Here is a 67,465-nt window from a genome sequence, read left to right as displayed (position 1 = left end):
AGCTAAAAATAGATTCGGAAGAAAAGAATTTGAGTTCCCTCCTCTTCTTCTATCTCTCAGCCAAGAAAACTGCAGACGGAAAACTGTGGCCAGAAAATCTAGCGTGACAAGGATTCTTCTTATCCGTGAAGAATCCAAACCAGATGTTAGGGCAACGAGAAACCTCACTGATCACTCAGCTCAAACTTCAATTACCAGAAACTTAAGGATTCATCTCAGCCCTTATTCTATCAAAACATCAGATGTCATGAATCGGGGTTCAGATCAGTCGCCTACAGAACAACAGAACCCACAAACCACTCTCGATTAAGAAGGTGGAAAAACCTAATTTCCCGCATCAAAAGCCCCAAACAGAGAAAAATTACCTCCTCCCTACCAAACACAAGGAACAAAGAAAAAGACAGGATTTAGAGGAGAAGCCCCAACAATGAAACTCTTGTTCTCTTCTTCACAGACAAACAAAAGAACCCGTCGAATCTCAGGAACACCACCAACCACAAAACCCCCAAAAACAATCAAACTAAGCTAACAAAGGTTCTTCAGGCATAGGAGGTACCTTTACGACCGAAACCCAGAACCCAATACGCCACAAAAGCTAAAAATCCAAGCTTTATCGGATTCCTATCAGAAAAATCACTCTCTGGGCCTCTTCGCAACCAGGATATTTCACACAGCAGATGCAAAGAAGACTCACAGTGGGGCATCAAGGACCTCTCTTTTTTGCCTCATCATTCTCCTTTTCACCTTGCGCTTCTAGAACCAAACCTTGAACAGGGAAAAGATGCCCCGCCTATCGACCTTCCACCCTTGTGCTGAACGAGCAATACGATCGCTTTGCGCCGAATGATCGTGCGCGTCGACTTCACGGTTTTGTGCCACGGCTTTGGCGGAGTCGAATCAGCCTGTGGCTAGCGAGATAGCCAATGAAGGCGGCTACAGCGATCAACGTCAACGAGGGGTAGGAGGGGCCATTGCGGGCACAGGACTCCAAACCAAGCAGTGACGGACGAAAGATTCCGGTGGGAGCAGGAGAAGGTGGCCACTCCATTGTGAAGTCTTGCGTGTTGACTCATTTAATATGTTCTGTCTCACTCGGTAGTTTGGGGATTATTTTTTTAAGAAGATAAATACTTTTTTTTTTGTCACCCATTTAATCAATTTCTCAGTACAATATTTTCCCTTTTTGGTAAATTCATATTCTTTTATCAAACATCAACATATTTTTTATAGAAATATTTATTCTTAAAAAAAAAAGCTTGGAATATAGCACATTAAATATTAAAATTCATTCAAAAATTCAAACTATTTTTCTTTAACATTAACTAATTGATTTAAAATATATGCAAAACTTAGATTAAAGGGATAAATATGATAATCATTTTCTGGAGGTGTATACATGTAACTTGATCAAATTTATTCTTACTGTGTTAATAAAGTAATTGTATCTCAAAAAATTATATGAAATCATCATCCATCAATTTTTTTTTATTGTGTCCAAGGAAATAAAAAATTCTTCTTTTATGCACTTAAAAGAATTTTTTTGCTTTGACTAGTAAAATATGATCATCATCACTTGTCACTGTCATCCAATTATCTTTAAACCAATATTGCTATTGCTTTAAATCTTGCTAATAAAAATTTGGTCATTTTCAAATAAAAAACAACATTGGACTTTGGCTTCTTCTGTCCACAACAAATCATCCTTCAGTGTATAAAATGTCTTCCTTTATGATTAGCCTCAAGTTCATTTTGAGATCATATTATTAGGTAAAATATTTAGATACTCTCCTAAAATGACAATGACTCATATATGTTCTTTCTAGTTTGCACATAACTCAATTATTGTAGTTTTACACTGAAGTGTGAAGTGGTATGGTTGATGCAAAATATTTAATGTTCCATTGTTACAAGACTTGACTTCTACACATCAAGTTAAAAGAAAAACATTTCAAAGACAAGATAATGAATACAAAACATTGAAGATATGTTCATCTTGGTGGGGGGACCTTGTCATCTAGTTCATATAGGCAGATGAACTAAGATGGGGACCAAATATTTTAGCTTTGAGCTTTTTCTGATAACTTGCAACTATCAAAGTCTGCTACATCTCAACAATTGTAGTGTGCATGAGAAGCAACATTTTGACCAATTCATTAGAAGCAGGAATGGACTTACTGTATAACACTTACATGCCACAACAGGTTAGTGAACACAACAATAATAATACCAAAAACAAGCATGTGTCTGCTTTTTTTGATTGATTTATACATAAAACAATATGCCTGGTTAAATTTATTGATTTATAATTTCTAGTAAAATTTTTAGATCTTGTTCTATCTCGTCGCACTCCTAAAATTTTCATTTTATCTTAACCGCGATATATCAGGTTTTCTTAAAATATATCTTATATTATTATATTTTTTTATTTTGTCTAGTTTTAATATTTTGCGCATCTCCTTAAAACATATTAATTATATCTCACATGATTCTTCCTTATTTTATCTTCGCGGTAAACACAAAAACATAATAAATATGCTTTATATTTGGATGTACCTTACCACCTACTTCAGATCAGAGTCTTCAGCTGCATGATGCATGATGCAGGTGCAGAGGTTGGGAACCAAATATTTCATCTTTGGGCTCCTAATGATATTTTGCAACTATCAAAATCAACACTGCATCATCAAACATTATCTATAGTGTGCATGGGAAGCAAAAAAAAAAAAAAAGAGTTTGACCCATTAAAACAAGTGGTGCTGGCTTGGATCATAAATATTGGTGCTTGAATTGAACACCTTGAAACAATGAAGGCCAAGAGATGTTGGAATTATTCTAAGATTTAGTTGTGTTATTATCACAGCTCATGTTGGTTTAATGTTTTTATTTATCTCTTCTTACACAGCTGTTGGCTTATTGAGTTCATCCCTTTTCAGGTTCCTAATGGAGCATAGGTATAATTTTTTCTTTGTTTTTCTCTTTTCCCGATAAAAAAAAGTCATAAAGTTATAACAAATTGTATCTCATAATATAAAAAAATCATATTCTTAGTTACGTTAAAAATATTTAAATCTTTATTACAGTAGTTTCTAGTAACTTCCTTCTACCTCTCTTCGTACCACAAATAATAATTATATTACATCTTCTAACTAATACTAATTATTTTTTATTATTTTATACTCTATCAAAAGTATATTTAGTTATTTACAAATGAAGGTATGTCTTTTTTTTCATCTTTTTCTAATAACTCCACACATAAAACCAATTCAAGCAAAAACTTTTAAAAGATTATGTCAAACAAAGTGCCTAGAAAAGCCAATAATACTATATAAATCATAAGAAAACATAGTATCAACTATACTTGAGAATAAAATTTTGCCAAATTCTTGTGATGCTAAATTAAATTTTAGTGACTCTAATCTGATAGGTGAGATAGGGTTTCCTACTTATGCTCTATTTTTTTGCCCATTATAGCAGAATAACTCAAGCCCAACATTTTATGCTTGAATTGAATGAGGAAACAAAAGATTAGGTTATATGGAGATGCAAGCAAAAATATTTCATGTGGGTCATCATGTTCCACACCAGTGCATGTGACTGACAATATGTGCTTCATCTTTGAGAGACATAAAGGTAACATTCCTCACATGGATGTACATGAACACATGGCTCATTATGTACACACCATGCCAATTGGGAATCATTCAAGTTGTGTGTCCATAGAATAATTGGTAGGTAAGCTCCTAAGTTCGTTGTATGCTTCATTTATCTATTGCATAGAACACCTTTGGTGATTATTTTGCAGATTATTGTTTTTTGGGTGAGTCTAAGTTCTTTGTTTTGAGCCCACACATCCAAAAAGGTATTACTTCCATGGTTCATTAAATATATGTCTGAGGTATGATTAGTTACTTTGAGGGTCATGCCATTTCATTTAATGTGTACGATAATTGATTATTTCGGTTTCTTGCATACAAAAATAAATGGTCAATCGTGACGATTGCTCGTAAAGATTAAATCTAAATCTTAATCTTGTATGCTTGAAATATATATATATATATATATATATATATATATATATATATATGAGTAAGAAAATTAAAATCGTATAGGAGATAAAATATATACTTTTATATTTTTTTAAAAATTTATTATAACAAATAACATACGAGATGATGACACTTATCTAATTGGTGAAAGCTATTCTATCGGACGAAAATAGTAGATGAAAATTACATTTGATATCTTAAAAGAAATTGATTGTCACGAGAGAAATATTCCATAACTCATAACTTAGGAGTCTCTATCGTGAGTTAAAGTCATCGACTCGATCATTGCTCTCTTAGGAAAGAACATGACAAGTTTTACAAAGATACTCTAGCTTATATGTTGACGAAACTTATGTGATGTTTCCATCGTTGAAAAATAGAGAGAAAGTGATGGCTATTAACCTACAAATATCTTCCAAATGCATTGCATCTCTAGAGAAGTATGCCTTCACCTAATTTGTCAACGAGATTTGGTTATGTGGTGAGCCCTTTTGATCTTTGATTCTTCTTTTCTATCTATTGTGAAAGTGATGCCGAACGAATATATATACACTTTCTTCTTCTTTTTTTTCTTATTTATCCTTTGAAATTTAGTTTTAATACATATTTTCTACTTTTATTTTTAATTTATTATTTAAAATCTAAGTTTATTATTGTTTATTCTTGTAAGCATGGTGATCAAAAATAGAAATCATATCCTTAAAACATCCAAATGAATTATAACTCTTGACGAGTGAATGTATGCGGATTGACCCGCGGATCGTAATTGCATAATTAGTATGGTTCAAAATATGAAGTAATATAGATCATCTTGTTTAATCAATGAATCAAAAGGAAGAATAGATCTGAAAACATCCTCAGTGGTAGTAAGAAGGCAATTAGTATGCTTTAATAATGAAATTAGAAATGCAAAATATTTTGTGATCCAATCAAACAGGTATATTTCATATGATGATTTCTTCCACAAAACTAAACCACTTGGTTGACAACTGAATCATAATAACTGTTATTCCCAAACTCTTTGGCTATTTAAACATAATAAATGCCATAGCATCTAGAAGATATGGCATAATACATGCAGTGAATTGCAGCTGTAAACTCATCTCATCTTATGTATAATTTGATACAACTTCAAAGAATGTTATCAGAGAAGCAACCTTTGATCATTGATGTACACAATGCAAGCTAGTGAAGCCAAACTTATTCTCTCTCTAATCTAGATTTCCTTTGTGTATAGATAAGAGCAAGATATGACATTAGTACTCTACTAGTATCTTTTACAAGTAATCTAGAACTAATTTCATAGCTGCTACACCTCCAGCTAATAAACTCATGTAAAAGTTCCACCCAAATATGGCAGTCATAAGCATCATCCTACGACGACCTTGAGCTTTCCTCGTCGGACCTTTTGGGTCCCAATGCATGAAACCTTAGAAAAGCAGGTGATAAGGCTGGGTTAATGGGGACAGGAAACTGCCGTGATGAGCTGACAACAGCTTGTTCATTTATCCTTCCCACCTCCTTGCAGACCTGATCAAGGATGGATAGAAAATCTCTGACTACCACGAAAATCCTGAAAGGATGTGCTTCTTCTTTGACAGAGTTTCCATGAAAATACTCTGTTATTTCCTTGACCAGCGACAATGCAACGCTCTCTTGAGCCTGCACTTTTATGATGTCATCCTCTGCCTTCTTTCGAAACTGATCCATTGCATCACGGAATCGGCAACCACCCTCCTCAGAACCAAACTCTTCATTTGATCTCAACACCTCGTCGACCTTCTTGATCCCTCCAGCGAGTTTCGTGACATAGCTGTGGAGCATATCAGAATCCACTGCTGCAGCCTTCTTTACATTGCTGAGCTCACCCTCTAGGCCAGTGATGACTTGGAGACCAAGCTTCCTGCACTCTAGGTCATCTGGAAGAGTATTGTCCTGTGCATTTGCAGCCCAGTTATTCGTGGCAGCAAGGTGGGAGCCTTCTGTTCTGATAATCTCTTGGACCACAAAGTGCAGAAGTGTAGTCTTGCCATCAATGCCTTTGACATCAGCTAGCTTGAGCAATGTGTCAAGCTTGAAGGCATGTGCATCACCTCGATTTGTACCAACGTTCATGTGGTTTCCAGTCTTTAGTACAGCCTCTAGAAGCCTGAGAAACAACCTGCTGTTCCTCAGCTCCTCACAGGCAGCCTGATAATTGCAAATACAGTTAAAAAGACAGGGAACTGCCTTAAATCTGACAAATCTTGATCCATGTTTTATCAATAACACTGATTGATTTTACAATATTGAAGAAACAATAGATAATTTACCTCGAGGGTTTCAAAGGATTTCCTGAGAAAATTGACCTCTGAATCGAAAGCAGCAATGTAAAGCATGGCATCCACTCTTTTAAATGCAAATGGTATATCTAGCAATGCTTTAAGAAACTTCTCTGCTGGGCCAAGCTTGAATGGGGAGTCTTCCTCATGTGCTTTCAGTTTGCGCTCTTCTTCTTTGCTAGGGGCCATCTTTAGTAAGGTCTCCAACAGTTCAGTTCCTAAGCTATCAGCATTACCTGCTTTCAGCAATCTAATCAGGAACTATTGGAAAGTATATTACATAATAGTGAATAACAAGCAACATGTAGTGAAATCACTAAAATTCTGATAAAGAGAGAGCTCTTGGCAACTCAGGGGTCAAAGGCTCCAAGGAAGCTGCCGGCGACAGATTTAATCCTTGTCTGACCTTTTTTCTATTAGTACACAGATCCATTTGCCTAGTCAGATCACGAAAAGAACAAACTGTGGGACACATAATTCAGATTGCTTGATGTATCTGTACTCAATACATGCAGGATACCAACACATGTAAGATAATTTGTAAAATTAGTTCATCTTTGAATGGCTTTTAGATGGATGACAAACATATAGGTTTCTTAGAGGATATTTTCGTGGATCCTTCTTAAGAGAAATTATATCTTATATACAGCTCTATGATTCACAAAGGTAGCTTACATGACTTTAGATATGTTATGTTATATCATTATTGTTCATATGATTAATGAAATTAAAATAATTTAATGTTACTTCAATTATCATATCTTTTTGTTTTCTTCTTTCCATTCTTTAAGCACTAGTATTACTAGCACAGAAATTTCTTTCATGATTAGTAGGTCAAGTCAAATTTTAAGATACTCCCATAGTATGTACCCTAGATATTACATTACCATTGGATGGGCTGCTTGATGGTGGCACCATCCCAATGTACAACCAGTGTGCAAAGCATGCTACTCCAGAAATAGCATAAGAGAGATCATAGGGGAGTAGTTAATTATTTTTAAACATATGATAATGTTAAACTTTGTTACATATAATGTTATATATCTAATTCTTTCCTGCATGTGTATTAACAGGAGCCTTGTGCAGTGAACCACTCTTTTTGTGTAATAGCATATCCCATTTTTTCCAAATAATCAAAGTATCAAAGCATCAATACCATTTCACACCAATGCCCTGCATTGTGTATCCACATGAAACAAAAGAGAACTCTTTGTGTTTTCTGTAGATAAAATACAAAGAAGAACAACAATTTTAGAATATGTGCAATTAGTTCAAGAAGATATCACAAAACTTTCATTAGGTACAACTAGTGTAAGCACATTTAGAAGAATCTCTACATGTCATCAGTGTCTGCAACTCGTTTACAGATTTCTTATCTGAATTAGGTGGATTTATTCCTTCTCTGCACTTGACAATTTTATCATCACTTGAGCCAAAAGCAGCAGGAGAGCATCAGATATAGTGAGTCCAGCAAAAATTTCAGATGCCATGATTCTAATGTGATCCAACTTGCATAATCACATTGTCAATAAAAAAACCACTAACTTTTTCACTAGAGGCTTAGCATCTTTCTCTTAAATCAAACTAATTTATCATTTCCCAGCAGCCATCAGTGTATATGCATAAGCATGGGTTGCGACATGTAATGAAACTAGTACTCCTAAACTCCACAAATTATTTCTGGTACTCTCATTGGTTTGGTCATAGATCTTAGTTACCAAGTGATGAATCTTTTTTGTTTAATGCTATTATATGGGGATTGAACACCCACCTCCTACCAGGGATGGGGGGCATGTAGATGTCCTTGTTGAAGTAGTGTTAATCTCTTTAAAGGAATGATGGATAGCTTTCACAGTACTAGACCATGCAGAGTCATGGATGGACATCTACTGCAGCTACTTCAAATCAAAATCAACTGGGAAACAATAATGTAATGGCATCAACAAGTGATGACCTCTGAAATGGAATGTCTTGGAGTACTTTGGTTGAAATGCTCATGGAGGAACAAACATTAGAGAGAACCATCTTCTAGCACCAAACAGGAAATACGTAAGCCAAATAGAAATTGAGGTAAATAAGGTACCTTCAGATAGAGCTTCACAGACTTCCTCCTTGGTCACATTTAGTGCCCTCAGCAGAATAGCAATGTTCTGAGACTTCTTCTGATCGAGCACCCTGTTCTCTTGAGTTGGCACAGGACGGACCTGCTGCTTGTTGGTCTCCTTAGGTGTGCCATTGGTTGCATTGCAAACAAACAGAGTCTCGATCATTTCCTCATTAACCCTGTTGATTCATCAGTTTTACAGCTCAATGTGATGAAGGAATCAAAATGAAAATAAACGGAAAAGAAGAGGAATCATGCAGGTCCAGAGAAACCATATTAAAAAATCCCACCGGAAGGAGCTGGATTTCAACTGATCCCACACCATTGCTCGTTTCGAGCTCGCCTGAACCTTATCCCAGTGCAAAGGTTTCAGCTTTGGACGGGGGCCTTCCTTCTTCTTCTCCACCTCATATGTGGGGTTAACCAGTGCGGGGGGAGCCTTCGTTCCAGTTGGCTCGGGCGGAGCAATTGGTGGTTTTCTTGCCAGCGACTCACGAACCTGACTCTCCCAATGTCTAGTTGGCGGTGGAGGAGGAAGCGGCGGCGGAGGTGGAGCTTGACGCTGTGGTTGCGCTCCTGGCGGTGAAGGCGAGTCTGCAAGTCTCATTGTTGACCTCAGATTTGATCCTGCGAGATCCAAGTGATCCATCTTTCTTTCAGATTCTCTCTCTTCTGGGGAAGAAGGCGGTGACGGCATAGAGGGTTTCTGCTTTGGAGGTGACGGTGTTGGAGGTCGAGGGGGACGGGGAGGAGGAGGAGGCTGTGGCAAAACCGTATATTCAAGACCTCCGGCCAAACTCCTTTGAGATGTGGACATCAAAGATCTGCTGCTGGAATGGCTGGGGCTCGATCCGACGTGCGGAGAAGAAGCGACCGGTGGCGATAGAGGAGATGACGCCATGTTCGTGCTCTTCGTCGAGCTCTGGGATCCACATTTCTCCACAGCCGCGGTGAACGTTCGCCGGGAGGTCGACATGCACCCGGCGCTCCCCTTCTCGGCCAAGGATCCCCTCGGCGAATAAAACTCCTCTGACGATGAGGCCCCCATCTCCCCTTCTCCACACCCGTACGGGAACTGGCGCGGCAGGAGCGGGAGGGGTCGGAGCTCCGGCGACTGCAGCTTCCAATCGGGCGACCCGCCCGTCGGACCGGCGGCGGGGTGGACGCCATCTTCGCCCAAGCCGCATAGGCGGGTGTCGACGAGAGCGTCGTGGTGTGGCAAGTCGGCGGCAGCGGGGGCGGGGACTTGGTCCTTGTCGAAGCAGGGAAAACAGCGGAGGCGGTGGCGGTGGCGGTGGAGGAAGAACGCCGCGGCGGCGGCGAGAAGGGCGAGGACTAGGAGGGGAATGAGGACGGCGGCGGCGGCGGCGACGACGACGGTGGTGTGGCGAGCGGGAGGTGCGGAGCGTGAGCCGGAGAAGGTGAGGGAGGAGATGTTCGCGGCGAAGGTGGGCTGCGGGGGAGGGGGGGAGGGGTAGGACGGGAAGAAGGGCCGCTGCGGGGTGGAGGAGGAGGGAGGCTCCGCTGGAGGAGGGGAAAGAAGAGGGAAGAAGGGCAAGTGGAGCGCCCTTCTGCTACGTATGGGAGTTGATGATGTTGATGGCATTGTCTCGTGGTGAGGAGAGTTTGCACGGAGGCAGAAGAAGGAGAAGAATACAATGTTTCGTTGCGCGTTGGCGAAGGAGAAAAAAAAGGAAAGAATGGAGTGCAAGATGAATGCATGTGACAGTGTATCGAGACGAGGAATGAGGCGGAGATCATTAAACAGTTACATTCGGATGAGATCCTTCGACAGAACCTAACACGGATAGATTTTTTGAGAGGAGAATACAGATGCAAGCAGGGAGTGCCTTCAGCACGCCATGGGAAGAAGAAGAAGAAGAAGATTAATGGAAGGGCTTTGTCCTCGGTGCATTAAATCAAATAGAAACGGCGAAGCCGGGAAGACTGGTCATTAGAAACAGGAAGGCACGGAAGAAGACGACACCTCGGTGGGTTAGCGGGGGAGGACGTGTCGTCGGTGCATCGACGACGGGTCAATAGAAATGCTGCATGCGTTGGAGTCGAGCTTCCGAGAAAGCCAACAACAAGGTCAGCTCTGACAACGATGTGCAGCAGCAGCAGCTTCCAAGCGAGGAAGAAGAGATCGTTGGGGGGGGGCATCTCCCCATTGGAGGCATGTGCATTGATTGGTTCACTGTCAACTCTCACTGAGAGTTTCTTGAACCGAGTAATTTGCGATTCTAATCGGTACGGGAATTCCTACAGATCCTTGGTCTGGTTTTTGAGGCATAAACTATTCTCGATTGTCTTCTTTCAACACGTGACTACAACTTTCTTCTTGATGTTGATCAAGTTTTTTTTCTCTTCTTTTTTATTTTACCAAAGGGTAAACGATAAAGACTTTGGTATGAACAGTTCAGATCTTTTCTTTTTAATATAATCAAGCTAATTAGCACTATTTCTTCTTGAAACAAGAAAAACAAGTCATATCAACAGTGGTTAGAGCATTATATAAGAGGATTTGGATCATATTATAAACATCTAATATCCATGATCATCTAATTAATTATTAGTGTACTACTATGAGTATTTGATTATGCAATCTTAGTACATGTTGCTGCACTATTATCAGTAAAATTAATCCAAGTCCATTACTCTAGAGACATAATTATTATATAATCTTCATAAGCTATTACCATGTTGCTGCACCACAAAGCATCTCCACAAGAACAATTATATATCAGCATAACTAAGTAGAAGAACAACACTAAAAAAATCAAGTTCAACATAACACACATATCATTAAACCTCTAAAAAGCAGTTATTAATTGCATGAGTCAAAATTGTTGGCGTTTGGTCGGATTGGTTGGACCAAATCCACGATCTATACTTGATAGCAAATGAGAACTTGCCTATGAGCCTGATGAGAGTAGGACGCAGTGAAACAAGCCTGGACTGCTGCAAATTACAACACAAGGCTAGCACTTTGACTCAAGTGTTCACTCGTCGTCTTCGTCTTCGTTGGCATCAGCAGATGCATTAAGGGCATTCAGTCGTTCGATGAGTTTGGCTTTCCTTTCCTCGTATGTAAGCTTCTTCAAGTTAAATCTGCAACGCAAACGGAATTCAATGAGAACATGATCATTTGGAAGGCCAGGAGTCACAACAGCGAAATCAGCTGTTCCTCCGAGCACCATCAAGTCAGATGATAGCTTGGAATTCAAAATGGATTACACATTTCATCAAACTATTCTTGGCATCATAAGTGATTAGTTTCTACCTCCTGTGCTCCTTGGGTGGTTGCTTTGTGGATTTTATTGTGGTTGGATCTGCATGGATGGCAGCATGAACTTTTTTGTACATCTCTTCCATGTCATCAGGCTCAATTCCTCTCTTGATATATTCACTGAAGTGCGCCTGATACTTTTTTGGCTCATCCTCCATCAAGGTCAGGGACTTGGAAATCAAAATTTTGATAAGGCAAGTGACAATCACGGATGATGAACTGTTTACTAACCCTTCCTAATATCTTCTGAGCCAAGAAAATAAGTGAAACAAATTTGAGGTGTGACATCAAGCAAACAAATAACTGAAGATCAAAAGAAATTTACAGAGTGCTGCAACGACACTAAACAATGCAACAGTTACTATGGCAACCAACTGAATGGGCTATGTTAAACAATGTGTATTAAATAGACAAAGTCATGCACGTACATACATTCACAAAGGTGTGTATATATACATATTAACATGGTACCATGTGCAATACATATTAACTTCATAATATGAGCATTGGTAGTAGGTTGCATGCATATACATGTTACATATAACTAGGTATCACAAACAAAACAAGGGTGGAATGGCTGGGGTCACCGACCTTCACGTAAGACGCAACATGACCTCCAAAGATGTAATTCCTGAACTTCTGCATCAAGTTGTTTCTCATCCTTCTTAAAACCAGCAAACCTCTTGTCACTACGAGGGATATCAAGTCCACCATCTAATGCACCCTACATCCAAGATAACCTCAAACAAGTTAGTTTATCACAAACAAGAACAGAAATATGAACATGTAGTTTAAGAACCATATAGTCAGAGCTTTCTTTAAATTTAGGAAGGACAAAATCGGTGATACAAATTCAATAATCCAAAGAAAATACATATCCAGCTGATTGATAACAACATAAAAAATGTTATAGTTTGTGATTAGAGAAAACTAAGCTAATGGCTAATGATTTAACCTACCAAATGCGCTAAAGAAGGGTTCAAATAACAAGGTCAAAGGACCTGGATAGCCTGGGTTTGAGATAACCCTCTCATTTTCTGTGCTAGCCTAGACGGCCTCGTTGGCATCTTTGCCCAGAACAGAATGCAAACTACCATATGAGAAGTGCTAAAACATGTCAAATTTCGCTCGTAATTAATTCTGTAATGAAACAAGATACTAAAGAAAGTGCAAACTTAAATCCTGATTGTTCTTGGAATGTTTCATAAGGAAATGAATGGGAAACAAGAAGAGGTAATGAAACGTCCTACACCTTGAGGACACCATCTAGGGTGAAAAATGCAAGACTTCCAACTCTGATATACAAAAATTAAGAAACAAAATAAACATCTTTCAGGAAACAGCTTGCTGTTATTTAATAGCAAGGTCAAACTAGTTATCCATATCTTATTATTCAACAATAAGTGGAACAAAAGGCCATGACACCAACAAAGTCATCAATTTGTAGACAACTTTCGATCGACTTGAAAACCACCAGGTGCCAATAGCAGCATGTGAATGCAAATACCAATGCACACAACCACAGCAGAAAAATAAATAGCATAAAATTACACAAAAAATGGTCTACCTAGGTGCAAACTGTATCAATAATTCAATATAAAAGTAAATGAACAAAGACATCTGCCCTAAACACCACATGTCATTTACTTTTATATGCACACACCAGAGAGTATACATAAATAGATCATATCAAAGATAAGCCTCCAAAGCTTAATATCAGATCATGTCCAGTTCGGTCAAAAGTTAACTCCAACTTTCATTGTATAGTGTTACCATTAATACAAATTCCTCAACAAGATTATACAAATCTCTCAAAATTTTCATATTCTACTTTGGCTTTTTAACACTGAAAGACTGAATATTTCTATAACATATTTCTGAACCACATAAGCCATTAATTCATCACTACACACTGCTGATCCTTCTTCTTAGACAAACTACTGATTCCTCTTCTAAACTTCTCTTGTTCTGCATGCATAACTGTCTGCATAGCAGAAATATCTCAACATTCTCCACTTTAACAATGATATAATGATGTTCTCTTCCAGTAACATCAATACAACATCCAAATACTACGGACTGATGGAGTCTAGAATAGGAATAGTTGCAAATGCAGCACCAGGTATAGGAAAAGTCAAGGTGGTGAAGCACGGAATGAATAGTTTGGAATCATGAAAGCATATACAAAATAGCAAAGCTAAAATAATTCTCAACATTATAAAGATGATGTACTTTAAGAGCACCAAAAACTCGGTTGCCAGTTGTTGTCCTCACAAGGCCAACATCAAGAAGAGCACGGAAAGGCCTCCTGCTCTCAGCAGGTTCAACAGAGAAGTCCTCTCCAGTAGCCTGATCAAGACATTAATACAAGTTAACAGAAGATGTCCATCTACCAACAGTAATAATGTGATATAAACTAGAAATTCATAAAGCACGCCTCTACATTCCCCTGATATTCATCATCCATTTCGAGCATCTTCAGGACTCGCCTTCCCAACAGCAATCCAGTGCAATAGGCTAATTTCAAACATTTAAGGTTTGCCACAAATGAAGCACATGCACAAAGAGAGAAAAAAAAATGAATAATTACCTGCAGCATAGTTGGTAAGACCAACTTCGAGTCCGTAGCATGGAAGTTCATGAGAGTAAGCAGATGCAAGGACTAGATCACCAGCAATGCTTGCAGATATAATTTGTGCAGCAATATCCTTGTTGGTCTGACAGCATATTTGTTAAGAACTTCACTCTTATTGCCAAAAAAGCAACAAAAAAAAAGAGAGAAGGAAAAGAAAGGTGAAAAGCAACAACTTCCGAGGTTGCAAATCGAACAACAAATCGAAATTTAGGTGTATTGTACTTGTTCTTGTCCTGGTTAATCAGCCTGATCCGTGCACGGTAATCAGTCTTGCCCTCTGTACAGCCAAAGAAAATAAATAATAAATGACCTGCAGCGCTCTAACAAGGAAAATAATTAGGAAGATAAGTAGTACCTCTCCTTCTCTTGTACTTGACTTGAAAGCGCTTAAAGTAAGCCTTGGTCTTCTGAGTTTTGACAAAGGCCTGAAACATTGACAACATTGTTGAATCAGTTATACAGAAAACACTTCCAATGTCTTCACTGCCAACAAAATAGAACAGTTGATACATCAATAAGCATGACAGATATTTTATCCAAAATCATTAACAGGGATTGCAAAAAATTACCTAAAATTATAAAAGATATCAAACAAAACCAAGGGTCTAAGTAAAGGAGAAAGGGGAAAATAAGGAAAAACAATTGAGAAAGTCTAGTAAGATAAAAGTAAAACAAAGAAGATATTCGGAGCCACAGTTTACCAAAACAATAAGAGTGAACTCATTAAAAGAAATCATATGTATCAGCAGTACAAAAAATATTACAATGTAAAATGGGTATCATAATTCACTAAAAAAACTGCAAAGTAAAAGTAAATAATGCCAATCACGTAGGAACAAGTTGAACTCATGCAATATACAAGCAACTAAGAAACCAAACAATGAAATCATATATACCTTCCCCAAGTGCATTTTTTTATTAAATGGATAAAAAAAGCAAAAAAAAAAAAAAAACTATCATGCATTGGTTGTATTCTACAGTACATAAATGCACAAGTGGAAGAAATTAGCATGTCAAAGGCCAACTGAAGCTATGATTACACATGCAGCACATTGAGGCCAAATTTCTTTTCTATGTTTCCCATCAACCAGTTAAGCTAGTAGAAACCTATGAAGATATACAAAACTTGGCTCTGCATTTAACATGAAAAATCATTTAAACATGGAACATATAGCTAAACCTCAGACCTGACGTTATTGAATGATCCAATGTCTCACTGCTATTATTCGACCATATACTTTTAGAAGAATATAAATTAGCTTGTAGTAGCAAATAGACAATATAATTTAACTACAAAGCAAAGTTTTTTCCCTAATCAACTTTATAGCACTGATGAACCACGAAAGCAAACTAACTGCTAAAACTAAAAGACATCCCCGCGACTGATCAACAGGTCAAGAACACCAAGGCAACTCAAAAAATCCGAAAGGGTAAAAGAAAGAAAAAACACTGAGATCTAGAACCCCGTAAAACACTTAGTAATATAAAACCCCGTGATTTAAAAATCTAATAACCATTAACACAAAATGGCGCCAATGGGTTGGGCGGAAGTAACCAAAGCTGTGCGACTGTCAACAAAATGGTGACTTTAACGCATTTAATAGTGAAAAAAACGACAAATTTCCATTCAAGACGTCTTGATCGGGATAAAGACACGGATCTACAGAAGAATGACTGCGAAATGATAGATCTCTGGAGCCTCAGACCGATTCTAAACGAGAACATTCATCTGAAGAGATCGATCAGGAGAGGGGTTCAAGATAATCTCACCATCTTTCGCCCTCTCCTTCACTGCTGCTGCTGCCGCCGCCGTCTTCGGGGCCTCGAAGCGGAGGGGAAGGGCAGCTCACGGCGAAGCCCGGTCTGTTCGGTTCGAGAATCGCTAGAGTGCCCTGTGCCATGATCCGACGGTCAGGATCGTTGCCTAGGCTGATATGGGTGCGATTAGGTTTCGGAGCCAATTTTTATGTCAATTAACAGGTTTCGGATCTGGGTTTGGGGTCCGGTTCTGCTGCTGATCCAATCCGATCGAGCTCATTATTCGGATTCGGATCTCGTTCGGGTTTGTCGATAAAGAGGAGATGACGTCTTGAGCAAAACACTCGGACTCGGATCTGATCCAACCTTATTCCAATTTAGGTGCAGGATTTAGAGACCGAGAGAATCACATTCATAAATTGTCTGATCCAATCAGATTTGGATACGGGGAGTTCAACACTGGCTCGTGAGAGCACCAACGTTGTCCCCAGATCCCTTTGGTGGAGCCACCAAAACCCATGCGATGGCCAGCAATGGATCGAGTCTAACGGATCGATCACCTGGTGGAAGATCACCAGCACCAAAAAGCTATCAGAGTCTCTGATATGATCCCTCTTCTGTTCTCGTCGCTTTCAACGGCTACTCCACTTTAACGCTCGCGGCGACTCCCAACGTTCGAATTCGGAGCCTCTTCCTTCTCCCTTCAAATGCACACCTCTCCCCCATCTTCTACCTTCCTCGACTCAACTCACCTCTCTCTTAACACCAAGAACACAGCTTCTCTGTGCTCCAATTCATCTACAATGGGCGCCACCACTGCCTCCCACTACTGCCACACACACAAGGCGTTTCTTTTCTGCAACTACACCCTCCTCGGCGCCGCCACTAGCTGCGTCTTCCTCACCCTCTCCCTCCGCCTGATTCCCTCCCCCTGCGGCCTCCTCCTGGTCGCCCTCCATGCCCTCACCGCCGTCGCCGCCGCCTCCGCCTGCGCCACCACCCCCGCCTCCACCGCCCGCTGGCACGCCGCCCACATGGTCTCCACCGTCCTCGCCGCCATCTTCCATGGCGCCATCTCCGTCCTCGCCTTCACTCGCACCCCCGACTTCCTCGTCGAGCTTCGATCCTACGTCCGCGAGGAGGACGGCACAGTCATCCTCAAGATGGTCGGCGGCCTCGGCCTCGCCATATTCTGCCTGGAGTGGGTGGCCCTCGCTGTGGCCTTCCTGCTGCGTTACCATGCCTACGTCGAAGGAGGCAGCACCGCCACCTCCTCAAAGAAGAGCTCCAAGGTCGTGGGCAGCGACGAGGAGCTCAAGGATTGGCCATGGCCATTCCAAGTATAAGCTTAAGCCACTTCTTCCATTCACTTCTGGGTTTCATCCACTGTCTGCTAGTTGTTATGCCTAATTCATTTGTTCATCTGAAGCTACATTCTTATAGCGAATCAATTGTTTCTTCCACATCTATAAACATTGTTTTACTTATTAGACAACTAACTCAAAGCTCGGCCCACTCAGTGTTCCAAGCAACAAAAACTCATTAGCAAACATCATCTTATTAGCATCCACTGCCATCAATGTCCAGCAAAATGGATGTCATTCTCTTTTGTACTCTTCATAGGCCAAAACAATTTGGCCACAGAAAGAACAAGAATTTCCTAATAAACTTATATACATCAAACACTTACAGATGATTCGGAAATGATCTCTCCCGGCCACAGAATGATCTCTTCAGTTTTGAGGATGACTGAGAAGATTCGGAAATCTCTGTGGGCCTCCCTTTAGGAGGTAAGCATCGTTTGGAGAAGTACTTTGTTGTACCTGTCCAATCCTTATCTGTCAAGACCATAACCCAACAAGCTGGATTCAGAATTCAGCATCATACCATAAACTTATATCTACACAAAATATGCTGATTGAGAAAGCTTGTATAAAATTTTGATTTGATGAAGAAGAAATGGTGTAGACATGGTAAAGAAATTAGATTGTTTCTTCTCAACATTCAGTATAGTTGACTGTACTAATACCGGGAGGGGGCTGAGAGGTTGACAAGCCAATCTTTTCCAAGACATCTTTCTTAACCTGTGCATACAAATTAGCCAACAGAAACCATGAAAGCTTCAGCAGAAGGCACCATGATTTTTTTTTTCAATGACGGCAACAGGAGCATAATCATGTATGAAAACATGAATTCACCTGCCAACGACTGTCAACGAAGTTGGATATTTCCCGTACTTTATTTCTCAATCGTGACTTTGAGGTGGTCGGAAACTTCTGTTGCAACACCTCAACCACCTTATTAATCCCATGCGGACAGGACTGGATCAGCCTAACCTGCAGTCAAGGGTTCCGAAAAGTAAGGAAAAGATGAAACTAGAACAAAACTAGATTTAAATGTCATTTAAGTTTGCCTATCTCTCTCTGTTACTTACAAATTCTGGCAAGTCCAAATCTGATATCATTGCAACAGTGGCTCCCTGTGTAGTATTTTCTTTAGAACATCGGCAAACTTGTTGATCATCAGACGATGTGTTGGGATCTTTTAAGATGTCTACAATGGAGCCTCCAGGAAAGGCCTGCATGCAGAGAGCTCGCAAACAGATCTGCTCAACTTTAGCTGTGCCAGCAAGATCTTCGGCCATCAGTAGTTTAGCTTTTTCATGAGTTAAGTTGGAAATGACCAATGGATGGCTCTTTCGAAGGGCCTTTTCAGTCAAATTGCATAGGATCTTCTGCCACTGCAACAATGCTCTGGATTCCTCACTGTCGACCTCTGACTTGCAACATTTTGAGACTTTTGCCTCATCCTCTGTGGGTTCACATGAGATTTGCATTTCGACTCCCTGGAAGCAAAGACAGATTTTAGAATCTGAACAAACACCAATCAACATAGAGCCAAGTAGTTAACCCCATCCCAAGTGTCATTTCAAGCTTATGGAGCAGGGTGCAAACCAACAAATTCTGAGAACCTCTCAGATGGACTCTCAAACTGACTTGACCGACTTTATGCTACTCAAGGCAATCTTTAGCTAGAGAGTAGACTGTCATGCAACATTAACACTGGTAGAAGAGAGGCTGCTTGTGCAACTTCTCATTCATACTACAAAGAAGCAGAGTCCAAGTTTCACCAGATTGAAACATGATTCATAAAAGTTCCAAAATCACAGCTAATAAAGATCAACATAATAAAAATCTCAAAACAAAATCAGCATTTGTGTTTTTGCAGTCATTTTGAAGTTCAATACCTTCAATTAGTAGTGACAAAAGTTTGATCGGTTACAAGGTTGGATAAATATGCTTTCAAACATAAACATATGCATTATCAAAAGAAAAGCACTTATCCAAGTGGAGCACAAAAGGTAAATAACAAAAGTCAGAACCTCACAAATAACTCAGAATTGATAATAGCAAAGAGAAAACTTTCAAAATATATGAAAATAGATGCAGTAAAATTAGTAGAATCACGAGTTTGGGAAATGAAGAATTAATGAGCGAAGTAACACATATAGAACATTATTTATAGTCTGTTTTCATCTGCACCTCATTTTCGGATAGATAACCATCAGGAACAACAAAGCTATCTTCACTTTCAGTGTCATCCTCATTTTTACAATTTTCTGCATCTAAAATTTCTTCATCATTTTTGTCACAGTCAGAAAGACTTTCACCTGGATCCTCCTGTGCAAAAAGCAAATACCAAGTCATGACTGTTGATCTCAGTAACAGATACAAAAGGTTTGAATGACAAGTACCTCTTCCCATTCCTCATCACTATCAATGTCATAATCCAATTCGGGGTCCTTCCTAAATGGGTGCCTCGGACCAACAACACCACTATGGTAGCACCATTGCAGTTAAAAGAAAGAATATCAAAGCTTTGGTGGAAATGTAAATAAAAAAATGTTAGGGTAAATTTAGGAAATAAAGGCTTACCTTTTCCTGCGCCAAGTACCATAGTATGCTGGCCTATGATTTTGGCAAAACTGCAAAAGTTTCTTATGCTGCATCCAGGCTGATGATGGTTGAATATGGAGATCATCTTGACATATATTATTTGTTAAAGACTCTAGTTCATTGTCAAGCTTATCATAGCTCAATTCACTGCTATTGGCCTCATGAGAGGAAGTTTCCTTCTCCAGAGCTGCATTTTTCTCAAGAGCTTCACCTTCAAAGGATGGTCTTTGCAGCTTGAGTTCCTTCATCAACTCAATCTTGGGATTGCGCCTAACACCCCAGTGGCAGGATCTGCCGAGGTGAGCCAACTTACGCCAGCCAGTAATATGCAACCTGCATTATTTACATGATCAGTTCTCTTAGATATAATGCCCAGGGGAATATGATACAGTAGTCAACTGAATCTCCCCTTGATTGCAACCAAACATATGTCTGCTAGGACATCCTAGACCAAGACAAGACTACAATGTTGCATAGTTATTATATGCTTTATTTGTCAGAAGAATCTGTTCATTTTTCTTCATTTCACAGACAATAATTCCCCTTGCTCATAACTTGTCTGTAAGAAAAAAATGAACTTTCTAATTAGTGATTTGCTCAAGCCACTTCAGAAATTAATCTGAATGGCAACTCTAAAATTAATATAATTTTATAAATTTTTCCAGAAAATTAACAACTCAAATATAAACTGAAGTTTTAAAGAAAAAAATGAAAGAAAGGTCTTGTTACTAACCCACGCAGATCCTTTGTGGTTAAGCTACATTCCTGGGAAAAGCCACAGTCCATTGATGATGTAACTGCACTAGTGATCCCTGTGTTCTTGGAAGATGTTTCAGTGGATGAGTTCTTTATGGACACTTTGTCATCTGAACTATTGCTATTCTTTTTACTCTTGAGAAACCGTTCCATAATAGAAGCTTGCTTCTGTATGGCAAACTGTTTCTTCAGTTCAGCTTCTTCTTTTTCATGGCGCCGTCGTTCCCTCGCAGCTTCTTCTAGCTGCCTTTTTATTTGTTTCTTCAGTTCTGCTGCTTCTTTTTCACGATGCTTCTCTTCTCTTTCAGCTTCTTCCTGCATCCTTCTAAGCTCTTTCTCCTGCAAATCGAGGGAAAATTGCAATGGTGAGAGTATCTGCCAGTAATCTAAACTTCATAAGATCCCGAACCAATAGTGTGGATTAATAGTGTCGGTTCAAGTTTATTCTTGATTTCTTTGGTGTTAGGTCTGTTAATTGCAAATAAGATTAACCCCAACATAATACTAATCACCGAACCCTCAGTTGGCTACAGATCATATAATGTAGATCATCCATGCATGATAGGCACAATGCCCTTGGGGTCCACTGGCAGGGCCCTGCTCATGGAATCAGTGCTAGCTTGCCACCCCTGGAGAAACCTATCCTGCAAAAGTAGCTTACACTATGAAGCTCACGTGAAGCTTCATTGCTAGTGTTTCAATGAATAAATTAATTGAACAGCTCCAGATAATTAATCAGGCATGGTTTAGCAGCTATTTAACTCATACTTTTAGGACAGTAGTGCTCTGTCCATATGTGATCCTAAGAAACATCGGTATTGGGTTTTTTGTAATACTTTTCATCCTCAAGTAGATATTCTAGACTTTTGGTCTTAGTGTTACATGCAAGACCAAGAGTTATTCAAACTTGTGTACTTCATCATCATGGCAACCCATGTCACAGAAAATCCATTACTTACACGTCTTAAGTTCTCTTTCTGAAACTCACGATCCATTTTCTTCTTTTCCTTTTCTGCACTATGCTTACTTTTCTCAATTTTCTTCATTAATTCCTTTTGTTGTAGCCAATCTCCTTTCTCAGCCCTGCAATTACCATAGTTTAGGGTTGATCTAAAAGAAATATTGTGAGATTTTGAAGACAGGGAAATTTGGAGAGGGAGCATACATGTCAGCACAGTACTTCTGGGTCAAGTTTTCAACAAATGAAGAAATCCCTTGCCTATTTAATGCCTTCCCAAGCTTGATCGATGCTTCCATCAGATTATTTCCATAAGCACCTTTATGTTCAGGACTCGCCAGCGCAGATAATGTCACTAAAGTGAGTCAAATGTATGGGTACAATTAGCTAACTGACTCTCTCAGTGCAAAAAGGAAAACAATTATTCTCCACAAAGGTTGTCAAAAAATTTCAGGTATCAATGCACAAATAGTACATAAAAGCACCTTGAAATCTAAACATTATAATGAAATAAATATGAACATCCGAACCTAATATAGAATAAATGAAATGATAAAACGTTATTCCATATTCATTCGTTTCTCTTGTTGGGCAACGAACAATGGAAGAAAAGGTGCAATGATATAAGGAACATAAGGTGAATGATACCACAAATGAAGAATAGAAGACCAACCATATAATGCGTGATAAAGGCAATCAAGATAATCAGATACCAAAAAAGAAAAATTTTAGATGATAGTTGGCAATCATCTTAAGGCCAACTTGCTTAGGAAAAAAACAAGGTACATACCATGGCAAACCATCAAAGAGCACACAAATTTTTTAGGTGCAGAGTAAAAGGACCAAAGGTTTTTATGTAGGTTAAGTAAAAACAAAAAGATATGATTTCTGTATGCTACAGTAAAGCTATAGTCCACAACTAAAAAAAAAAATCCATTTCCACACAACGTAAAAAGCTAGAATACCATAGATAACGAAAAAGAAAAAGTTACCGAGAGTAAAGACAAACAAATCTGTGGATCGTAATAAGCTCAAAACAAATGTTCTCACCAGAAAGTGCAGAAATCCTCTCATGAATCTTCTTTCGAGCCATGCGACGGATGTTGATAATGCCACGAAGAGTAAGAGGCAACAGCTTAATATCTCTTGTCTGATCAACACAAACGTCAAACATCAAGAAGAATCACATGTAAGCACAAAAAAGGTTGCAAGCATACAAATGATTAATTGAATGAAAGCAATTAAACAAAATAGGGTATTACCTCCCAGCACCACAGGGATGACTCTGACTCATCTTCCAATACATCCGCATCTGCACTAGAAATACCATACATCATTCTCTGTCCGACAAAGAGCACGCTACCACGGACAGATGTCAAAGTAATCCCGTTCTTTCCCTTCAAAGCCCCATAAATTTCCCCCACTAACTTGGAAAATGGAAGTCTACTTTCTTCCAGCAAATAAGCAACCATCATATTGTTGGAATGATATGCGCCATCATCTAGTTGCAGCCTAAGACCAGAAACCTCCTTGTGATACTCAAACAATTCATCAAGCTCACCCTGGCACTTCGTTATCAATACTTCCTTATTATCACAGTTCGCATTCCCATCAAAAGAAGCTCTTTTCCTTTTCAACAGCTTCTTCACCCTCTTCTGCTCATCTTCCACTTCAGCTTTGCACTTTCTTACTGCCTCGACATGGGAACTATCTTGAACCATCTCTACAGGCGTACTCGAGTTTTCTACTGCAACAATATCAACGCCTGTTGCATCCGTACAGTGGTCTCCCTTCTCACGATCCTCGTTTGCCAGCTTCCATCTTGCCTCATTAGCAGGGATATCATCAAGAACCAACAAATCCTCATCGAACTCAGGGATTCTGTTGACAACGACATTCGCTTCAGATTTCGCTTTGTCAATGTCTAAAATCAAGGCATCCCTATCAACATTGACGATATAAGACTCCTCGGCTCGATCAGTGCCAAGAACAATGGACCCAAGACACGCCATTGTAAATCTTGAAACTGGATGGCACCACGATCAAAACAAAAACAGGTAGAATCAACTCCGGAAGAAATAATGTTTCAGATCGCTCAAATTTAGGTTCTAGAAAACCAAAAACTACCTGGTCCACTCTAAATCCTTTCCAGGACTGCTCAATTCGATGACAGCACCGACAAAAGACGAAGAACAAAATTCAATCGATGATTCATTAACGTATAACAGAGACTGAGAAGAGCACAAATTTCACAATGAAATCCCGAAAATCCCTAAAAATCTTTAGCAAACCCAAGCGAGCTCATTTCCCACGTTTCCCGATCAAGAAAAAGTTCTGCAGATCGGAAACGTTACCTCCAGATCGATCGCAGGACGAAGAATACAGATCAAAATCGTTGGATCTCTTTGACAAATTTGGAGAGTTGATTTGTCCTCCTCTCTTTACTCGCAAACTGATGGGAGAAAGAGAGCAGTGCGGTAGAAAAGCGCATGTACATGGCGTGTTCAAGCTCGTGCCAGGTGGATTCGTATCGAACGGATAATGTTGTCTGATGAGAGTTCATGGAAGATCGAACCATCGGATGCCGTTCGATCAAATTCTACGCGCGCGCGAGGAGGGAAGTTTGGCAAATATTTTCCCGCCAATCGCTCGTCAGGCTTTGTGGCCCGACGAGGGGTCAATTTGGACCGAGCCGAAAGCCAGTTGAGCCCTCCCCTGAAAATGTTCGGGGTGATGTGGTCTCACAGTAATCTCATGAGCGGGACCCACATGTATGGTCTTCATTTTCGCATATGGTGACATCACCCAGAAAAATCTTGTTCACCCCTTCGTGGCTCTGGGAAAAAGCTTGCATCATCGTTCCAAAGTTTTTAGTTGAGGCATCTACTAAGCCCATGTAATCGCTCTCACGGGTGATACGAGGGTTAATTATATATTATCCATATTGATCTTTAGATTTAAAAAATTTATATTAAAATATATAATTATAAGATAAAATATCTAGTTTCATTTATTCTGATATCATCAATTTTATCGATAAAAATATAAAAATAAATAAATAAATAATTTATAACGTATTAGTTATATTTTTTATAATGACAAACAACGATGTCGTTAGAGGTTGTGAATAATTATTAAGAATGAGAAAGAACGGAGATGAAAGGTGAGGTGACGACATAAATGTTGATGCCCTACATGCATATCGATGTGATACAGATACCGAACAATCTTTTTGTCATTCTATATCTAAGTTAGTGCTGATGCATATACCGTGAAATGATCATTCAACATCTACATCGATGTCGATACAAACATAGATTGTTAGATATATGCATCATCGCCTCATCTCTCATTATCGCTCTTCCTTTTCATCTCCGACAATCACCCACCAGTGGCGTCGTCATCTATCATCACTGAAAACATAATCGAAACATTGAAATTATATTTTTGTTTATTATTTTTGTACTTATATCAATAAAACACTGATGATATTATGGTAAATGAAACTAAATATTTTATTTTCATGATTATAAAATTTATAATATACTTTTTTTAAGTATAAAAATTAAAATAATAAAAAAAATCTAATTATAGGAACGATATTTAATTAGCCCGTGATATAACGATGAATTTCTCATGACTGTCCGTGCTATAGGTAAACAGGTTGCATTTGTTTAACGGATGAATCACTTATCTTTGCAACGAGGAAAACGTAGGACGGATGAAACCCTCTTTGGAAAATTCCTGGTCGCCGTGGCAACTACTTGATGACGCGTGGGAACCCGGAGTTAGTGTCTCATTGTCATCATGAGTGACATCACCCTGAAAATGCTCGAGGGTGACCGCATCATAAGTCGTGTAATTTTGTAATAAAGTCACAAGAGTAGGGGCATTTACGTAACCGAGGCTGAGATTCGGGAGACTAGGGTTTGCTCGTGGCGACAATAAAAACCCCGGCGCCTCGTGTTGCAACGGTACTACGCAGCTCGTGTTGGCCACCGAAGCAATTGAAGATGGTATATTTCTACTCGATCCTTGTTGTTTGTGTGATTAGCGTGCCAATTCTTCATTCTCGTTACAGTTTTCACTTCAATGACGCAGTAGTTAGCTGCATGTTCTTGCGATTCGTTCTTTCTTGAATCCTTGTGTATATTTTCTTTAAGGATTTCGATTTTGTAGTCTCAGCAGATTTAGCATGTCGAATTTGTTTGAGCTTTATTGCAATGACGGTTCTTGTTTGAGTCGTATCATGTAATCACTGTTTTCTGTTTTCCTGGAGGAATCGGTTGAATCGAGGCTGAAAAGCCATAGTGCGCCAGCACGCCTGTAAAAGATGGCTTTTTGATCGTTTGCAGCCCAAGCAAATCCACGAGATTAAGGATTTCCTTCTGACTGCGAGAAGGAAAGATGCGAGGTCGGTGAAGATAAAGAGGAGCAAGGACGTGGTCAAATTCAAAGTTCGCTGCGCCAAGTACCTCTACACATTGTGTGTGTTCGACTATGCGAAGGCAGACAAGTTGAAGCAATCTCTTCCCCCAGGTTCGTTTAATTATCTTCCTTCGTTTGCCGTGACTTGTACGGCTACATTTAGTTAGACTTTTTTTAGCATCCCAGTCCCTTAACTTAAATAATTTATATTAGAATATGTATAGTTATGAAAGTAAAACAATTAAAGTCATTGATCCTAATGTCGTTGGTTTTACCGACGAAAGATATAATACGTGATAACATATGCAGGAATTACATAAAAATGATGTGTAAAAAGATAATTTCAACGTTCCTATTATGTTTTTTTTCTTCTTAATTGTGGTGGTGGATAACGGCGTCGCTGGAGTCACGGGTGGCTGAGTGACGAAACGACCACTTGATGCTTGCATCGGTGTCCACGCAGAGCATCGCACGACATTTGCATTGGCACCGACGCAGATGCAGAGCGACGAATGAGAAAAGAAGGATGAGGGATTGGGGAAGGAGGGAGAGAAGGGAGAGCGGCGATGAAAAGTGAGGCGAAGGGAGAGGAGGAAGAGGACGACGGAGATATTGACTTTCAACATTTGCGTTGACGCCAACGCAGATGTTGAGCGACGCTTATGTAGATGCAGAACGTCGACATTTGTGCCGTTCTTTTTCTCCTCTCCCTTTGTTTCACATCTCGTTGTCGCTCTCCCTCCTCTTCCTCCTCCTCCCGCTTCTTGACCAATCCCTCATCCTTCTTTCCCCTTTTGTCGCTCTGCATTTGCATCAGCGTCGATGCAGATGTTGATTGGCCGTTTCATCGCTCAACCACTCGCGGCCCTAATGGCGTTGTCGTTCGCCACTACCACAAAGAAAAAAAAAAACGTAATTGAGACGTTGAAATTATCATTTTACCCATTGTTTTCGTGTCATTTCTGCACATGCTGTCATATGTTGTATCTTTCATCAGTAAAATTGATGACGTTAGGATAAATATGGTTAATTGTCTCATTTTTATAACTATAAGGATTTTATTGTAAATTTTTTAAGTCTAGGAACCAGAATGCTAAAGAGGTCTAATTATAGGGGATAATCTGTAATTAGCCCTGATTTTTATGTTAACAGATAATCTCAATTTATAAGAAAGAAGTTATACATTCGAAGGTCATAGTTGATATTCTTTGTTGTCAATAGTAATGGAGATACTGAGTAACATCAAGATCTACACCGAAGCTATACTGCTAGCTTATTGATTCGTGTGATATATATGTAAATTATTCTGATGGAGGATATGTAATGTCTTGATCATTTGAAAACAAAATTAGTGTTCCTTACATTATTGGTTGAGAAATCAGATTGTAAATAATGGGTTGTTGCCATGTTGAAATTTGGTCATCCTCATTTGACAGAAAGAGTTATCCTTAGCCAATGGATAGAGTAAGCTGCATCCTATTTAGGATTGTTCATGCAATAAGGTGAAAGCTGCTTGTGGAGCCTGGGCATCAACATAGTACTTGCCTCAATTTCATGCACAGTTTATCCTAGTCTCTGTTATCTATTCTAAGGGTTGCTAAAGATTTGTTTGAAAGCTGCACGTACCAAAGCAATTTTTGTACATTTCTGACAGGCATTAATTGATGGACAACTGTAAAGAGCGTAAAGCATGTAGAAATTATAATGATAGACAACTCTTGGTTTCTTCACTGGAACAGATTAGTAAATTGTTCTATCATGATGGGTTGCGTTGATATCACTTATTTCCCCAACAACAGTGAATTCATGTTCACTAAATGAGTTGATTGAGATACGATGAAGTGCTGATGGTTCGACTTTGATAATAATGTTAACGATCTTATTTGTTTGATGTTGCAGGCTTGAGTGTCCAAGAAGTCTGAAGATATTATTTCGAGCAGTGGCTGATCGGTTGTGGTGACAATTTTCAATTAAATATTTCTGTCACTTAAAAAGGAACGATGTGGTTTTGGATTTAATGGATCACATATGTTTTCAAGGAAAACCTACTTATTGCTGAGAAATCATCTATAACCTCCTTGTGATTGGTAATTGTGCTGTCTTTTCCTTGTATCATTTCCCTGTTTGTCAGTCCAATGCCTTTTTTTCTCTTTTTCTGTTTTTTGGAGGTAAAAAAATTACTATGTGAGATTTATGGTTAATCTCTCTCTTAATGCAAGTGTTTGAGCTTTGCTAAAATTGATTTCACATATCTTTTAATCTGGCTTCTTCTTTCATTAAAAGATTAATTTTGCCTCTCAATAGCCATTAGTAATATATGTGTATATATTCAAAAGGAATTGTGATAAAATAGGCATTGGATTTATATTCTGAAGAAGTCCAGCATGTGATTTCTTTTGCACAACATTGACTTTTTCTTCCTCATGACACATCAGCTGGAAGGTTGTCCATAGGAATGTGAGCTTTTTGACCTGCTTGGCTGGGCTGCCTATGAGTTCAGATGGAGAAAGGAAGGGAGAAATTGTGGTGTTCATTTACAGCTCGAATCATAAGTAACATGTGAATTTTTTTGTAGATCCCATTGGATCATGTAATCTTAGGTGATGGCTAAAATTATCACATCACCAATATGAACTTGAACCCAAAAGCTGATGCATTTGCTTATTAATCTTGCTGTAAATAGATAAGCCCCTTGGCAGCACCTTATTAATCTTTCTAAAATTCTCTAATATTTAACCTATAATATAAATCTAAATCTATTTCCGCTGCATAAAGATTTCTATTCTATGAGCTTCTTGCCGTAGATAGATAAGGCCCTTGGCAGCACCTCCATTCAAGAACCCTTGTTCTATAACCATTGTAGCATGCAATTCATACAGGCATTATTCATCCCATTGAATAGTTTGTCTGATCGTTTTGTCTCTCCTAAACAATTCCTGAAGGAGGAGTTGCAACCCATGGTCAGAACTCAGTTCAGCCAAGGATCAGAACAATGCAAACCGGAAGCAAAGATCAAATACGTTGTTGACCTAAGAGACGATATGGGAAGAAAATATTGGATTGTGAGAGCATTTGTTACCTCAGGGCTGGATCCAATGCAGAGGATTCTAACAGCTATTTCCATCTCGTCCCCGCACCTCCACTTCGAAACCCCAACTCCCAATTCCCGTCCGGAAACCCGAAGCTCAATCTTTTATAGCTCTCCTCCTCCCGGTGCTCCGCCGGACCAATTTGAGAGTGACGACGACGGCTTTCTCGTAATTGATCGTGATGGAAAAGGGTATTTCTGTCAATTGGAACTGTGGATAACGTGGGATCGAGCGGCTGCCCTCTTATTCAAAATTAGGGTTTCTTCTTCTTGTTTCGTGTTGCTTTCGAGATCTCTAGCAGAGAATTATGGCGTTAATGATGATGACTGCGTTCGGTCCGAAGCTTCCGCTTCAACGGGATAAATCTCGAATTTCTCGAGTAATTCCAATTCATTTTCTGGCTTCCAGTTTTCTCTGTTTTTCTGTTTATTACGAAGAATCAGATGAACTTGATGCAATTTTCTCTCAAGAAAACCCTAGTTTTTAACAGCATTTGGTTTCTGGCTTCTGTTCTCTTGATGTTTGCCAAAAAAGAAGTTTTGATCTTATATTAGCACTTTGTGATTATAAATGAGTACCATAAATGGTTGGTTCTGTTATTGTTGATTTTGTTTAATCTCGTAATCGTTATGTAGGTTAATTTATCTCTTTGCTACATATGATGCAATTTAATCTCCAGGTGATGGTGCCACTAAGTTTGAAAGCCACTCTAAGTAGAACAACTGAAAGAGCTACTGCTTGTAATGTATGGGAAGGTCAAAGGTAAATCTCCGGCTGTTTCCTTTTCCTGTTACCAATTATTTGTTTTCAGGGTTTTGATGCACAGAAGCTAATTGTTTTGATTAAATTTTTGAAGGAGTCTGCTTTAGTTTTCTTTCTGGAAAATACTCAGTTTAATTTTCATTTGAAGCATCCGTGTTTAGATTGACATGGAGACTGAAATGAGATGATATATTTTGACGTATGCATTGATCGGTCGTATCTTTACCTTCCATTTTGACTTCCTACTCATTTCTCTGCAGCAATTGGGACTTTTCAACTAATCCATCTCCAATTTCATTCGACGAAATATATGAAATTATGTACCACCATCAGAGATAAGCTCTGTGTGGTAGTCACTTTGAGAACTATAGATTCCTGGTTATCCTTTATACTAGTGCCTCTCAAGATTGTCTTATGAAGATGTAAGCAGATTCAAGTTACTAAAGAAAGAAGTAGTTGATAATGAATCTAAGATGTTCTCTATGTGGAAGATATACAAACATTCAAAAGCTTGTGTAAGCTAGTTAGTGCCTACTTGAATTGCTAGATGCAGTATTATGTATGCTGCTCTCCTTTTTCCAGTGGTTTGGGATATGTTGTAAAGTCATTTCCTTTCTTTGGTAGGACATACTTTCCCTTATAAAATGATGTTAGACAAGAAATACGCTTTCAATAGACTTGATGGTTTTAGTATTGATGGAAATTGTGACTGGCAATGGATGGATCATGTTGAATAAATTACTTTTCCTTGTTTACTTTGTGTTTGTGGAAGACAATGAATATGTAGGCGCCAGCAAGTGTTGTAGGACATACTTTCCCTTATAAAATGATGTTAGACAAGAAATATGCTTTCAATAGACTTGACGGTTTTAGTATTGATGGAAATTGTGACTAGCAATGGATGGATCATGTTGAATAAATTACTTTTCCTTGTTTACTTTGTGTTTGTGGAAGACAATGAATATGTAGGGGCCAGCAACAGTGTTGTAGGACATACTTTCCCTTATAAAATGATGTTAGACAAGAAATACGCTTTCAATAGACTTGATGGTTTTAGTATTGATGGAAATTGTGACTAGCAATGGATGGATCATGTTGAATAAATTACTTTTCCTTGTTTACTTTGTGTTTGTGGAAGACAATGAATATGTAGGGGCCAGCAACAGTGTTGTAGGACATACTTTCCCTTATAAAATGATGTTAGACAAGAAATACACTTTCAATAGACTTGATGGTTTTAGTATTGATAGAAATTGTGACTAGCAATGGATGGATCATGTTGAATAAATTATTTTTCCTTGTTTACTTTGTATTTGTGGAAGACATATGAATATGTAGGGGCTAGCAACAGTGTTGTGCTATCCTGCAACATCAAGCTAGAAGCTTTTACATGAAGACTATTGATTTTCCAAATCTAATCAGGCAAAACATGCTTTATATTGTGCTTCCAAATTGGTCTAGATTCATTTGGTTCCCTAAATGAATTTTTTGCTTCTCTACAATTTCTAACACAAATAATCGCTTTAATATTGTCAGCCTAACATTTTTGCATCAAAGAGGCTTAAGGCATTCCCCTTGGTCCACATTTGCAGTTGGTCCAGGTGAACTTTCCCTTCAATCATGCATCAACTCTGGTGCTGCAAGGTAGCTGAGTTGCTTAATCGAACAAATTCTAACTAACAGTTCCTTGTGATTATAGGTTTAGAAGCATCAATATCTGATCCGTCAAAGAATGACATAAGATTGGACAATGTTAAGATAGTCATCGAGTCACGTGACAATGATAAGATTACTGTGAGCTCATGACTTGGATCTTTGTATTCAGTAGGTACATAATATGTTCGTAGATTTTACTTCAAAGTAAGTTTATGCATTTCCAAAGTTGATCTGTTATCCTCCTGCTACTTGTAGAGAGCATACTATTAAGCTGTTTAGCTGTTGGGGTGGAGTACCAACCAAATGACAAGTCAGATATGATCTTCTCACCCCTCTTTGTGTGGACTATATCAGAACAAAAGAATAGATGCTAGCACAACCACTTACAAGCTTTACAAGTCCAAGAAAATCACAAGAAAGGACATGAAATTTACGTGGAATCCCTCCAAGAGTGAAAAGCCACGGGGCCAAATTCTGACCAGACCTTCCATCATAGAAAATAATGGGATATGACAGTGTCCTCTTGAGCACTTTTATAGGATCAACAAAAATCAAGATAACATGTATCTTGGCTTATAATAACAAGAAGTATCATCGCCAGGAGTGGATTACATGAAAACAAGAGTAGTCCCCATCAAAATCATGTAAACAAGGGTAGGTCTCACGAAACTAGCTCTTGGAAACAAGGGAACAATTCAGCCTCTCTCCAATCCAAGACCATCAACATAAACTGAGAAAAACACATAATCTTGAGAGAGAGAGCAATCTTTGAATGCATTTCTATTGTTTAGCAGATTAAATAAGAGAAAAGAATTCCAATTTTCTTCTCTTAATCTTCTTCCTTGCCTTTTCTTACTCTTTGTAATCACCAATGATTTTTTTCCCTTAACATAAATCAAATTACCGTAAATAATATGTTGCTTTATTTAAATTATTAAATTCTTTGTTTATGTAGTTGATTAAGGAAATGATTAAAATTGATTTCCTTAATCATGTGGACAAGTTAGAAATTTTGTCAATCAGTTATGCGGATAAGTGAAATGGGTTAAGTACAATGTGGGGTATGGTTGTGTTTTGTGACACGGGGAAAGGTGTTAAGCATCTATGAAAAAAATGCTAAAGCTATAGCTATAACAATAATACCAACAGGAATCTTATTCCTATTTGGGGTGTCTTCTTGAATCCTCTTTCTTCTATTAAGAATCTTTTTTCTCGACTTCTTATTTGAAAATTCTAACCTTGAAACCACACTGATGCCTTTGTAGTTGTTTATAATAAGATATGGTGGTAAAAAATATGGAGGTTGAATATGCGAGCAAATTACCAGTTTTTTCTTCTTCTTTTTTATTTGAAAATATATATTCTTATTTACTAACTAGTTCTCACTTTCAATAGTTCATTTTCTCAGTGACAACTTCTTAATATGATTATATCAGGTAAGAGTGGACTTAACTGGTGAGGAAACACAGAAGGCATTTGATATTGTCTTAACAAATTTGGCTCGCACTGCACCTCCAATTCCAGGATTCCGGAGAATGAAAGGAGGTCTGTTTGTTTGGTTACTGATATGGCTGTTTGATATGTTTCTTGAAGTTCATAATGTGTGACATCATCCAATATTCTCTCTTTCTGGTTTTCATGTTAGTTCTTTTCTGCCTTATGCCTTAGTTCTGACGAAATATATATTTTTCTGCATGATTCCTGGATGATTCAAGGAAAGACATCCAATGTAAGTAGTCTTTGTCCTTCCAACCAGGTCTTCTTCTAGTCATTCAATGCATTTCTGCATGTTGCCTTTGAATTTGCTTGTACTTATCGGAATACTGCTTATGCCTTGTTTATCATGACCTTAAGTTACCTACAATTGAGAACTGAAATAAAATATTAATAGATATTTATTGTAAGTTGTGTTATAAGCTATCATCTCTTCTTGCTGTAGAAATTATGTAGGAAATCTAGCTTAAGGTTGGGAATGATATGGAGGAAAGAATGTTGATCATCTGATATACCATGGTCTGCCATACCGAAGCGTACCGCCCCGTACCGGGCGGTACGTACCTGTCCGATGGGTTTTCGGTATGCGGACCGCTCGCTACCGGGCGGTACGCCCCAAAAACCCCCGTATCGAGCGATACGAGGCAAAATCGGGCGGTAACGGTCGAAATTTCGACCGTTACCGTCCGACACCACTCGGTACCGCCCGTTACCACTCGGTAACAGTCGATTTCGACCGTTACCGTCCGACACCACTCGGTAACGGTCGAAATCGACTGTTACCTCACTGTAGCAGTGCTACAGTGTTCCAACGGTCAATTTGATCGTTGGAGCTTTTTCTCCTCCTATTTAAACCATTCTTCTCTCCCCTATTTCATTATACTCTCTTAAACTCTCTCTCAACGTGCAAGGCAAAGGGGAAGGCAGTAGCATCAGTTGCATCGTTGGAAAGAATCGGGTCGGACGACGAGACACCTTCACAATCACATTCTCTTTCTCGCTCGGTCCAGAGACATGACAGCAACACGGACAGCAGTGCCTTGACAGATGATGGCGGTGATGCCGGGCAATCGTTGGTCTCGTCTACACAACTTGAGAGTAGTGAATGGATTGAGGAGCAATATTTTACACATGCCACTCAAGATTCAGATCATGGAACTCGACAAGGTAGTGGTCAAGTTTATGCGCGGAAGGGGAAGGGGAAGGGGAAGGCAGTGGATGAATATGAACAAATACGACAGAGCATACATGATATAGACACAGAAAGAGGCTCATCGTATTATGGAGAATCATACGGGCAACAACAAGATGGTGATAGTTGGTCATCCTTCTCTGAGCAACAACATTATACAGAACAACACCAATATATGCCTCAAGAGCTGCCTCGGACAAATATGATTCATGACGATCAGTCTACGATCAACACCACATTGATGCATCAATGGCACACGGTGTATCAATATACTATGTCATGGGATCAATTTCATGATTGGGTCCAACAAACGTATCATATTGATATGTATCGGATCGAGGACCCCGATCCACTACCCGTGGAAGCCCGTCGTTCGTTTTGGTGGTAGAACAACAATCAGGTATATCTAGATATGTGATAATTTATTTCATTTGAATTTTAGAGTTTATATTGTAACAAAATAGTCTAACAATTTAACTGATTTTTCTGTAGATATTTCAATCTATAACGGGCTGAAATACGAACCTCGAACAAGACTACCTCAAAGCCTGAAAAAGATATGTGATACTATTTTTACCTAATTTACATTGATTTTGCTAAACCTATACTATTACTATATTTATTTGTAACTTGAAAACCCTATCCTAACTTTTTTTTCTAATTTTCAGGTATTTTGGAGGGATAAATCGGTAAAATCGGGTGTACCGCTCGGTACACCCGTACCGTACCGTACCGAGCCCGGGTCGAAACTCCGGTATGGTACGGTATGGCGGACCTTTACCATGTATACGCAAATATTCCCATCTAAAATAACTTGTGGCTTAGCCCACTTCTTTTACTTTTTTACTTTTCAACTTCTAAAACTTGTAAGAAGCAGATTATCAACGACGAATTTGCTACCACTGCACATTGCTTTGTGTCTTGAAGCCTTTCCCAACCTTTTCTTTCATATGACCCACTTGTCCTAGTACATGATGCAACTTCATTCTTAAGCTTGACATTTTTATGATAATGGTGTGCCTAGTCAGGATTAATTTGAAATTTTGTTTGTTGAAATTTGGTGTAGGTGCCAAAGAGCTTTCTATTACAGATGCTTGGGCGAGACCGTGTAACTAAATTTCTTATACAAGAAATTGTTGGTATTACAATTGGAGACTATGTGAAGAAGGCATGTCACATGTTAATGTTTTACATTTTGCATAAGTATGGCATATTCTTAATTGCTGAAATTGTCTTAACATTTGATCGTACTAGGAAAACCTAAAGGTGAAAAGCCAGTTTAAAACGATCCAGACAGCTGAAGAGCTCGAAGCAGCTTTTACTCCAGGAAGTGAATTTGGATTCAATGCTGTGGTGGATGTTGAAAATTCAGATTCTGAAACCACCAGCTCAAGCGCTTCCTAGTCATAAATAGATAATTTTGCAACTAGACATGCATATCATTTAAAAAAAATGCTTTATTTGTTTTTTCTTTGTTAGTAACTTGCATCAAACTCTGATGAATCAATGATGTATCAATGCAGAACTTTATATCGAGGTCGGATATCAATTGCCATTATGTCACATATTAATTCTCGAAATAATTATGGAATATAACTACTTCTTTGATGCATTCATCTAGAGGCTTCATGGGCACTTCCACCCATCCAGGAATGAACTTCTCTGCAAGGAAGGTTGTATTGTGGTCAGAGGATTGAACTTATCTGTTGCATCCTAATCATGTAAAATTATGGTCAGAGGATTTAGATTGTGGGTTGACCAATACCCAACTGTGGTTGACAACAAATCTTTTTAGCTGCTGATATGTTCTACTATGAATCAGTGGGTACTGGTTACAGAGAACTGGTTTGGAGTTTATCTTATAGAAGGTGAGCATGAAATGCCCACCACAATCTTCAATTGGCATTTCATAAACTTGCTGTTCGCAGAAAAATCATGCTGATAGTTGGGAGGATTGATCCAAGAATGATGTACTGCTCAAATCAGATGGTATGTACCAACTCAACCACTGCTTAGATTGATCAAACATTGTAATGTGGCCTAGATTGCATTATATTGTTGAAAACCTGAGACTTCTTCAATCATGATTTATCGATGTCGATGTCATTGTTTGATAATGCAACACAAATTACTCCATTTTGTGCACTTCCAGTGTAGAATTCATTTAAGAGAGTTGTTTATATAATGTGCACTCAGCTTGGTCTCTGCATCTATCAACCCAATCATCAACTGCTTTCTTTTAAGCAAATACTGAGGAATTATGGAACTTTCATGAACATAACCTGCACAAAATAGCCATTTGGAATCATGTTGACAGAAACAGTCACTCCCTAGAAAAAAGAGCTCATTTGTTACCTCTGCTTGCAGTAAACCTTAATAGTGAGTATTGGTGGTGTGCATTTTAACTTCATTATCCACAATGATATGTATCATTTCATCTTTCTTAGCTTAGTTCTCAGTGTCTGGCATCATTTACTTGTCAGTCCAGCTTGATTTGCTCTGACAAAGAGTGATATATTCAAGCTGTTTCACAATGCCTTGATATGAAATGAATCAGCTAGCCATGAATGAAAGCATTTAAAAGCCATCATCAATTAGTAGTTTCTGTAACATTGATCATAAGCACAATGTAGCCAAGATAAATGGGAGCTACCAGAGGAATTTGGTGGAAGAAGGGAAATAAGATCATAACTCAAACAAGGAAAATTCTCATGAAGCTGCAACAAGCTTGTAGAGAAGAAGAACACAATCTAAGCATGGCTTAGGCACTGCCCATGAGCTGCATGGCTTCTGCTGCAGTAGGCAGTGATGGGATTGCTCCCTTCTTGGTGGTGGTGATTGCTCCACATGCATTGGCAAACCTCAGCAGCTCCCTCAACTTCTTTTCATCCTGCAACAAATCACAGAATCCATCACAACACGCATCTCACTGCTGATACATGAATCAAAGCACAGCGTCTCTCATGTCCTCTACCTGCAGAGCCGACTGGTCTTCGACGATCTTCCCCAGCAAAGCGCCGACGAACGCGTCGCCAGCACCGGTCGTGTCGACCTGTTTGACGGCGTAGGACTCGACGCTGCCATGGAAATCCTTGACCCAAGAAAGCCAGCGAAGTCAGCAGGAGCTCAGAAAGGCTTCGATCTCACTTGAGCCACAGATCTGTGTACCTTGGTGTAGTACTTGCATCCCTTCTCCCCAAGAGTGACGAGGAGGAGCTTCAGACTCGGGCGCCAGAGTCGCATGGCGACTTCGTCTTCCACCGACTCCGTGCCGGTGAGGAACTCCAGCTCGACGTCGCTCACCTTGATGATGTCGGCCTGGTCCCAGATGCTCAGGATCTGCTCCCTGGCCTCCGCCGCCGACGGCCACAGCGGCAGCCGGAGGTTGGGGTCGTAGGAGAGCAGGGCTCCTGCTTCCTTTGCCGCCTCCATCGCCTTCAAATGAGCGGATCGACATGGCTCCGTGATCAGACTTATAGATCCGTAGTGAAAGATCGCGGCCTGTAGATCCAACCATGAATCCAAGCATAATCTTACGTTAAAGTAGTGTGGTGTCCGGGGAGAGATCTACCCTTCTGATGAGATCAAGGTTGAGCTCCGCTTCCGTGAGCAGCATGTCGGCGCTGGGGTTGCGGTAGAACATGAACTCGCGCTCGCCGTCGGCGCGCAGTGTGACGAAGGCCAGCGCAGTGCGCGCCCCGGCGTCGAACGACACGCCGGCGTCGTCCACGCCGTTCTCCTTCAGGATCGCCGCCAGCATGCGGCCGAACTCGTCGTCTCCAAGCTTGCCGAGGAAGGCGCAGCGGCCACCGAGCCGGGCCACGGCGATCGCCACGTTGGCCGGGGCGCCGCCGGGCGCCTTTAGGAACCCCGGCGCCTCCTCCAGCGACACGCCCGACACGGTCGGCACGAAGTCGATGAGCATCTCGCCGAAGCTCACGATGAGGCCGGCGCCGGCGGAGTCTCCGTTCACTGTAACCATCTTGGAGGTGTTTGATAGAATTGCAAGAGGAGAAGAGACGAAGGTTTGAAGGGCTACGGCTAGTAGTGTACACGAAAGAGAGGAAAGCCATTAATATAAGCGAGAGAGAGGGAGTGGGTAAGATGGAATGATCATAGTGTGTTGGCTTTGGTTGGCTCAATAAGTACTGCCGAACCACTTGCATGTTACAAGTTTTCTCCCATGTGTAATTATCATCTAATGTTCCATTAAGATGGCTTTTATTGGTTACATCTCCATAAATGATACTTCGAAACCTTTTATGTTTCCATTAACGAACGTAAAAGGATGTTTTATATATTGAAGGTAGTTGTTGCGTCTGCATTTTGTTAGGTCACATTAATGGATCTAACAAGTAGGAGATCACTTTAGCTAAGCTAAAAAACTACTGACTTCGATTTAGATTATGCATTCATTATCACCTAAATGAATTATTACCCGGTCTCTTAGATTGCAAGAAGTGATAGCTCGGCCCAACGACGACCCACGAAGATTCGAGTTATAACACAAAGTACATTATGTGACTAAGTGGAGAGTGGACGCTTTCTATGGGGACATGTTACGTATCAAGAGTCATTATCAAGTGTTTATGACGATGTGGTAGGGCTAATTATATATTAAATCTCATAGTTAGACTTTCTTAGTATTCTAATATTTATATTTAAAAAATTTATGTTGAAATTCTTATAGTTATAATTATAAAAGTGAAACATTTAGATCCATTTATTTTAACATCGTTAGTTTTATCAACAAAAATATAAAAATAATATGTAAAAAATAATTTCAACGTTCCAGTTAATATTGACGGAGACATTAGTGGACCGATGACAATACCACTGGGGGGCTATAGGTGACTATCGTTGACAACAATGAGAGACGATGAGCCATTCTGCATTTGTATTAATGTTGATGTAGTTATCGGGCGACTCTTTTGCCGCTCTACATCTGTGTTGGTGTCGATGTAGATATAGAACGACATCGCTCGAGAACTATGTTGGTGTTGACATAGATGAAAAATAATATCACTCAACAAATCGTGTTAATACCGATGCAGATGAAAAGCGGTGAAAATGATCGCTCACTACATTGGTATCAATATATATACAAAGTGGCCCTTATCTTTCATTACTACTCTCCTCGTCCGTTCATAGTAACTACTCGAGGCCTCCAACGGTATAATTATCTATCACCATCGACATCGTCTGTCATTACCAATTGTAATATTAAAATTATCTATTTATTTAATTTTTTTTATATTTTTATTGATAAAATCGATGTCATTAGGATAAATAAACTTAAATATTTTATTTTTCATGACGATAAAGATTCTAATATAAAATTTTCTAGTTTAAAGATTCTATTGCTAAGCGGTCTAATTAAAAATAATAATATTAATGAGCCTTAATGGCCGTATGCAGTCTCGTTATTCTTAGGGAGTCCGATTTAGTGGAAATGCGTCAGGAAACGGGCCATACACGGGGGATTTCAAACGGGCCGGATCAAACTTTAAAGCTACCGGAATCCGACCCGTTAATTTTCGTTCTCGATGCGGTGAAGTCGAACCCAAATCCAAATTGAGTGCTCTCTCTCCCTCTCGGCTTATCATTTTGTCCATCGGCGAACGCTCAGCGGTCGACCGGAGCTCCGGCGTTCCTGGTGTTGACGAGGTACCATGCTGACGCAACCTTCACCCGCTTTCTACTCTACCGAATCCTACGCGGTCCTCTTTTTCTGCTTCCCAGATTTCCCGCTTCTGTAGGTCTGGTTCGATCTTTGGTGTGTTCCGGTTTTGATGTTCATCAGGGTCTGTTGAGATGATCGATTCTTAGCGCTTCAGTCTGATTTCTATTGGATTCTGTTTTAGTTACTGGTTGCTTTGATTTGTTTCTCGATACGCGATATTGGATTCCACAGGCAAGTTGAGTCCTTTAGGCTTCTTAGGTTGCTGCCATTGGGAAAACAGCTGCGATCAATTGCAAGATACCATAAGGACTCGGATTTTTTTTTTGTTCTCTTTGTTTCTTTTTCGTTGTGATTGTGACACTACCAGGAAACTGACTGGTTATGTTGTTTCGGTCGCGAAGAGGATTTTGAAGGGAGGCCTGCTTTGGATTCTACAGCAAAGGAACAACCTCATCGTGATGCTAAGACCCACGTTCTCATTCCTAAAGATGCTGTCAATTATTCGTTTTTGCTTATTGTACTTGCAAATTGAGTAATTTGTTCAATTACTTGAAGGTTCTCTATTCTATTGTATTTTCTTGGGCTGTTGCTTGCACTTTATGAATCTGATACGTACAGTGGAATCATTGTCGGGGTCAGCCGGTCCATCTCTATGTCGAGAACAATTTGGTTGTGTCCTGAAATTACTTAAAAACCTCTCGATGTGATCATGAGAATAAAATGTGTCAGGCTCGGATGTTCTTGAACTTTAGATTTGCAAACTCCAATTTGGTTTACAATAAGAATTATTAGTCCAAAAATCATTGTGCTTCTTCGTTAGTACTTGTTTCTTAGTGATTAGAGGGCCTAAACTAAGTTCTTTTGCCAATTTGATCAAGCAGAAAACTAATATGATTTTTAATTCAAAGATGTTCTCTCACTTTTATGTTTGTTTCTAATGATGCTTGTTGAATTTTTTTTCCCTCTTCACGGTTTCTTATGGAAAGCTGAAAGGAGATCCCTACCAGAACTTATTTCAAAATTTGTGGGCTGAAGGGAAGATTCCTACCAGAACCCATTTCAAAATAGGTAAGCTGAAGGGAAGATCCCTACCAGAACTCACTTCAAAGATCTTAAATGCACAAAAGAAGAGAAAATGTTGTACAAAATGCAGTAAACAGAAAATAAAGGAAGAAAATGAAGGGGGAAAAGGATGAAGAACAATCAGGAACAGCCAATTACAGATTGTTAAATTGTAATTTTACCTCATAACAGGCCTATCCAAAACCTCCTCAACATTCTGTGACAAGTCTGAAAATCCTGCTATTTCTTTCTCTACATAAAGCCAACATCAACAGAAGAGAAATGAAACAACCTGTGTTTCCCTTTCTGTTTCTGAATTCAGAACTTACGGAATACAATATGCACCCAACATCTAAAATAAGACACTTAAGGCTCCAAGTATCTTTTAGCTTTCTCAATCAAACTTGGCGAACTCACACTCAAAAGAATAAATGTCATAAAGTTTCACCGTGGATCACATCACACATCCTGGTCATAGTGGTAGGCTTTTCCTGATCAGATTATATTTATGTTCATTCTATCTTAGTTACCTTGCTCAAACACTGGTAATTCTTATCACTATCTGATCAGAAATTTTGTGCTATTTTGACACTCATCATTATCTTGTGTGGCGGTGGAAAATTTAAGTATATGTATTCTTTCACGTCTGTTTTCTCCTGCTTTTGAGTTTACATTGCTGTGTCCCATTTTCTGTTTCTTTCTAATATTGTTAATATTACTGATACTATTTTGTTTTTGTTTTGACTTCTCTTGCAATTTATCTATGAGAAACCACCTTGCTTGTTCTTCTCTCCTCCACTTCCTCTAGAATATGTGGTCAATTTAATGCTTTTGTTTTTCTTGTTTTGGTATGCAGTTACAGCTGTATTCTAGAAATATTGCAACTTCTTTAATTTTCTCTTTCTTTTTACTTAGTGGACAAAATAGCATGATTATTGGGGATTAGCTGTTGAGCGTGGAAGGTTGAGATGATGGATTACCAGAATAACTTGGACTTCTATCTCACAATGTCTAGAAAGGAGCTCCAAAAATTGTGTAAACAGCATGATCTTCCTGCAAATAGAAGCCATGCTCAACTAGCCGACTCACTGGTATCACTGTTTAAGGTGGATTATTAAAGAGTTAATAACGTTCCCCGATATACGTGTACACTCGGTAGCAGTTTAGTTTGAATTTATTAAATACTTTTCTTATGGTTTTTGCAGAAAAGAAATGCCAGTTCAGCAGCTTTGTTGGAGAATTCAATTAATTCGATGGATGGATCTTCTAGAAAATCACTTGTATCCGAACCAAAAGCTAATTCTTCCAAGGTTGATACACATGGACTGTCTTCAGGTTTTAATGAAATTCGAGGTGATGAACGACCATTCTATCATACTGGTAATCAAATAGATGTTATTGACCACATGGTCAATCCAACTTCAGGAAAGGTATAGATAATTGTATTTGATTGCTTGTACTTCTTAGTTCACACTAGGTTCTTTTCATGTAATTTCATTTAGGACATTTTGTTTGCTCAGTTAATGACTTTTCCATGAAGATTTATGTTTTTTGTTGCTGCCACAGACTGTTACAAATGCTTTATGTCCATCATGGCCTGCTAATAGTAATGGTACTGAAAGTATTGGTTATTCTACTTTTGAGCATTGTAACAAGGGAGTAAAAAGCTGTGTTGCTGCTGATATGAAAGAGACTAGAACAACCCAAATTCTTGGTCTGGAGTGCAAGAAAACGAATATTAGAAGTGAATTTGAAAATTTGGTGAGACCAAGAAATGAAGAGCAGAAACAGATCCATGATGCTATTAGAGACACTAAAACTCGTAATACAGTTCCTATGCCATGTGAACTTTATAAACTTCATGAATACTCCATGGAAAGTGGGTTTGTATCTTCTGATGAAATTTCTACAAGAACCCCTACCCTTCAATTCTTTGTGATGTCAGAAGGGGGAATTAATTTATATGTTGATTTAAATTCTGGTCCATTAGGATGGATCAATAGCATGAAGGACGAAATGTGTGTCCATCAGAATGCAAAACATGAGACAAGGACTCTGTCGAAAGATATCAGTGATTCTCCAGAAGTTGACAATCATATTAAAATATTGCCAATTGATGACACTGGGATGGACCTTCAAGGCATTGAAGTTGAGCAGAACACTGGCTGTACTAATTCATCCTCAAGTTCAGTTGTCAGTGAAAATTGTAATTCTGAGGCATATCCACCCAATACAACTGTAGTGACATCTGGATTTTCTATTTTGACATCAGGCAGTGTTCCTGTTTGTTTATCAGTATGTTTGGAGGAGAATCAAGTGGTTTCATCTTCCTGTGCAGCTTACTCTGCACAAAACCACCTGGCGTTTGATACTGCACCTTGCGCCCGAGAAGGGATGTTGTTAACTCAAGACTCTTTTGATGCTTCCTTTACGATGCTTAAGGGCAATGCATCGCCACCTAATGCTTCTATGAGATCTATTACTAACGAGGATGATGATGGCATTTATCCTGTGACAAATGATGGCTCCACTCCTAAGACTGCATGTGTCGATTTTGTTGATGTTGAAGTTAAGGCTTTATGCAACACACTGAATGATGTTCCCGATAAAAATAACCTTCCTATGTTTAAGGATATGCAAGATAGTGTGGACACTTACCATTCTGGTCATCTTAGAAATCATACTGGAACTTGTGAAGGCTCATTTATATGTTGCACGAATGAGCTGCCAGATAATGTGTGTTCACATGGAGGGCTGTCAAATTATTGTCAACTTACTGGACAGAGGTTACTAGATGGTCCAATGGCTGATGCACAATCAGAGATGAGAGCAGCAAATGGTCTTTTCTATCAGCAAGCATGTAGTAATTATGGAACTTTGGTTCCCAAGGAACCAATGCCGGTGTTTCAAGATGAATCGGTACCTGCTCATTTCTAGCAGTAAATATGTAACTCTTAGGATGTTTGGTTCTAAAAGGAAGTTTGTCGCCATATTGTATAAAAGCTATTATACTTTTCTGGAGAACTATGAGCTTTGTTTGATCAACCATTGTCTCAGACAAGCTTTCACCAAAGAACTATATAATGTCCCCAAAATTATTTTTGTCAAACAATATGTAAGAAGTGTCTCTTCCTAGGCAGGACCAGCTATTGCCAGATAAATTGACATGGATTGAATAGGCTTGTTAAGTTACATGCCATGAATGCCCAATAACTATACCAACATGCTTTTTTCTTTCTGTTACTTAATGAGCATTCATCCTATTTGCCTATTTATCTAAAGCTGAAAGGACTCTCTGTTTGTCTAGAAGTCCATGCTGTTTCCTGGAACGGCATGGGGTTATACTTTTCTTTTGTAACCTAAAAACTGGAGGGATTTATAATTTGCTCTATATATTATTTTGTATGAAGAAATAACTGATCCTTCCTCCGTGTCAGATTACCAGATATACTATGCCTTGTGATGCAGGGCCAGAGCACTCCAGTGAAGGGAAAGGAAACCTTAGAGTAACTTTTGTTTGATCAAAGCTTAAGTTCAATTTATATTCTATATGACAGTTCAGCATTAACCATGTGTCTTAATATGCAGATGCTCTAGAGTCCGGGCCTCCTCATACAATACTTCCAAGAGACCTAACAGCATAGAGTTGCCCGAGGAACTCCATGTTAAGAGGCAGCATTTCATGTTATAAATGACACTATCATGGATTAAAAAAGAATCAGAAGTTCAGCAAAGGAAACTATGTACGATGTCGTTATACATAGGTGTTCCACATGGCTGGTTCCTAAGGTCCAGTCTTCTCCTTTTAAAGATTTATTCTTTTGACACGGATATACAGATATTGAAAATCACTCTGCAGAAGCTTTTTCATTTCTTGGAATTACATTAAATAATTTCATTTAATAAATGCTGTAAACTTAACTAGAATTCTCTCTCTCTCTCTCTCTCTCTCTCTCTCTCTCTCTCTCAATATGGGCTTTCGATCTATACCTTGTCATAATTGGGGTCTTCCCTAATTGAAGACTTATTGAAAATTTTGAAGTGTTATCCAATATCCAATCTTATGATAGATATTGAAAACTCTTAATTAGTATTCAATATTAGAAATATTATTTAAATTTCAATATGTGGGATTGGACAAAGATATTAGGTCCTTTGATGCAATGAAAAAAACTTTTGTGCCTTGGGTCCTACTATCAATGAATAGCTTTGCAGATCCTTTTTGGTTTTCTTTGCTTCTTGTCATATCTTTTACTTCTTCTTGCTATAGAAGTGACAGAAGTTCTGCCTATTGCTTTGAACATATATTGCAACAAACCTGCGATTTTATACTGAATTTGCTCAAATTGTATTTCATATCCAGAGATAGTCTGAACCTAGAACAGTATTCTCTCTCTCTATTTCTCAATTCATACCTTTAGTTTAGAACTAAAGGAACAGAGTTAGAATACTGTTATAGGCTAAGACTATCTTTGGATGAAAAAGGTGGAGGGTTGCATTAGGTCACTGACAACTAGCGCAAAACTATCCAGAGATAGTCTGAACCTAGAGTAGTATTCTCTCTCTGTTTCTGAATTCATGCCTTTAGCTTAGAACTAAAGGAATAGAGTTAGAATATTGTTCTAGGATAAGGCTATCTTTGGTTGAAAAAGGTAGAGGGTTATGTTAAGTCACTGACAACTAGCATAAAATTATGTCAAATCTCATAAACATGGATATTAATCGATTTCAGCTCTCAATGATGACAAAAAATCCAAGTACGCTCCCAAATAGTGGGGACTTACGGTTTTATTATTGTTGTTGTATGTCTTTAGTTTAGAACTCAACTCATTGCTACTACAATTTCATCTACTAGAAAAGGTCATCAGGTAATAACTGACATGGTTCAATTCTGATTCATTGTCATTTATAACTAATGAAAGTAAAGATAAAATGTTGACTGATAATGGCCATTTAGGATTGTTTGTGCATTCATCTTTTCTTGAGCACTTGTCTTTCCTTCTGGAATTTGTTACAACAGCGTCTGGATCAAATGATCACAGCATTGGATTCTAGAGTTGGTTCACAGACAGCATCTGGAATTCCAATCTATCTTTTCAAGTTTCTGGTTTTCAGAAGGCAAAAGCAACAAGTCATCTTAAGATTAACTTTGTATTTATGTTGCTAGACATTCGTGCGTGTCATTTTCCAAGAACATAGCAAGACTTATATCTTGTATGTTCATTCTTAATGATAGTTGATGTTCTAATGAAATAGTTATCCATATTTGGGTGAATTAATTATCTGATCAATGCCAACTCTTTTTTCTTGTTATGTAGATTATAAATATACTGACAGGAGAAGCTACTGCTTAACCAGGCAAGGAAACCAAGGAGGTGTAAGTTTCAGGACCTGTTTTACAACAGAAAATTTTCAAACTTATACTTTTTACCTATTATTAGTCCTCTCTCGCATGGCTTATTGACCCTTGGGATTCCATATCACATAATACATCAAACTATGCCTATGTTTTCAATGGCAGAGATAGTTGAGGTGAGATAACATCTTGATGATAAAGGGGTTTGAACATAACCTTGGCATGCATGTTACTGCATTGTTATATGCATTTGTCGAAGGTGAATGAACTTAATGTACATGGCAAGGAGGTTGGACCTCACTCTGTCATCCATATAATCTAATTCTAGTGCCCTTGTTTAGGGATAGAGATGTTTGAGATATATCTCTGTGCTAAAGATCTGAGTACTTTGCATAATTAGATAAACATATATGTATGCTATATATTTAGTTTTTAATAATAGAACTATTATTTTTCTTAATTACAGGGATATGAGTTAAATGTCCAGCATAAGAATACTAATTTGGGGCATTCCTGTGGGATATTAAGCTTTTATCATGGCAGTCTTAGTGCCAACAAAACCTGAACAAAATCTGACCTTGTTTTATGATAAGAATGCCAAAATTAATCCATTTAGCTATGGGGTCAGCTTTGCATCTTGAACTTGTATGCATTATCTTATAGTATTCGGGTTTGAATCTGAAAATATGTATCCATGATTGAAGTCTAATAATTAGATCCAACAAGATATTATTGCTTATCATGTTATCAAACACATTATTGCTATAGTTGTTGATTGGTGGATCATTTGAGTCAAAACATGGATGGTGGTTGAGCCCAAGGTTTGATCATGTGACACTGTTTACAATCATGTTTAGTTAATTTAATTTAGGTATGTGTACTATTAGTCTTTTATACTGATTGGAAAATTTTTGGCTCAAAATTTATGTTGTTGTTGCCAGGCCATTGAGTTGCTATATTACTGCTGAATACATTGGAAAAAAAAAGTTTACATGGTAATAAATTGTGTTGTCTGTGCTCTCCTTGATTGTGTATGGTTATCAGTAGCTAAATCCATTATATTTTTGTAGTAACTTCATATGAACTACTAGCTTCCCCTAACCTCAATCTTGAAACATGCTACTTGGTTGCAAGCTCTGGCTTATGATAAACTTTGAAAATGATTTAACAGCTAATTTCTAGGCAGATTACTTTTTATATTGCCAACTCTGACTTATCGAAGTTTGAAATTGATGTAACAGCTAACTTCTAGGAGATGAGCATTATATTTCACCTGCATTTACAGGCATGGAGTGAATCCATTTTGTAAGTGTTTCTGTTGCTAAAATTTAAGAAGAATTTTCATCTTAGATATGTTGTATCAAGATAATAAACAAGCTTTCATAAAAAGATTATGATATATCACAGTTCAATCTAAACTCAATTCACCACTTTATTTTCTTCTTTCTATTTTTTTCTGTGTGTTATTTGGTTAAGCATGTTTCATCAATTTCATCAACTCAGGTTGGATGAACTGGAATCTTTTTGATAACTTGTTGAGCTCATACTTAGGCAATGTGCAATAAATATAATAGTTTCTCAAACAAGTCTATCCTTTATAAACTGATTTCTCAATATCCATATTTAATTAAATTTCATATCTTATTCATGCATACTTATTATCATGGAGAGTTAGAGGAAAAAAAAAAGCATTTATGATGGAGTTATTGAAAAATAGTACTCATGACAATGGTAAGAATTTCTTAGGAGAATGGATAACATTATAATGGGTAGATATTGCATGCTTTCCATTATACCGAACTTTTATAAAATTAAAATTACTGCAAGATCAGTAATAGTTCTGATTTCTGAATGCATGTCCCTCATTATTAATCATAAACTGCCAAAGGCATGTATGGGAACCCCAAAACCAAGTAATAAGTAAAACACACAACTGGCCGACCATCTCAAATTGAAGTTATTTTCTACAAAATTAAGAGTGTGCAATTCTTCTTTCATTCAGACGCACTTGATGATCCCCAAAAGCATCTCGTTGGCATCATCCAAGCCTATATGATCGTCACACCTCGCCAAAGTCAGCTGCTTCCTTCACTTATCTTCTCTTGCTCATGTACCACATTGTTTGTTTGTTTTGGTTGTTTATCTACATGAACTTGCAGGAGAAATGTCGATCAGTCCACCTCATGGCTTTATGTTCTGTCTGCCTTTGACTTGTCACAGCTAATGCCTCATCATTGATCGGCTGCCAGCTGCACTCGAAGCCAGGGGGAGGTTGGAAAAGAAAAACGCAAGTGGATCCTTCTAGCGAAACAAATGAGCAATAGTTTGATTGGATTGACCTGGCTGAGTTGTATGGATTAGAATATTGGACTGCCAATTAATGGTCGCAACTGCAGTTCTAGCATCAACATCATAAGATAAAGAAATGGAGTGGACTAAAAGAAAGGCCCACATGTCACATTTTCCAAGGACAGGAGTTGGGAGTCGGGTACTCATGAGAAGAACAATTCATATGGATTGCTGAATCTTCTGTTTCTCCTGAGCCACATGATCATTAAAGAACAGGAAATCTTTTCTTTCTTCTTCTTCTTCTTCTTCTTTGTCCTTTATCTGTTAAAAGTCTTGTAGATCCAATTATTGTGGTTGTGACAGAGAAAAAAGAAAAAAGAAAAAATTATGGTTTCTGGTTTGTCTTTTTTTAGCATAATAATGGACACACAATGAGTATGGACAGGTAGGTAGATCCTTTTGCAGCTTGCAGCTTAGTAGGTTAGTTGGATGTATGGCCCAGTGCAAGGTCATGGATATCAAATGTAGAAATATATCATGAGTAGATTTATTTATGGTGCACTAAACTCTGCCTTCCTAAATGATCTCTACCTGCATTTGGAACTATCAAGTCATCAATAGTCAGAAACACCAATTGCTTATCCCTGTTGGTGATGATGATTTGGGGAAATAATCATCACTTAGCTCTAACTAACATCAAGCTTCTCATCACTTAGCTCTAATGATCACTTGCCTTAGTAATAATTATCATCAATCGAGGGAATCATGTGGCTGCTTGTTTGATCATTAGACTAACTTTAGATAATGTAGTCTGCTGCTCACAATGTGAGTTTAATATCCCTCTTGGTACTAAAACAGCTCATCTCTCCTGACCAAAAGCTAGTTAGTGATCCAATGCAGCTTGCAGTTCATTTAAACTTTTGTTCACAGCAATATACATGAGTTGTTGTTTGGATGCTGAAATTTGCCCCCTTTGATCATCCTTCACTTGCTTGAAAGCACAAGGTAGGATAAAAAAAATATAAATAGTGTTTTTAGTGTCTTGAGAATGACTGAGATTACGTGTGTCAACTGTTTTAGCTCTAAACATCTCCAAGGGGAGGATTGGCAAATCAGCTTCAGTTTCCTGCCATAGACAGATTCAAGACAGCCCCTTTCTGTGATGTTCCTCAACCACTAGTTTAAAGCTGGTTGTCCAAATCATTGTTACTGAAATGAATCACTTTTCAGCAATCTTTGTCAAGAAAGATGAGTGCTGATGGGTATCCCGAAGTGTTTGGAGATAGAAGAATGGCTGTGTGGTTTGTATTAACACGAAAATAAGGGACAGTTTTTCTATTTTCATGAAAAGAAGGAAGAGTATATATATATATATATGAACTGATTTATCTGTATTTTATTGACTATATATTATATTTTTTTAAGCCTGGGTTTTTCTCAAAAAAAAAGAAAGAGAAAAAGAAGAAAAAGACGTGTGTGGACGGAACGAGGGTGGGCCCCAAAAAGCGGCGCCGCTCCACCACAAGCTGTCGCGTGGGCTGAAAGCCATGCGTCTCGTTCCCACTGGTGCACTCGGAGGCAGCAAACCCAACGCGAAACCCAGGTTGGATTGAGCTGCAAAAGCCCGACGGAGTTACCTGTCTTCCCGACTCCATCGGCTTAATTTGGTGATTTAAGTGGGTCCTACACAAAAGTATCCAATAAAAATACAAGTAAGTTTGTACGGTACGAGAGAAAAGAGAGTAGATATTGATCGTCCAGGTTGCCTCTCGTGTTTCGAACGGCATCACATGCCGTCTGTTTCCCATCATCATCATCATCATCAGAGGAACCCATTTAAAGCCCAGACACCGCGGCCACAGAGACACAGAGATGGGAAGCTATTCCATGGAAACCGATTCCCTTCCTTCGATGAGGGAGGAGGAGATGAAGGAGACGCTGTCTCTGGCGGTGGAAGCGGAGGAGGAGGAGGAGGAGGAGGAGGTATGGCCGCGGAAGTGCGGCGGGGTGACGCTCGAGGGATACGTGGACGGGGCGGACGGCGGAGAGGAGGGAACCGGCGGCGTCGCGAGGACGAAGAGCTTGACGGATGAGGACCTGGATGAGCTCAAAGGGTGCCTCGACCTCGGATTCGGTTTCAGCTACGAGGAGATCCCCGAGCTCTGCGACACGCTCCCTGCGTTAGAGCTCTGCTACTCCATGAGCCAGAGGTTCTTGGACGAGCAACAGCAACAGCAGGATCGCTCCTCCTCTGCCGAGTCCATGGATCTGAGCGCGCCGCCTCCTTCTCCTCCCATCGCCAACTGGAGGATCTCCGGCCCTGGTAAAACTTCTTTCTTGGGTCCTCCCCTTTGCTAATTGTGCCAAAGATTCGTTTTTGGCGTTCTACAAATGAGCCAAAAGGTCCCATCTTTGTTGTTCCTCCTCCAAGCAACCCTTATTTGTGTTCATCCGGATAAATCATTCCTAATATTGCTTCATATGTCCACGAAGACTAGAAAAAAAGGACCAATTTTTATCCCCAACACAATTCAACCAATCACGAGTGGTCTCTTTGTGTTTACAAATCCAGTAAATGGGGGAATTTGATTGCTTCCTGTTTCTTGGAAAAGATATATGTGATCATAAAATTATTTGGTGAATCTGTTGTAGTTGCCATCCCATGATCTCTGATTCAATTTCCTCTTCTGTTGATACCAGGGGATGATCCGGATGCAGTAAAAGCAAGGCTCAAGTATTGGGCCCAAGCAGTGGCTTGTACTATTAAATTATGCAGCTGACACATACATGGTTCGACTTTTCCCAGTTCTTCAGGAGATCGAAGAATTAATCCATCGGCTTCCTGCTGCCAAGCTTATGTTTTGACAGAGTGAATCCTCTCCTGATGTTTCTCTGCTTGGTTTCATTGCATGCTGCTATCATTTTTCTGGAGATGGAAGGAAGCTGACGCATAGATAAGAAGTAGAGAATTGCAAGAAAGAAAGACGTGTGAAATCACATTGAGAACATGTCTGATCTGCGTTCCTGTGGAGTACACATCTTCCTTTAACAAAATCCTTTTCATGTTGGTTGCTTTACTCTGTGGATATTGATTGATGTGACCCACATGAAGTAGTGCTGTTCAGAGGGGGATGATGCATCCACCACAGTAAATGAAGGATGCTTATACTGAGAGACCAAGAAAGAATCCCTATGTCAGTCTCTGCACTGCAAGTAGAACAAGTTTAGCAGAGCTTCTATAATACATTGATTTAGTCTTCTGTGATTCTTTAAAATTATGATAAACAATTAATAATCTGGTTTTTTTTTTTGTGTGTGTGTGTTGACACACTATGATTTTGACATATATGGTAGTAATTATAAATATAAATAATTATTTTGTGATAATAGACTAAAATCACATGTGGATAGTATATAATTTACTATTTCTTTTTCATTATAATGTTGTCATATTGGATCTGACCCGAGAATTAAAACCAATAAATCGGCGCGAGAGCTCAACCGACACGCGACTCATCCGGTTTGAAGACCGATCGGTGTCCGTTCGTTTCCCTCTCTCATTCTAAATAAAACTATATGGTCAAATTACATGTATATCCCTTTAAAAAATAATTTTCATATTTATTCCTCCACATATATATATATATATATATATATATATAAGATTTAAATAATACTAATATCGTTTACAATTTAAGATTTTGTAAAGGGTTACAAAGTAATTTCGAGTTTGAGATGATAAATATGTGAAAATCCCATAAAATAATAATAATGATAATAATAAACGTAAATTGGAGCCCTTTGCGCGATGCTCGAAGTTTTAGATTACGATTCGAAGAAGTCGGATGATACCAGCGACGAATACTGCACTCAGGTGATGATCCTTTTCTCGTTCCTCCTATGCTCCTCGCTTCTCGAATTCGGCGTTTGGATTTGGTGCTTCTCGATCCTGATTGCTCTAATTTTTCCGAGAATTTTCGTCTTTTCCATGAGGTGTTTGTTGAATTGCCTAAGAGAGCCTCATACTCGTGATCGTTGTCGTTGTGTATGAGGGCAGGTAAGCAGAGTAATACGGACCATGTCAAAGCTCCGGTGCGCCCCCCGGGATTCTAATTTCGGAGCCGTAGTCCTTCTCTTCTTGGTCGTCCCGACCTTTGTTGTCGGCATCTACTTGCATGGCCAAAAGATCACCTACTTCCTTCGCCCTCTCTGGGAATCCCCTCCGAGGCCGTTCAAGGATATCCCCCACTACTATGACGAGAATGTCTCCATGGAGAACCTCTGCAAGCTCCATGGCTGGGGAGTCCGCGATGTTCCCCGCCGCGTGTTCGATGCGGTGCTCTTCAGCAATGAATTGGACATCCTTGCCATCCGCTGGCACGAATTGTACCCTTATGTTTCGGAATTCGTGCTCCTCGAGTCTAATTCTACCTTCACTGGCCTGCAAAAGCCCTTCTTCTTTGCTGAGAACCGGGGTCAATTTGAGTTTGTGGAGCCACGGCTCAATTACGGGACTGTCGGTGGGAGGTTCGTCAAGGGGGAGAACCCTTTTGTTGAGGAGTCCTACCAGAGAGTGGCATTGGATCATCTCATCAGGGCTTCAGGAATTGGTGATGATGATTTGTTGATCATGTCGGATGTTGATGAGATCCCAAGTGGCCACACGATTAACCTCTTGAGGTGGTGCGATGACATTCCAGAAAAGCTACATCTCAGACTGCGGAATTACTTGTACTCTTTTGAGTTCTTGTTGGATAACAAGAGCTGGAGGGCTTCGGTTCATAGGTACCGTGCTGGAAAGACGAGATATGCCCACTACCGCCAGACTGATGACATACTGTCAGATTCGGGGTGGCATTGTAGCTTCTGCTTCCGCTACATCAGCGAGTTTGTGTTCAAGATGAAGGCATACAGCCATGTTGATCGTGTGAGATTTGCGTATTATCTGAATCCATCAAGGATTCAGGATGTCATATGCCGAGGAGCAGACCTTTATGACATGCTTCCGGAGGAGTATACATTTAAGGAGATTGTAGGGAAGCTGGGGCCTATACCTCACACGTATTCTGCAGTCCATCTTCCTGCTTATCTGCTTAAGAATTTTGACAAGTACAAATATCTCCTACCTGGAAATTGCAAAAGAGAACATGGGTGATTGGAATTGCACTTACAGGAGTCTCTTTCAAAAATAATAAACAACAGTATGCTGGTATTTATGGCATGATTGCTGATATTATGATCTGATTTGTGTGACTCTTCTGAGGCAAGTTGGAAAGCAGAAGTTCTAAGGTGTACGTGTACATTGTATATAGATACTCAAGTAATCATGCTTGCTTCACCTAACTTGGGTGCCAAAGTAGTGTCTGCAGCGTTTCTAGCTACAAGGAGAGTTTCTCCATTTTCTGTTATCAGTAAGATATTTTAACTGTGTTTTTTGTACTGTGCAAATTAAGTATGCTTTGGAAGTTTGGAAGCCCCACTAAGCTATTTTGGTGATAGTAAGTTACATCACTTCTTTGCTTTCGCAGATGCTTGTGTTCCTTCTGACTGCAGAGAGTTTTATCAGTTTGGAATTCGGTTTGATGGAACTTGCACAGTATATGTTTTCATGTGTTCACATTACCATTATTCTCTAAAAATATGAGGATCTCAGTATCTTAGGCATCAACAATCTGTATAACTGCAAATGCACAAAGTGTAATGCAGTCTGTATAAAGAAATATCATTTATTTCATAAACAAATTATATTGTATTTATGGACCCAAGGCAAATCTCATATATAACTTCATACAAATTGGCAATATTTAACTCGTGCAACTCTCAATACGAAAAAAGAATAATGATGAATTTCCTGAACATATAGACTTGGCTCAGTCAAACCCCTTAAATCAAACTGCATCAATCTCATAGTTCACTCTTTTTACTATTTTGGTATTTAGAAGTATGTGATTGTGTCTACATGTTGTTATGTGTTCTGCAGGTTTAAGAGTCGCATATTATTTATGTCAGATGTTCAAACAACTGATGATGATATGATCTTGTTTGATCTTTTTCTCTCTTCTTTAAGAGTAGTTATGTTTGCACACACAGAGAGGCGCTGTGATAGTCTATTGAAATATAGCAATCAGACAGTTAAATTATTCTGAAAGTTCCTTAAGTTTCTTTAGGAACTTCTCCTTTCACTCCGTCTCATGAAGCAGTCTGCTCTTTCAGTCCTTGATCAAGGAGAACAATCAAGAAGAGTTGACAACACACTTTTAAAATCTTCTCCAATAGCCCAAAATTGTGGTGTTTTTATTTATTTCAGTTGACCTTTCAGCATAGTCTAAACCTTCCAAACTGAAATTTACCACTTGGAAATTCATGCAAGTGATGCTTATCGACATCTGAAGCCATGCTGTTTTTCTGTAATTTGAGCCAACTAGCTGTTGACTAGCTGTTGGATTGTCTGTCATCGATGATCTCTCTACACTGAACTTGATTGTATTCCTTAAATATTCTTGTACAGTTGTACTGTTACCCCACAATTTGCTTCAGTTGAATTGACATTCTCATCTTTTATCATATCTGGTCTTGAGCTCTCAAGATTCTTTTTTCATCAACAACCTGATAGAACCAGGAATGTCATAAATAACAATTCTTGTTATTCAAGTTATTGAAGCTTTAGACCCTTGTTTTAATACTTATAACAAGCTTTTGCATGAGAATAGTTGAAAATTATCCTTTTTATTATTTATAAACGTTTTTATATGGATGTGTCTGGATCCTTGAAGATAAAAGAAACATACATAACTTTTTCGTGGAGAAAACATCAACCCTCTCATGCTAGAGTCATCTAAAAATTCTTTTTTCCCCTTCAATCAGCAAGAGCCTGAAAACACTAGGCATGCAAGAACCTGTGATCTCATGCAAGAATGATTTATTTATTTATTTTTTTGTCTTGACTAAATGATCAGCAGTTGTATTTTCTATTTTTATCTGTTAGGTAAATGAAAAGAATGAATATCTGTTCACTGAGACTCCCCTGTTAAATTGTTCGGAAGTTCAAGAATTTCTTTTCTGTTCCTAAGAGTAAAACTGAAATGCTTGGGACCATAATACATGTTCCTTTTGCTATTATTTGATGCCTGATATGATGGCAGGAACTGGTATAAAGTGTGTTCTTATCCTTTGAGAATAAGTTCTTTTCATAATTTGAATATAAAAGGAAGAGCCATGAGCCAAACAAACATCAAGCCTCCTAGCATATTAAGGTCTGTAGCAAAAATGTCATTCGGGAGCCACCACCACCACCACCACCAGCACCACCACCACCCACAGCAAAGCCATGTGGAGTTCCATGAGGCAAGGATCTCCTCAGGGGGAGACTACTACGCCTATGTCTCTTCGTTGGAGAAGGCTACGTCTGAAAGACCTCTCCTCACAAACACTCACCAAGTATACAAGCACAAAGAGGCCTGTGAAGTAGAGGATAGTTTCCGACCAGCCACCTATCGTGTGTCTGAGACCACCTATGAGGAGAATGTCGACATGGAATCTGGAGACTACATCAAGCGCAAACACCTTATGATGATCAATTCGGCCTGAAAGTACTCCGTATAGTTACTAAGAAATGGATGTCAGAGATTGGCATCTTCATAAATAAAATTCTGGCTCTTCTGTACTGTGGGTGAGCCATCTGGATACTGCTTTATGTATGATCCTCTAGTTTTCAGTAAGTAATTCTTACATATAAATCTACAAGAAAACACACAAAGATCTTGTCTCTTTTTTCTTTGGCACACAGAATGTCAACAGTGGAGAACTGGAGATCATATTGCATGAATGAATTAGAAGAAATCACAATCTTGTTTGTGAGTGCAAGCATCCCGGCCGACATTAGAATAGGTGGATCAATTTTAGGGAAGGTTGATTTGTAAGCTTACCATTGTAATTTTCTGACTAAAAAGTTCATAAAGTTTAAATACTCACTGTCCACATTATTAGATATTCTCTTCTCTACATATGAACCGTAACTTCAGTTATTCTTGATCTCTATATTTCTACACTTTCATTTCTGTTTTCCCTTTTTCCTTCTTTGTATATACATTTCCCAGAATTATGGTAGTTGTATTTGGTTGTTTCAAATCATGCTATTTGTTAACCAGAACTATTTCAAAAAGCTAGAAATACAACAACACTGTTTTTCTTAAGAAGATTGATCGATAGCAGGAAAACTATATCCCTAGATAATTTCTCTTTTGATGTTGATGTCAGACTAAAGTTAGCAGAAAAGAACATCCTGACAAACTTTCGTTTGTATCACCTAGATACACTGATAAAGAAAGGTGTCTACTACACCGCATGGTAGCTTGTTTTGTACGTGCCATTCACAAAGCCATAAGTTTGAACTTATTAATCTTTAGTCATGACTCATTCGGGAAAAGTCATTTCATTAATTATTTGTTGATCATGAAGTAGTTTGAGGATGGAAAAATATTTGAAGAATCATTCAACTAAATTTTGTGATTTAATTGTTGTCTTTTTAATAGTATTTCACATGTAGGGATAAGATTGCTTATATTGGACCCTTATATTTGGCATTGATGGGAGGCTCGTAGAGGGAGAGCTTACTTTTTAATGTTTCTAGTAGAGCGCATCAAATTCTGTTATTTAAGTCCATTTGTTGGTGGTATAAATGTGGAACATCTTTCACTTGTCTACTGGAGCTCAGTTCAGTGGAATTGTAGATAGATTTCTCAGACATCAGTTCAGTGGAGAAAGAATAAAGGTGCACTCTTTTTTCTTCTTTTTTTGTTCTCTGAACTCAAAAATGAATTGTGCCTACAAAAGATAGGTGTGGATAGTGGATGTTTCTGTTTTATATGAATCATCCTGGTTGACTATGATTGATTCCTCATCAGGTATGGCTGATGCCTAAAAAAGGTGGGTGTGGATTCTCTTCATGTGGTGGAGGTTCCTCTTTTAAATTAATTGTCCTGGTTTGATGTGGTTGATGTCTCATCAGTGAAGGTTGATGCCCATCAGATGTGATGGTTTTTCGGCACCAGCAGAAGCATCCCACATGGACAGGATATTTTTGCAACTCTTGTTATCTTATTACAGGAAGAAGCTTGAACTTCGAGGATACAGAAATTCGATCAACTGGGCTGATATTATCATGCCTAAAAATTTTTGGCTATAAATTTTCCATGTATTTGAAGTTCCAGTAACAACTAATCTTCTATTTTATGATCTTATATGCTTTCTTGGATCCTTGGATGCTGCTTAATAGTAGATTTGTTTCCTTGAATGTCTCTTCTATGAATTTATATGGTCTGTTGGATTGTTGGATGCTGCTTACTAGTAGAAAATTTTCTTTTTTCTGTTATCTCTCTTAGTTATATGGTGTGTTAGATCTTTGGATGCTGCCAAGTAGTAGAAATGTTTCCTTGGATGTCTCTTCTGTGAATCACATGCTATGATGGATCCCTTTATGTGCTTTAGTAGAAATGTTCTTTGATTATAATTCTGTGAACTTATATGGTGTGTTGTGGATCTTGTGATGATGTAAATGACTAGAATGTGTTGCAGATCTTACATATAGTGAAGGCAGGAACAATGACATTGTGGATGATTTACATATAGTGAAGGCAGGAACAATGACAGTGAAGGCAGGAACGTTTCCAACTCATGACACGCACACTAATATCGAGCTTCTTGATGACAAGAGGTGCACTAATGGCGAAGAAGGTTCTCTTGCAGGCCGTGCTGCTCGCATAGTCCCATCTTGTTCGGCGACAAGGATGTGACGTTGGAAGGGAGCTGTATGAGTGGTGGCGTGGCTACCACATGGTGCGGCGAGACGTGAGGAACACCGATCCCGTCATCGCTCTTGCTGTTTGTAGTGGCGCTTTCAGGAGTCGAGTCAGTCGTGCTAACGAGGACTAGCAATGGAAACCCATTGTAAAGTGTGACTCGATTTTAGAGGTCTCTAACTTGGAGTTTCTTTGGGAGATCTATCATGTATGAGCTGCTGCCTGCTCGATCGAGTGGTGGGACTTTATTTCCCCTTTATCTTTTTTTTGTGTGTTTGTTTTAAAGGCTCTCAACTTCTAGAAGTTCTCTCTCACTCATATAACATCAAATTCATGACGCTAAAATGTGAAAGATTTCATATTACCCTAATATTAATTGTTGGAAGAGGAGATATTTTTTATTCTTTCCAGCAACGAGTGGTTGATTGACGTAAGTTGGTCCACTTAGAAAATTTTTCAATGTGGCCTCAAGATTGCACGGGTCAAAAGAAAAAGCAATTTAGGAGATTATCTCTAGCCTTATTGGACTCCACCAACATCCTTCAGAAGGGCGACAATGGCTCGTTACAGTAGGACTCAGCTCAACGCCTCTAGGTAATCCATTTATAACTTTGCTAATATGTCTTTCTGAAGTCATTAACTTCACACACCTCCCTTGCAGATATGGACATCCAAGGGATCATTAAAGATGTCATTGCCCACCACCGAGTTGAGAAGACTAGACAAGTGGTCGCTCAAGGAGGTAAGTCATTGAGAGCTCGTTAAGAAGAAGAGCTCAAAAGTGAAACCTACCGACTAGTCATCGAAAGAAGGGGGGGGGGGGCATCAAGCACTCGTGTTGAGCAAAAATGCTCCCCACTTCTCCATCACCACTATTAAGCCAATAGGCGCGTAAAGAGGACACACATTAACCAGAGGGCTCCTCCCGACATTCCGACTCCCCTTGCTCCAATGGTTGTTATGTAGAAACCTACTGAAGGAGAAGAGCAGCCACAATAGCAACAAACATCCTCATCATATTCGGGAGTGAGGTCGTTGACCACCTTTGGGGGCCTATCGTCTACATCAATAATGAGGTTCCTACCGATCCAACAAAACTCGTATCGATGCGTATTGTTCATGGGCTAGTCACCGGAAGATGAGGGATCATCTATAGCCTCGACTAGTGCATAACCCATGGCAGTCTATCATGGGAGGTTCCAAGGGAGGCCACCTCTTGGAACAAGTGCCTCTTGCACCTAGTGTTGGCCAAGGGTCTATACCTAAGGCCCACCAAGGACCTCCTCGTAGATAAACACAAGGGCTTGGTCATGGTAAGGACTTGAGACCTCTGAATCTATCAATTCCTCATTATTTTTGTTGACACCCCAATTAGCCCCACATTGGAAGTAGACAAAAGATTAAGATTGGCTTATAAGAGTCTGATGAGTGTACTATGATAACTCCGGCTTAAATATTTTAGTCAATGGTTTGGACCAAATAGAGTTATTGGCCAGTTAGCCCATCAGACTTAGGTCGTGACATTTTGATATCAGAGCCAATGTAGTATTTGGCCATAGTGAGGGCTTAAGTAGGGCTATCCATGGATGGAGTCAAAAATTAGTCCCACATCGGTAGTGGGCAAAGACTGAGATTGTCTTATAAGGGTCGAGTGTACTACATTAACTTTAGACTCGGGTCGTGGCAATTTTGAATCGAGCTCGAGACTTGATAATAGTTGCAAGCAACCTTCTTCGAGAGGTTGAGCTCCTTAAGGAGCAAGAAAATATAGTCGAGAGGTCTTAGGCAGAAGACGAGACAACCCAACTCTGATCTCGAAAGGGTGAGATGAAACACAAGTTCTAAGTGGTTGTGGCTGACCTACAACAATGGGAGGAGGCAGTGCATCCAATAATAAAGATAGAAGCTACCTAAGAGTACCACTAGAGGCTTGATGCTAAAGCAGAAATTGAATACCTCAGGTGGGAGGGTTTGGCCTTGAAGTTCAAAGTATGTGACCTTGACACACCAACAAGATGATGGTCTAATCATTGGTGGAAGCAGACAAACGTGAGGTGAAGGTAGAAGTTTATGGGGTGGCAAAGTACAAGGTCTTCAAGAAAAAAACTTAGGGGCATAATACCTTCAAAAGATGCTCATTTTAAAATGTAAGAGCTATCGAGAATATTATATAAGTTTTTCATGAATAGAACATCTTTCTTTCCCAAAAAGAGTCTTTACACAATATGTTAAGATTACAAAAGGGTTTTTAAAAGATGTTACTTCTTGAAATGGGAAATGTACTAAGTCTTACGAATATTTGACATGCTTATGGTCTAAAGTCAGTGGGTCCTTGGTTAAGCTTCTTTTGAGATTTGATATGGTCTTTCCTACATTAGTATTAACTTGCCTCTTATGTGGGTCAGATCATTAACTTTAACTTTTCTTAAGGTCAAATCTTCTTCCTTTAGTTGTCAGAGATGAACCTTTGTGTTGAATGCCTTAGCCACAAATCATTGGTAGGCTAAGTTTCTCAAATGGATTTGGGTCATTCATTAATTATATCTAAGTTGGCTCTAAGATCGAGTTTTATGCCATCCTCGGAGAAATATTGGGTTCGAATGATTGACAAGATTAACTCAATTGGGAGCATGACTTATATACCATAGATAAGGTGAAATGATAATTTCCCTATAAAAGCTTTCTGAGTGGTTCAATAACTCCTTAGAGTACTCAGGAGTTTGTCCTCCCATAAGCCCTCAAAATATTTTTCTTCATACTTTCAAGTATTACCGACTTAGTGACTTCAACCAAGTCTTTAGTCTGGAGGTGTGCCACCGAGCTGAATCTCGAAGGAATTACTATTCTATGAATTTAGTGTTGTTGAATTGTATCCCATTATCTGTGATTTTTTGCTTGGGCAACCCCAAATCATGAGATAATATTTTTTCAAATATAACCCTCAACTTGCTTTTTTTGATATTGAGATTAGGGGTTCAGCTTCGACCCGTTTGGTAAAATAATCTACCCCTATAATCAACTATATCTTTTGCCCTGAAACCAAGGGAAATAGTAGAATGTCTAAGCCCTATTGTGCAAAGGGCCAAGTTTTGTCATGTCAACTTGACCATCAAAAGGTTATACACTTGGGTATTGCATTGACACCGATCACAACGTCGGACAAAATCCATGGCATCTTAATAGTTGGCTAGTAGTAACCTTACAAAGTACCTTAAAGGGAAGGGATCTTGCTCCAATATGCTCCCCACATATTCCATGGATCACGGATAAGACTTGAGAGGCTTCGGTAGGATGGATACAATGAGAGGATATGATAATAATCATCTATAAATGATATCATTTAGAATATAGCACAATGCTTATTGCCTCCAAATCTTTTCTTGCCTTGGTTAAAACGTTAGGCAAGCCATTAGTCTTAAGATACTTCCAAATACCACTCATTTGGGTAGTTTCTACTAAGGTGACTAAAATTTGATATTTGTTGATACTTTTAATGGTCTAATGTCATTATTATGATTCCTTTTGTAATATTAAAGTACACCTTTGGGGAAGGTTTGGAGAGAGTATCAACCATTATGTTTTTGCTCTAAAGGATATGTTATTGGGCTTTGGTGAGGTAGGCTGCCATGGTAGGTTCATTGGTGATGTTTTTGCTCTAAGGGATATCATATGTTAGTCATTGGGCTTTGGTGAGGTAGGCTGCTATGGTAGGTTCATAAGTCTAATACACATTGTACACTTGATTGACAACTAGCTAAGAGTCACAGAAAATTTTTAAACTTTCAATTTTTATATTTTTATTTAGCTTGAGCCTAGTTAATAAAGCTTTATATTTAACTTTATTGTTGGTCACTCTAAAGCTGAATCGGAGTGCATGTTTATAGACCTCTCCGTCAGGACTTTTAAGGACAAGACCTGCTCCCTCATTCGTTAGTGTCATAGATTTGTCTACATAGAGAGTCCAGTAGTTGATCATCTCCAAATCCTCCTAGATAAGAGTCATTTCTGTTATAAAATCTATCAAGGCTTGGGCCTTAATTGTAGTTCAAGGCCTCTAAGTGATGTCAAACTTGTTGAGCTCAAGTGCTCATTTGAGGAGTCTAACCAATGCATCTTACTTAGAAAGGATCTGGCACATTAACTGGTTTGTCATGACAATGATATGATGAGCCTAAAAATATGAGCAGAGTTTCTTCGCTACGAGCACCAACCCATAGGTGAGCTTCTCAAAATTTAGGTATATGATCTCTTCATCTTGTAGTACATAGCTAATATAATACATGGGCCACTATATTTGAGTCTCTTCCCAAATCAATAATGAGCTCATAGCCATCGGAGTTTTTGATAAGTATAGATATAGTTCCTTGCCTAGAAGTGGGCTAGAAAGTTGGGGAGGCCTACCAAATAATTCTTAAGCAAATCAAAGGTTGCCTAGCACTATTCAATCCACTAGTAATCTTTTGGGCACTTCAAGTTCTTGAGGAATAGTAAACATTGATCCTCGATTCTAGATAGGAAATGACTAAGTACAATCATATAATCGATAACTACTGAACGTTTGACCAAAGTCGATGGCTTTATGTCTATGACAACTCAAATTTTCTCTAGATTAGCATCTATCCTTCAATGATGAATCATAAAGCCAAGGGATTTCTCAAAGTTTACACTAAATACACACTTAATAGGATTCAAGTACATTTGAAATTTTTTATGTTTACGAAGGTCTCCACCGGGTTAAGTAAGTGAGTCTTTGTAAAATGACTCCTCATGAGCATATCAGTCTACTATATTATTGAAACATTTTATTGGTCATTCTTTGATATGTTGCTATAATATTTTTAAGTTCAAATGACATGACCCCATAGTAGTAAAAGCCTCTACTTGTTATAATTCTTCATCATCTCATGCCATTTTTATTTGATTATACCTAGAAAACACATCCATAAATATTAGCAATTCATGTCCAAATGTGGCATCAATAATTTGATCAATTCGAGGGAGAGGGAAGTTATCTTTCTGGCATATCTTATTAAGATCGATGTAATCAATATATAATCTTTACTTTTTATTATTTTTCTTAATGAGGATTATATTTGTAAATGGATAGTTGATCTCATAGATAAAATCGATATATAATAATTTATTAACTTCTTCAACCACTGATCATTGATCGGTCATAAACCTCCGAGACTTTTATCAAATCGCTTAGATTCTTGAATCAATGTTGAGTCAATGTTTAGCCAAACTTCAATCAATTCTGGCCAATTGCTTAGCTAGCTCCTTTTTTCGGTCAAATAGGGTGACTCCAACCTTAATCGAGTGCTCCGAGCATCAATCATTGAGAGGATTCTCCTTTGATGGCTCTCCTTCCTCAAGATGTGGGTTAGATGGTGACGGTCCATGTGGATCTATCTATTGGATTGAAAGTGCTATTTTCTTTGGTAGAGTGACTGATTTCAAATATCATTATCTTAACTCATTTGGATCACTCCTCAACTCTCTTATTTCAAAGCTTGTAAAAAATTGAAGTGTCATATGTTAGGTTGATAACATGACTCATATACGATTGAGAGTGAGTCATCCAATAATGACATTATATATAAAATAAATATCTACCATTAGAAATTTAGTTTTTACTATCTTCGAGTAGTTCTTGAACCCAAAAGTTACATAGAGGCCCATAGTTCTTAGTGGGGTGATGGAATCTCCGGTGAATCTTATTAAAGTAAAGGAAATAAGGTATAGATATTTGACTATTAGGTCAACTTTTTGGAAAATGTCATAGTATAAGATTTCGATGTAGCTTCTAGTATCGATCAAGTTTCTCTTCACCGGTGCATTGGTGATTTTGAGGGAGATCACATTTGTCATCATGCTTAGGGTCAAGATGCTTTTCTTATTGAGACAATCAATTGATCCTTGAACATGACCCCCTATGGCGAGCCCTATGACGATTACATCAACCCGCTGCTCAATAGGTTCATAAGGCCTTGGTGAAGTTTTGTGGACCATGGGAAGAAATATGTTGAGATGCCCATTCTAGATTAATTCTTCAATCTGTTCCTTCAGGGCATGATAGTTCCCACTATCATTCTCATGATCATAATGAAATTAATAATATATCATCATATTTCTCCTTGTCAATAGTGCTTTTAGTGATCGTGAGGTTCGTAATAACATTTTTTTCCTGGATTTGCATGAAAACTTTGATGTGGAAAGTGTTTAAGGGTATAAAATCTCATCAAGGAGGTATTTTATCACCTCGTGGTCTATCATTCCTTGATGTGGAAAGTGTTTAAGGGTATAAAATCTCATCAAAGAAGTTTTTTATCACTTCCTGTTACCAACTATGATTGACCCTGTAATAATATGTTAGTTGACTTCTTATAAGAATTGTAAGAATGTTGTTAGTGGTTGTGTTATGACTTTGTCGAAAAATGAGAGGTCGCTTATATAAGTAGTCAAACTATCTGTTTATATATATATATATATATATATATCCTAAAGTTCAACCAGACTAAAACATTACATTTATGCAACTCCTAAGTATTATTAGCACTATATTTCTTTAACATTATCAGCATCATTATGTGAAGAAACATTACACATAAATCATCTATGCGTTTTCTGATTGGACCGGTTATGCGTTCAAACCGGATCGAACCGGTTCAGTTATGCTTTTTATATTGGTAAATGACAACACGGATCCGGATCCGCAATACATAAAACCGACAACTGATCCGGAACACAGAAAACGGATTCGACCCGATAACAACACATCTCCCGCATTGTTTTTGTCACCGGGAAGTCCAAACCCGATAAACTCGATTGCAGGGACAGCCGTCGATTACTCCCGCCCGATACCAAAACCCTATCGCGGGCGACTTCCGCCTCGTCGTCGCCGGCGCCCCGATCAGCGGCACCACCACCGCGCCCGCCGGTCGGTTCTTCCGCCAGATCCTTAGCTCTACAATTAAGATAAATATGGCGTTTTTGGGGCCTTCTTAAATGTTCCTCTTTTTCTCCATTTGCTTATCAAGCAACTACGTGATGAATAGTGGATCGCATGCACGCGGTTGATCTCCCGTCTTCCTCTGCTGCCCAAATCTTATTTCTGATCGGATATGTGAGCAAGCAAAAGCATAGAAAGAAATTTTGGTTCTTATCTTTCTTTAATCTTTCCTTTTCGTAAAATAATTCCGTGCTACATTAACGACTTAGTATATTTGAGAAACTCCCGTTGATACCGTGGGTAAGAGATAGCAATTTGGAGTAACTGAATAGCCATGACTCCTGTTTCTCTCTCTGTATATGAATATTATAGAATTGGGAACATTTGATGCCAATTTATACTCTATAATAAACAAATTATTTTAATGAGTCTTAATTAAATTCAAACCCCTTGATGGAGTACTATTTAGATTAGGCTAGAAATTCAAGTCGGAAGAGTCCTTAGGATTTGTTCCTATAAATACACATTGAGTCTGAAGGTTTTGGCGAGAGGGATTACCTTTTTGGGTGCTCTTGAGAGTTCTTCTTTAGTAGATCTAAAGAAAGTTGAGAGAAGAGTTCTTCGGATCTATGAAAGTTGAATAATTAATTTTATATATTGAAAATTTTGATTTTTTCTGTAAATATAGGCAAGGGAATTGTCGAACCATGTTGGTTTTCTAGTATGTTCCGTATTTGTTGATCTTTGGGTTTTCTTTTGATCTTTTGGATTTCTTTTCTCCCTCCCCAACACTAAAATCTGATATTTTTTTAGGACCAGTGAATTTTTCTTGGTGAAAGCCTTATAACTTCTGTTTTTCAATTGTGCAGGTTTTTTCTTTTCCTAAATAAATAGAAGAACACACAGCAGTTGTTAGGAGGAGCTTGTGTGTGTGTTTTGTTTATTTCTTTAAAACAATGGATGCTCTGGGATCAATAATTGGGACTAGGCTTCCTTCCCCCACAAATTTCATCAATATGTCATCGAGATGTATGGCAATTAGATTGGCATCTCAGGATAATCTCTCTCATTGTTCAGTCACATATAGGAGACACATACTCGCAAAAGCATCTCCTCCTTCAAAAGTGGTGCTGCAGAAAGCTGGGAGTAAATATCAGGGCTTGGGATGCAGATGTAGTGCTTCCGAGACAGTGAGCTGCATGACAAATGATGACACTTCACAAAAATCGACTCAGAGGAAAAGATTGGCAGTTTTTGTCTCTGGTGGAGGTTCAAACTTTAAAGCTATCCATGAAGCAACCAAGCAAGGATTAGTTCATGGAGATATTACAGTTTTGGTCACAGATAAGCCTGGTATGTATGTTTTGTTTTTGGACATTTGACGTGGTTGCTTGGAAGAAATTGCTTGTATTGCTTTTGCTCGTAACATATATCTGCAGCTTTTTTCTTCTGTTTTTCCTCCTTGATGATTATTTTTGTCTTTTCTACTTGGCATTGCTCCAATTATTTATTGCTTCTCCTAGTAATTTGGATTTTCTGACTGTACTTTGTTTTCCACTCGATGTCAGTAGAATGCTCACAATTTCCTTCTCCTATCAGAATTGCTCGTTGTTGCAGCAATATCCTAGTGGGGTATCATTGTTGCAACATTTTTGTTCTTGCAACTGAACTACCTTGTCACAAACATAACTAATTGTTTAGTAATAAAATGTTAATAGACTTGCACGAACCATAATAGTATGTATCCATTGATAAGGCTACTCGATCATAACAAAAAAAGTGGAAACGAGAAAATGGAATGTAATCTGTCATTGGAAATTTGGCACCTGACTAATCACCAAAGACACTTGTTGCTTTTTAGCTTAACTGGTTCATGCAATCA

The 67,465-nt window shown here is 38.8% G+C and overlaps 12 protein-coding genes and 1 long non-coding RNA gene across 36 annotated transcripts in view; 8 read left to right on the top strand and 5 right to left on the bottom strand.

Moving 5' to 3' along the window:
- The window catches only part of LOC135626666 (ankyrin repeat-containing protein At5g02620-like), a 5,068-nt gene extending 4,035 nt beyond the window's left edge, over positions 1-1,033 (bottom strand). The window contains exons 1-2 of one of the 2 annotated variants that reach the window (XM_065132143.1): positions 557-1,033; positions 1-372 (exon numbers count right to left, since the gene is read on the bottom strand). The exon at positions 1-372 is cut by the window's left edge and continues 445 nt beyond it. The gene's annotated coding sequence lies outside the window, so the exon portion shown is untranslated. The other variant, XM_065132142.1, reaches the window with a different exon arrangement.
- Positions 1,034-5,028: 3,995 nt separating this feature from the next.
- Positions 5,029-10,642, bottom strand: LOC103971859 (formin-like protein 1). Its single transcript, XM_009385994.3, has 4 exons — positions 8,762-10,642; positions 8,451-8,650; positions 6,359-6,603; positions 5,029-6,236 (listed from the first exon to the last, which is right to left on the bottom strand). Exons 1-4 carry the CDS (start codon positions 10,075-10,077, stop codon positions 5,421-5,423), a joined length of 2,577 nt encoding a protein of 858 aa, XP_009384269.2. The 5' UTR covers positions 10,078-10,642; the 3' UTR covers positions 5,029-5,420.
- A 1,701-nt stretch (positions 10,643-12,343) lies between these two features.
- LOC135627584 (large ribosomal subunit protein uL18-like) lies at positions 12,344-16,323 on the bottom strand. Its single transcript, XM_065133709.1, has 6 exons — positions 16,166-16,323; positions 14,751-14,820; positions 14,618-14,672; positions 14,351-14,477; positions 13,993-14,109; positions 12,344-12,484 (listed from the first exon to the last, which is right to left on the bottom strand). The coding sequence occupies exons 4-6, from the start codon at positions 14,399-14,401 to the stop codon at positions 12,344-12,346; spliced, it is 309 nt and encodes a 102-aa protein (XP_064989781.1). The 5' UTR covers positions 14,402-14,477; positions 14,618-14,672; positions 14,751-14,820; positions 16,166-16,323.
- A 498-nt stretch (positions 16,324-16,821) lies between these two features.
- On the top strand, positions 16,822-17,581 carry LOC135626665 (uncharacterized). The gene has a single exon (XM_065132141.1). The coding sequence runs from the start codon at positions 16,861-16,863 to the stop codon at positions 17,497-17,499; it is 639 nt and encodes a 212-aa protein (XP_064988213.1). The 5' UTR covers positions 16,822-16,860; the 3' UTR covers positions 17,500-17,581.
- A 111-nt stretch (positions 17,582-17,692) lies between these two features.
- Positions 17,693-24,311, bottom strand: LOC103971858 (chromatin assembly factor 1 subunit FSM). 3 transcript variants are annotated; one of them, XM_065132140.1, is made up of 13 exons: positions 24,178-24,311; positions 23,086-23,704; positions 22,874-22,973; positions 22,031-22,178; positions 21,825-21,948; positions 20,843-21,204; positions 20,089-20,442; positions 19,908-19,989; positions 19,696-19,833; positions 18,588-18,998; positions 18,352-18,489; positions 18,183-18,237; positions 17,693-17,991 (listed from the first exon to the last, which is right to left on the bottom strand). In XM_065132140.1, exons 2-13 carry the CDS (start codon positions 23,542-23,544, stop codon positions 17,840-17,842), a joined length of 2,523 nt encoding a protein of 840 aa, XP_064988212.1. In that variant the 5' UTR covers positions 23,545-23,704; positions 24,178-24,311; the 3' UTR covers positions 17,693-17,839. The 3 variants fall into 3 exon arrangements, with proteins under 3 accessions (XP_064988212.1, XP_064988211.1, XP_018676584.2); XM_065132139.1 differs by having other exon boundaries at positions 23,086-23,849; positions 23,951-24,283; XM_018821039.2 differs by having other exon boundaries at positions 23,086-24,283.
- Positions 24,312-25,711: 1,400 nt separating this feature from the next.
- LOC103971854 (large ribosomal subunit protein eL38z/eL38y) lies at positions 25,712-28,498 on the top strand. Its single transcript, XM_009385987.3, has 3 exons — positions 25,712-25,839; positions 26,179-26,362; positions 28,151-28,498. Exons 1-3 carry the CDS (start codon positions 25,837-25,839, stop codon positions 28,171-28,173), a joined length of 210 nt encoding a protein of 69 aa, XP_009384262.2. The 5' UTR covers positions 25,712-25,836; the 3' UTR covers positions 28,174-28,498.
- Positions 28,499-29,344: 846 nt separating this feature from the next.
- LOC103972578 (uncharacterized) lies at positions 29,345-36,060 on the top strand. Of its 8 annotated transcripts, XR_010492401.1 has the most exons (10): positions 29,346-29,719; positions 30,020-30,102; positions 31,639-31,703; positions 31,802-31,896; positions 33,195-33,303; positions 33,474-33,487; positions 34,164-34,844; positions 34,937-35,208; positions 35,511-35,612; positions 35,699-35,737. XR_010492401.1 is itself a non-coding variant. In XM_065132138.1 (8 exons), the coding sequence occupies exons 1-8, from the start codon at positions 29,648-29,650 to the stop codon at positions 35,846-35,848; spliced, it is 717 nt and encodes a 238-aa protein (XP_064988210.1). In that variant the 5' UTR covers positions 29,371-29,647; the 3' UTR covers positions 35,849-36,060. The 8 variants fall into 8 exon arrangements, 2 of the variants coding, with proteins under 2 accessions (XP_064988210.1, XP_009385206.2); XR_010492400.1 differs by having other exon boundaries at positions 29,345-29,719; positions 34,164-35,208; XR_010492404.1 differs by lacking the exon at positions 35,699-35,737 and having other exon boundaries at positions 29,345-29,719; positions 34,164-35,198.
- A 952-nt stretch (positions 36,061-37,012) lies between these two features.
- LOC103971853 (fructokinase-1) lies at positions 37,013-38,500 on the bottom strand. The gene is made up of 4 exons (XM_009385986.3): positions 38,016-38,500; positions 37,613-37,945; positions 37,419-37,535; positions 37,013-37,334 (listed from the first exon to the last, which is right to left on the bottom strand). Exons 1-4 carry the CDS (start codon positions 38,424-38,426, stop codon positions 37,206-37,208), a joined length of 990 nt encoding a protein of 329 aa, XP_009384261.2. The 5' UTR covers positions 38,427-38,500; the 3' UTR covers positions 37,013-37,205.
- A 1,500-nt stretch (positions 38,501-40,000) lies between these two features.
- LOC108951777 (uncharacterized) lies at positions 40,001-49,227 on the top strand. 10 transcript variants are annotated; one of them, XM_065132133.1, is made up of 10 exons: positions 40,001-40,111; positions 40,529-40,599; positions 42,105-42,295; positions 42,395-42,619; positions 42,756-44,108; positions 44,627-44,978; positions 46,508-46,566; positions 47,787-47,850; positions 48,548-48,619; positions 48,766-49,227. In XM_065132133.1, exons 3-6 carry the CDS (start codon positions 42,158-42,160, stop codon positions 44,708-44,710), a joined length of 1,800 nt encoding a protein of 599 aa, XP_064988205.1. In that variant the 5' UTR covers positions 40,001-40,111; positions 40,529-40,599; positions 42,105-42,157; the 3' UTR covers positions 44,711-44,978; positions 46,508-46,566; positions 47,787-47,850; positions 48,548-48,619; positions 48,766-49,227. The 10 variants fall into 10 exon arrangements, with proteins under 10 accessions (XP_064988205.1, XP_064988204.1, XP_064988200.1 ...); XM_065132132.1 differs by having other exon boundaries at positions 40,529-40,659; XM_065132128.1 differs by having other exon boundaries at positions 40,529-41,195.
- A 1,464-nt stretch (positions 49,228-50,691) lies between these two features.
- On the top strand, positions 50,692-51,911 carry LOC103972576 (uncharacterized). Its single transcript, XM_018820458.2, has 2 exons — positions 50,692-51,157; positions 51,535-51,911. The coding sequence occupies exons 1-2, from the start codon at positions 50,707-50,709 to the stop codon at positions 51,612-51,614; spliced, it is 531 nt and encodes a 176-aa protein (XP_018676003.2). The 5' UTR covers positions 50,692-50,706; the 3' UTR covers positions 51,615-51,911.
- Positions 51,912-52,550: 639 nt separating this feature from the next.
- LOC135626664 (uncharacterized) lies at positions 52,551-54,310 on the top strand. Its single transcript, XM_065132126.1, has 2 exons — positions 52,551-52,708; positions 52,892-54,310. The coding sequence occupies exons 1-2, from the start codon at positions 52,643-52,645 to the stop codon at positions 53,987-53,989; spliced, it is 1,164 nt and encodes a 387-aa protein (XP_064988198.1). The 5' UTR covers positions 52,551-52,642; the 3' UTR covers positions 53,990-54,310.
- A 1,334-nt stretch (positions 54,311-55,644) lies between these two features.
- On the top strand, positions 55,645-59,032 carry LOC135626892 (uncharacterized). The gene is made up of 2 exons (XR_010492493.1): positions 55,645-57,604; positions 57,738-59,032. It is a non-coding gene; the product is annotated as an uncharacterized LOC135626892 (long non-coding RNA).
- A 6,415-nt stretch (positions 59,033-65,447) lies between these two features.
- Positions 65,448-67,465, top strand: part of LOC135584237 (phosphoribosylglycinamide formyltransferase, chloroplastic-like) — a 4,804-nt gene continuing 2,786 nt past the window's right edge. For 2 of the 5 annotated variants that reach the window (XM_065133443.1, XM_065133447.1), the window contains exons 1-2: positions 65,461-65,757; positions 66,453-66,936. In XM_065133443.1, the coding sequence (XP_064989515.1) occupies positions 66,540-66,936 (397 nt within the window). In that variant the 5' untranslated portion in view covers positions 65,461-65,757; positions 66,453-66,539. Of the gene's footprint in view, positions 65,790-66,452; positions 66,937-67,465 lie in introns of all 5 variants that reach the window. The other 3 variants (XM_065133445.1, XM_065133446.1, XM_065133444.1) reach the window with 3 other exon arrangements.

This window comes from Musa acuminata, chromosome BXJ2-11, assembly GCF_036884655.1.
Source record: "Musa acuminata AAA Group cultivar baxijiao chromosome BXJ2-11, Cavendish_Baxijiao_AAA, whole genome shotgun sequence".
In the NCBI taxonomy this organism is placed as follows: domain Eukaryota; kingdom Viridiplantae; phylum Streptophyta; class Magnoliopsida; order Zingiberales; family Musaceae; genus Musa; species Musa acuminata.
Note: the sequence above shows the minus strand (reverse complement) of the source record. Positions and strands in the feature narration are given on the sequence as shown.

Coding starts and splice junctions, on each gene's coding strand:
- LOC103971859 (XM_009385994.3), bottom strand. CDS start 10,077: ATGCCATCAACATCATCAACTCCCATACGTAGCAGAAGGGCGCTCCAC. Junction 8,651..8,761: donor TTGAAATCCAGCTCCTTCCG/GTGGGATTTTTT, acceptor ATGAATCAACAG/GGTTAATGAGGAAATGATCG. Junction 6,237..6,358: donor AATCCTTTGAAACCCTCGAG/GTAAATTATCTA, acceptor TGCAATTATCAG/GCTGCCTGTGAGGAGCTGAG.
- LOC135627584 (XM_065133709.1), bottom strand. CDS start 14,401: ATGAACTTCCATGCTACGGACTCGAAGTTGGTCTTACCAACTATGCTG. Junction 14,110..14,350: donor TCTTACCAACTATGCTGCAG/GTAATTATTCAT, acceptor TGTCTTGATCAG/GCTACTGGAGAGGACTTCTC. Junction 12,485..13,992: donor GAGTTTTTGGTGCTCTTAAA/GTACATCATCTT, acceptor TCTTGGATGTAG/GGTGCATTAGATGGTGGACT.
- LOC135626665 (XM_065132141.1), top strand. CDS start 16,861: ATGCACACCTCTCCCCCATCTTCTACCTTCCTCGACTCAACTCACCTC.
- LOC103971858 (XM_018821039.2), bottom strand. CDS start 23,835: ATGGCGTGTCTTGGGTCCATTGTTCTTGGCACTGATCGAGCCGAGGAG. Junction 20,443..20,842: donor ACCACAAAGGATCTGCGTGG/GTTAGTAACAAG, acceptor TAAATAATGCAG/GTTGCATATTACTGGCTGGC. Junction 19,990..20,088: donor GGTACTTGGCGCAGGAAAAG/GTAAGCCTTTAT, acceptor GTGCTACCATAG/TGGTGTTGTTGGTCCGAGGC.
- LOC103971854 (XM_009385987.3), top strand. Junction 26,363..28,150: donor GAAGCAATCTCTTCCCCCAG/GTTCGTTTAATT, acceptor TTGATGTTGCAG/GCTTGAGTGTCCAAGAAGTC.
- LOC103972578 (XM_065132138.1), top strand. CDS start 29,648: ATGGCGTTAATGATGATGACTGCGTTCGGTCCGAAGCTTCCGCTTCAA. Junction 29,720..30,019: donor ATAAATCTCGAATTTCTCGA/GTAATTCCAATT, acceptor TTTAATCTCCAG/GTGATGGTGCCACTAAGTTT. Junction 31,897..33,194: donor GTGACAATGATAAGATTACT/GTGAGCTCATGA, acceptor TGATTATATCAG/GTAAGAGTGGACTTAACTGG.
- LOC103971853 (XM_009385986.3), bottom strand. CDS start 38,426: ATGGTTACAGTGAACGGAGACTCCGCCGGCGCCGGCCTCATCGTGAGC. Junction 37,536..37,612: donor GATGCAAGTACTACACCAAG/GTACACAGATCT, acceptor TCTTGGGTCAAG/GATTTCCATGGCAGCGTCGA. Junction 37,335..37,418: donor AAGACCAGTCGGCTCTGCAG/GTAGAGGACATG, acceptor GATTTGTTGCAG/GATGAAAAGAAGTTGAGGGA.
- LOC108951777 (XM_065132134.1), top strand. CDS start 42,158: ATGATGGATTACCAGAATAACTTGGACTTCTATCTCACAATGTCTAGA. Junction 42,620..42,755: donor TCAATCCAACTTCAGGAAAG/GTATAGATAATT, acceptor TTGCTGCCACAG/ACTGTTACAAATGCTTTATG. Junction 44,109..44,626: donor CGGTGTTTCAAGATGAATCG/GTACCTGCTCAT, acceptor CCTCCGTGTCAG/ATTACCAGATATACTATGCC.
- LOC103972576 (XM_018820458.2), top strand. CDS start 50,707: ATGGGAAGCTATTCCATGGAAACCGATTCCCTTCCTTCGATGAGGGAG. Junction 51,158..51,534: donor CTGGAGGATCTCCGGCCCTG/GTAAAACTTCTT, acceptor TGTTGATACCAG/GGGATGATCCGGATGCAGTA.
- LOC135626664 (XM_065132126.1), top strand. CDS start 52,643: ATGCTCGAAGTTTTAGATTACGATTCGAAGAAGTCGGATGATACCAGC. Junction 52,709..52,891: donor GCGACGAATACTGCACTCAG/GTGATGATCCTT, acceptor GTATGAGGGCAG/GTAAGCAGAGTAATACGGAC.